Source organism: Cyprinus carpio, chromosome A20, assembly GCF_018340385.1.
Source record: "Cyprinus carpio isolate SPL01 chromosome A20, ASM1834038v1, whole genome shotgun sequence".
NCBI classification, from domain to species: Eukaryota; Metazoa; Chordata; class Actinopteri; order Cypriniformes; family Cyprinidae; genus Cyprinus; species Cyprinus carpio.
This window is the reverse complement of record NC_056591.1, coordinates 9,617,071-9,678,018: the sequence shown is the minus strand read 5'-3', so window position 1 is coordinate 9,678,018 and position 60,948 is coordinate 9,617,071. Positions and strand designations below refer to the sequence as shown.

General features: G+C 35.5%; 4 protein-coding genes and 1 pseudogene across 5 annotated transcripts; 3 read left to right on the top strand and 2 right to left on the bottom strand.

Annotated features, from left to right (window-relative positions):
* Positions 1 to 1,574: 1,574 nt before the first annotated feature.
* On the bottom strand, positions 1,575 to 5,432 carry si:dkeyp-51f12.3 (uncharacterized protein LOC107988041 homolog; the record flags this gene model as incomplete). The annotated part of the gene is made up of 2 exons (XM_042777232.1): positions 1,575 to 2,037; positions 5,077 to 5,432. Coding segments are annotated over 2 exons (531 nt in total), but the record flags the coding sequence as incomplete, so codon positions are not given.
* Positions 5,433 to 16,075: 10,643 nt separating this feature from the next.
* LOC109050207 lies at positions 16,076 to 27,117 on the top strand (annotated as a pseudogene).
* Positions 27,118 to 31,357: 4,240 nt separating this feature from the next.
* si:ch211-121a2.4 (transmembrane protein 205) lies at positions 31,358 to 37,636 on the top strand. The gene is made up of 4 exons (XM_019123230.2): positions 31,358 to 31,495; positions 32,661 to 32,810; positions 33,627 to 33,790; positions 34,959 to 37,636. The coding sequence occupies exons 2-4, from the start codon at positions 32,711 to 32,713 to the stop codon at positions 35,259 to 35,261; spliced, it is 567 nt and encodes a 188-aa protein (XP_018978775.1). The 5' UTR covers positions 31,358 to 31,495; positions 32,661 to 32,710; the 3' UTR covers positions 35,262 to 37,636.
* Positions 37,637 to 37,718: 82 nt separating this feature from the next.
* ftr85 (finTRIM family, member 85) lies at positions 37,719 to 42,300 on the bottom strand. The gene is made up of 6 exons (XM_042777555.1): positions 41,899 to 42,300; positions 40,714 to 40,809; positions 40,339 to 40,572; positions 40,095 to 40,254; positions 39,413 to 39,472; positions 37,719 to 39,305 (listed from the first exon to the last, which is right to left on the bottom strand). Exons 1-6 carry the CDS (start codon positions 42,235 to 42,237, stop codon positions 38,773 to 38,775), a joined length of 1,422 nt encoding a protein of 473 aa, XP_042633489.1. The 5' UTR covers positions 42,238 to 42,300; the 3' UTR covers positions 37,719 to 38,772.
* Positions 42,301 to 43,554: 1,254 nt separating this feature from the next.
* On the top strand, positions 43,555 to 50,636 carry LOC109110616 (NAD-dependent protein deacylase sirtuin-5, mitochondrial-like). 2 transcript variants are annotated; one of them, XM_042777558.1, is made up of 10 exons: positions 43,562 to 43,746; positions 45,091 to 45,216; positions 45,306 to 45,439; positions 46,835 to 46,906; positions 47,513 to 47,666; positions 47,881 to 47,968; positions 48,074 to 48,127; positions 48,792 to 48,915; positions 49,402 to 49,517; positions 49,753 to 50,636. In XM_042777558.1, exons 2-10 carry the CDS (start codon positions 45,117 to 45,119, stop codon positions 49,823 to 49,825), a joined length of 915 nt encoding a protein of 304 aa, XP_042633492.1. In that variant the 5' UTR covers positions 43,562 to 43,746; positions 45,091 to 45,116; the 3' UTR covers positions 49,826 to 50,636. The 2 variants fall into 2 exon arrangements, with proteins under 2 accessions (XP_042633493.1, XP_042633492.1); XM_042777559.1 differs by lacking the exons at positions 49,402 to 49,517; positions 49,753 to 50,636 and adding an exon at positions 49,082 to 49,395 and having other exon boundaries at positions 43,555 to 43,746; positions 48,792 to 49,005.
* Positions 50,637 to 60,948: the final 10,312 nt, after the last annotated feature.

The following is a 60,948-nucleotide window of genomic DNA, read 5'->3' as shown; positions in this document are numbered from 1 at the left end:
GCTAGGTGTGCTCTGATTGGCCAGCTATCCAGTGTGTTGTGATTGGCCAAATTCCGCAAGCATGTGACGGAAATGTTACTCTTAACTTTTATAAAGAATATATCTTTGGATTTGAGACTTTAGTCTTTGCAACTTTACAGATCTTCTTTATTCACCAAGAGCTTGTAACACTCCAAAGAGAAAGGAAAAATCTGAAATCGCATCATATGACCCCTTTAAGCAAAATTATTTCTGACAATAATTAACATAATTTTAGTACTGATCGATCATCAAACTGATTAAAATAATGTTAGAATAAAATAAAATTTACATCAACGAAAAATCATAAGGGTAACACTTTACAATAAGGTTCCATTAGTTAACATTAGTTAACTCAAAAATCTCAAAAATCTCGCCTAGGGCACCAACAGAGCCTGGGCCGGCCCTGTATAGTAGTCAACATTTGAAGTGGCTCAAAAAATTCATCAAAGTTGTCCTAAGACAAGAACGCATTTGGGTTTTAGGACAACTTTGATGAAAGGTTTTGATCCACTTCAAATGTTGACTAGTGTGTGTATATGTATATATATATATATATATATATATTTATTATTTATTTATCACACAAGCAAAAATTTCTAGATCAGTACATAAGATAGGAAACTGGAGTTTGGGTTCAGTTTCCCTTTTAGATTCAGATTCATTTAGTAAGATTAATATACTCAAGATACTCAACTTGCAGGATAGAGATATTAAAAATATAACCCTTTAAGTGCTTCATCTCTTGTAGAGTGCATGCAGAGCTGTGTTCATGCATACATTTTTTTTCATTCAAATCAAAAAAATTAGTAGCAGATCTAAAAATGAAAGTTACTGAAAAATACCTTTCATACGGCACATGAAAAAAAAATCCATCTTTCATCACATCGCTGTGTTTTGATGCCTACATTTAGTTGTAGCATTTAAAGTATTTATTTATTTATTTATTTAAATGAAATAGATTTTGATATGGCTATTTATCAGTTATCAGCCATTAGATTAAAGGGTTAGTTCACCCCAAAATGAAAATGATGTCATTAATTACTCACCCTCATGTCGTTCCAAAGCCGTAAGAACTTTGTTCATCTTCGGAACATAAAGTAAGATATTTTTGATGAAATCTGAACTGAAATGTTCTCAGGTCCAGAAACATAGTTAATACATTGGTAAAACAGTCCATGTGACATTAGTTGCTCAACTTCAGTTTTGTGATGCTACAAGAATACTTTTTTTTTTTTGCGCAAAGAAAACAAAAATAACAATTTACTCAACCATTCTTCTCCCCCAAGTTACGTCTCCTGCTATTTTAGAGATTATTACAGTGCATACGCACGCTTTCCTCTAAACATAAACAACACTTATAACGCATATTACGTTCATGCGCGTGCTTTCCACCCAAACGTAAACAACGCTGATTATGTCCAATACGTTCTTGGGTACTCTCCAAAATGGCGGAAGACAACTCGGGGGAGAAGAAAGGTTGAGTAAATTATGTTATTTTTGTTTTCTTTGCTCAAAAAAAAGTTGAGTCACTGATGTCACGTGGACTGTTTTACCGATGTGTTTACTACGTTTCTGGACCTGGGAACATTTCAGTTGCGATGCTGTCTATGGAGCTCTCAGATTTCATCAAAAATAAATGAATTCGTGCTCCGAACATGAACAAATGTTTTACGGGTTTGGAATGACATGAGGGTGAGTTTTCATTTTGGGGTGAACTAATCCTTTAAAATAATTACTGGCTTAACTGTGAATGACAGATTTTTGATATCTGTGCACCCCCAATTAGACCAACTTTTCATAATCACATCATAATTTGTCGGTGTCTACAGACAAATAAGTGGTTATGCTTGGTTTACAGCTGTAGTGGTCTTCATAACAGTCTCATAGGATGGTGGCGGCTCCATTTGCCAGGGGGGAGGGGTTGCAGGTTGGCTCTGTGGACTGGTGTCTGAGGTGGGAGGCACTTGGACTGAACTGTGCTGCTCTGCCGTAGCCCTCCGGATCCGATCCAGCCTCCTGGAGAACAGCAATTAACAATATAGTTTGAGTATGTAGCTTAACAGCAACTCAATTGGATTTAAGGCCCCAATATACCCACGGCTAAGTTATTTTTTGCTCTTCGCTTAGTGGTAAAAGAGGTTTGAAATACCTTTGCATTTGTATGCTGATAGCAAAAATTTAAACGGCACCCAAGCTGTTTGGAGCATTTAGATGAATATGTACATTTATGCTACACGCGTTCCTCTCAATAACAAAATAAACTTACAACAAAAATAACAGTGCTGAGAAAACAGCAGTTAGGAAAGTATCTAATCATAGCAATGTGTATATGTTCGCACCAGCTCTGTAATTCCACACTCGTCAAGTCACGTTTATTTACTGTATAGCAACTTTATAGTATTAAACATAAAAACAGTGTCACTTTCACTTAGAATTACAACTTCAGTTTCTACTATAAAGCAGCTTTCCAGTGTGTTTTTATTTGTGGACGTCTGACTTTCGTGGAGCCTAGGTGTTTACCAGATTTCCGGAAAGTTCGCTTTGGCAAACTACTGAACTTCCCAAACGAACTCCAAGTGAACAAAGTTTGGGCCTGATTTTGTTCAAAATGATGTCACACCAGTTCGATCTCTGATTTCGCTTAAAGTACATTTAGGTAATAAGGAATTACGGAGACAACATTTATTTCAGAAGAAAACCAAATCGCCTGAAATCACCTAGTGTGTTCTTGCTAGGGTGTTCTTTTTTCTTAAACCAAAGAGTTTGAGCGTTTAACATTATTCCCTTAAAATGACTGTACTTCGGTTGCCAAAAAGACAGGGGTGGGGAGAAGGGGGACCCCTAGGCACTGATTTGATGGCTTCAGCATGTTGCAAGAAACAAAACTCTTGTCTCTATTCCTCTTGTTCCCTCCCTCCTCATTCTTTCTGGGCTAGTGTACAATGCCGACTGCTTTCTGTTAACATTTATACTACTGATCATGAGGTCAGAATGAACTGCTTTGTTCCCTTTGATTCAGCACAATTCTCCAAAAAAAAAAAAAAAAAACATATATAGATTTAAATACAAACTAAGATCATTATGAAGTACCAGCACCTTACTACAGGCCCTTTCTCTCTCTCTTTCCCTCAGACATGAAACACTGAAAGAATTTGGCGGCCAGCAGCTGTTCAGTCTTCACTTCTGTAAACATTAGCTTGCCTTAACATTATCTCTCAGTTTCTCGATTAATCACATGACATGATTGCATCTTGTCAAGCACTGAAACATTTAAAAAAAAGTTTCTGATGGCTTTGACTAAAGTGAGTCAGTTTAAACTCTTAAACAAATTACTGTAATTGACATAAAAACACTGTTGTGTTGAGCTGGGCATCACAGAATGACTTCCTAACAAATCGAATTTCAAGCTAAAGTGTGTAATTTCTGCACCGCTAAAGTCACCAAACAAATTGCAGAGATGGTTAACAAACAATGAGCTATGTTTTGACAGCGACACACAGTTGTCTTTGTATGTTCTATAACTGGAATAAGAAAAATGGCAAATAAAATATAAATTAAAACAGACTAAATAGATAAAGCCGAAGTTCGAAAGTATGATATATTTTTTTCACAAGCCATCATCTCATAGATAGACATGTTGGATAGACTGTGTCTCACCGATCTTGCCATAAGAGAAAAATTATGATCCTTCCTACTAATACATTGGGCTTTTGCGCTATGAAAATAAATGTAAATGGTGGTGGCGTGAATTAGTTCATGGACAGGGTGCAGACTTGCCATGTCTACCATCTAACACTGCAGACTCTCACTGTTTTCACTGCTGACCTACTTCTATAATCAGAACATTTGTTACTTCTGCTTAACTTTGGCTTTCAAACTGAGAGTGGGCCGAAAAGAGACAGAGCACCCTCTTAGTTTGCATTTTTTTACAAAGTGAAAGCCAGAGATATAGAGAGTGCATACAAAACCACCAATCAGTGTATTATTTTTCAGCATTCTTATGTTTCACGACTGATGTTTATCTTTTTCATCAATCATACTAATGTGTGTGAAAGAAAACTATTACTATTGCTCATAATTAAGTAAAAGCAATCATTTAATGTCTCCTAACTAATGCAAAAAAAAACTTGATAATGTCATTTTATGGGATTTTTGCATGTTGGTTGCACCACATGACTGTCATTTTGTGGAAAAGTATATTAAGTATGTATATGTATACATAATGATATACAATTATATATATATATATATATATATATATATATATATATATATATATATAATATATATATACATAATGATATACAATTATATATATATATATATACATATTTAATGATATACAATTATATATATATATATATATATAAAATTGTAAAAGATTATGTCAAACTACTTTTTTCAAGAATTTCATCCTTTTAAGGAGTTTTTTTTCTTCATTGTGAAATCATGACAGCTGTGTCACCCCGACATTTTTGATTTGCATCCAAATTTCAAAATGAATTCGACAATTCAGGAATGAAAAACACACTTATCATAGAAAATGTGTTCCAGAAACTGTATGTATGTACGAACTGCATTTTAAATGTATTTTTGAATTCATTTATAGATATAGCAAAAACATTTGTTCCATGTCATTAATCCTTATGAGTTCTGACCCCTCAAAATTATTTATTATTTATGTTCTGTTTTTGATATTGTCCATGAATAAAACTTGGAATACACTACATGAATTTTGCACAGATTTTTGCCTCAATTTGCAGTCTGGACAAGCCAGTGATAGTTGCCAGTCAGAGCCAGTGTGCAAATATTAAAATCTGTTTCCGATTTTAAAAGTCATGCAGTCTATTCCAGCTTTTAGCCCCTCTGTTTATTTTAAATATATTCACAGTGTTCCGGAAACTTGATTTGACATTTACATACTCCATGACACTTGTCGTGTTTGTATACAGTTGCCACAACTCTGGCTAAACCCTTGGATCTCTTTAACTGCACTCATAAATTAGCCTCATAATGATATTTGTGCATGAAAATAGTTGAGCATTTGCGTCTTACCTTTGCACCGCAATGGCTTGATGGTGGGTATATTGGGTGCCTGTTCGCGGGTGTAGAAGAAAGTGTCCCGTCACAGCTACATGACTGGATTTAATCACCGTGCAGAAGGCACGGATGAGAATAAACAGACCCAGACACACTATAGCCATGCCAATGAGAACAATGTACATATCCATAGTCATAAAGAGCACCAGGCCTGCCATCACAAGCAAGATCCCCAATGAAACTTGCCATCTGTGCTGGAAGGACATGTTGTTTCTTCTGGCTACGCCATCATTAGTAGGCACGTTGTTTTCCGCCCTTGTAACACCACGCGTATCACTGTGCATGTGTGTATGAGAGTTTGAGTATGGTTTTTAAGTTGTGTTTCACAGAGCACAGCACAAAAGTCAGTCCAGCCCCTGTGTCAGTTCATATCCTTGCAGTTCCAAGAAATCGCAGACCATCCTACATATACAGCAGCAAAAAAAAAAAAAAAAAAAAAGAGTAAACATCATATATGCACCAAAGATAGAAATGATCATGGCCGTGCACAGACATTTTGAGAGGCAGTGGCACATGAAAAAGGGGCACAAGAAGGGTGCTTGTTAATACAAATTATCCAGTTGTTACAAATATACAATTAAAAGAGAAGACAGCACATTCTGTAATAATTTCAGACTTTATTGTAGATGTTTTGATAAGAGTGGGCTCTCCCTCACTCTCTGAGCCTGCTTCTGTCTCATCTTCATTGAAAGAAGTATATATATATGTTATAGATTACTAGTATCAAGACAGGTGATTATAATGGGAAATACACTTAATTACAAGAATTAAAGTGTGACAAACTGCTAAATATTCTACATGATGATTTACCTGCTGGCTTTAATGAGCTTTTTATTCATGTTTGTTTTGTTTGACTGGTTTTAGCAGCCTCCCTTCACTCTTTCTCTCTCTGTCTTGTTTTTGTGAAGGCATTTTCTTTTTCTTTTTTTTTTTGTTTACAAAGTGTGCCAACAACAGAAAATTCGGTATCTATATTAGATCTGATTGGGTACAAAAATTTGATTAGACATTCTAATTTAAAGAACATGGATATTTTGTACAAGTTGTTAGCACTTTTAGAAGTCCGAGTCATTTTCGACAAAAACAAAAACAAACAAACTACCAACTAATTACTAATTCAGTGGATCAACCACTGACCAATGTGGATCGTAATGCATCTACCTAGTAATGCAACAACCTTTGGGGACTGTGGTCTCCACTCCAGAGAGCGACACACAGATTGTGAGTGATGCAGTGGAGCGGGCGGGAAACATGGAGTGGATTAGCGGAATCAGTGGATCTTTAGCGGAGCGGTAACAGAACGCTTTGAGCTGGGGTGATGGGGGATTGGTGAGAGGGGCACCTCAGCCGATGAGGGCAAAGGGGCAGTGGCTCTAGCCACAGGGCCACCGGGCCACCCCACTGTGCACGGCCCTGGAAACTATAGTATTACATATTTAAACATATTGCATGCTTCAATATAAACTCAATTGCTCATAAATAAAGCAACATGTGCTTCATGTTGCAACATATAAATGAACTGTTCAGAAGTCAGAAATACATATTAAAGGGGTCATATTACATTGCTAAAAAGAACATTATTTTGTGTATTTGGTGTAATGCATTGTTTTATAAGGTTTAAGGTTAAAAAAAAAAAACACATTTTCCACATAATGTACATTATTGTTCCTCCTCTATGCCCCGCCTTTCTGAGACACGTTGATTTTTACAAAGCTTATCGTTCTGAAAAGCGAGGTCTATGCTGATTGGCCAGCTATCCAGTGCATTGTGATTGGCTGAATGCCTCAAGTGTGTGACGGAAATGTTACACCCCTAACCATAGTGTGTCGTGGTGTGACGAGACAAAAATGATAAAACCTATTACAAACAAGGCATTTGTTGCATCCAGTGAGGACATAATTACTGATTATAATGTCTTGCCTATAGCGCAAACATAAAACCATTCCGGATTTGTAATCGTAGAAATAATAAGCCTACTCTACACTGCTCAAAACTCGTGTTTGAATCATCAGTGAGAAATTCTTTGAATATGAAAACTTACTTACAGACTGTGAGTCAGAAGCGCCAGACTGTCCTTGCAAAGTTGAAATTGCCCCACTTTATAGCAGTGGTTCCCAATCCTGGTCCTGGAGAACCCCCATCACTGCACATAAAACCGTGCAGTGTTGGGGGTTCTCCAGGACCAGGATTGGGAACTACTGCTTTGCAGTTCAGGAAACAGTCCTCGTCCTCCATAAAATGTGCTGCACACATCTGAATATTTGGGTTGAGCTGTTCTGGAACAGTGTTGTAAATACAACTTAACCACTGATTTCTAGTTGTGTCCTCTTTTTGGAAGGCCAAAAAAGTAGCTTCACTTTCACCACAAACACACAGCGTCTCCATGACATTGTGGCAGCAACAATACTACAGTGATAATAAAAGTTATGCCTTCTTTCTTTGCGTGAACATTTGGGCGGCGTTACGCAAATCTTCCCACATCGTGATGTAGACATGTAGGGGCGTGTTAGAGCGTTTTAGGGGGGCGTGGTTGACTCTTAACTTTTATAAAGAATATCTCTTTGGGTCTGAGACTTTAGTCTTTCCAACTTTACAGATCTTCTTTATGAACCAAGAGCTTGTAACACTCCAAAGAGAAAGGAAAACTTGAAATCGATATCATCGATATATCATATGACCCCTTTAATATAAAATAAACAAAATTAGTACATTAATTAATATACTAATAAATAAAATACTTTTATTTTAGTGTAATTAATATTATATAGTTTAAATGGGGCAAAAAAAAAGAAAAAGAAAAAAAAAGATCCTTAAGGTAGAAATTGGGTGTTACAGGTTATAATGTAATGCATGAACACTGTATCAACTAATACCGTCTTATCCGTATTAAACACAACAAATAAATGGAAATGAAATGCCATATCAATTTGGTATAGTCGAATTTTATGATTTAATATTGTGACTGAATCCGTTTTTTCATATGTGACAAAAAATCAGAACTACAGAGTTTTTCGTGTTATTCATATCGTCATTATAAATACAGTAGCCTACCTTGTCGGGTTGACGCAGTCCGACGTGCGTTTGTTTTGATCATGAAGTTGAACATCAGTGGATGAGTATCATAGTTTCTTCTAATGAACGGTCTTCAACACATCTGTCTGCAAGTAATACTGAATACACGTCCAGCGCCGCTTGTTTCATTATAGTCAGCGAGAATAATCATTCCCAGCAAGCTCTTCACTTTACCACGGAAATGCGACTCAGCCAGTCATTTCCTCAAAGAATCCTTAATGGAAAGTCTCCCTCTTCCCACAGCCATCGGTGTCGGTAGATGTGTCATCTGTTTGAGTATGTAGGCAATTAAACGTGAAGAGGAAGTGGCAGAGTTTATGGGCGGAGGTTGATGGCACTATAGAGCGATGTCCGATCCGTTAATGATTCATTCATTGGAAGTGAATCTTTTCAATGATTCAGATGAGCCGGTTCACTAATCCGGTTTATTATTTCTGGTTGAATTTGTGTTGGTTTCAAACGACAAGTAGAAAAATATTAACGAATTAATCACAACTATTTTAGTTTGGCATTAAAATAGTTGTGATTAATTCGTTAATATTTTTCTACTTGTCGTTTGAAACCAACACAAATTCAACCGTAATAATATCAAATTCTGTAACTTTATGTCCTATCATACACACACACACACACACACACACACACACACACACACACACACACATACATATATATATATATATATATATATATATAGTTTCTGGCCTTAGCACTATTTGGCTATAATATGAAATCTAGTTATTTACGTTGTCTTGATCCTTCATATTTTCCTCACACAGTAGATTAAATTATATATCTGCATTAGTTAAGTTTTTCCTCGAAAAGGGGTCGTCATATTTGGTCAGGCAACACTCGATGACGTGTTACGCCGTGACGTAAAAGAATCGCTGAATCTGTTTTGAACTGTTTTTCAACTGTTCGAAAGAACCGAGTGGCGGAAATGAGTCTGACTTCCCATCACTTGTCGGTAAGGAAATCATCTGGTCCTGGCTGGGCGTGGAAGAGCCAAACGGCTCTTTCGCGGAACTCGAGTTCTGAGTTTTCTAATACAATACACAGCCACGCTGTACTGCCACAACATTAGCCAATAGATAGGTTTCATTTGAACAGTTTAATAAGTTAATGTTCCAACTGTTGTCTCTTCTGTTCATTTCAGAATCTTTGCATGCCCACTATTAGCTAATTTTTGATGAGCAATCACTGAAAAAGTTTACTTGCCTCTTAGAAACTCTGTAGTGGTCTCAGACTAACCATGCAGCACTCCTCTCACAATAAGCCACAGCATACATCTGTATAAAATGTTAAGATTTAAAGAATGCTAGCTATAAAAAGATGTTTCTTCACTGATGAGTTAAATATAGAATGAGACATTCTGTCATTCATAAGATGATTTCCACCTCCTACAAGTATTCAGCCAATGATGCATGACTAGTGCAAAGATGTATAATCATATAGTGTTTGCTTTTCGTACCACATCCAGAAAAAAAAGTGAGTCTGGTTTATCCTTTAGTTAGTTGATAAATAATAATAATAATAATAATAATAATAATAATAATAATAATAATAATAAAGAAAGTACATCATCTCAAATATCTAGCATGCAAACAGAACTGATGTAAATAGCCCTTGGTATATTATCCATTGCCGTTCAAAGAAAACACACAGAATATGTACAAAATATAGAGAATACCAAGAAGTGCCCTTGTTAGGAAAAAAAAGAAATATTATTGTCATGGATGAGTCAGAGGAAGCAGTGGCTGTGAATGTCGTGTTTCTAGTGTTCCAAACAATATTAACAGAACATTAGTTCATCATTAAACTCAGTAATGCTGTGTGGTTTTCTCAGTGGAGATGGGCTCCCATTATCAGGCACCACAATGTGTGCTTTATGCATAAATCATATCTCTGGCCAGATCTCGACCTGACCGTGCAGTTTTTGAGACAAAAGTGTGCTCATATGCCATGAAAATATTCTTTACATTGAACACAGTGTTTGACCCTGAGAGTCTAAAAATGGATAAATATACAAATTGAAAATTTTTCTATGTCATTAATCTAAACTGTTCTCATATTTTTTCAAAAGTGTTAGAATATAAGTGTTAGAATATATGCTCTTTTGCTGATTTTGATTGCTTCCATTGTCCTCATTTGTAAATCGCTTTGGATAAAAGTGTCTGCTAAATGACTAAATGTAATGTAAATGTAATATCATGCAAATTAGAGGACAGCAACTTGGCTGCATTAGGACAAATGCATTTAAGTGCAATAGTTAAAAGGAAGTAATGTAAATGCATTTTTATTCTGGAAAATGTTATCAATTGTGTGTGATTTCGATGAATTGTGAATATTTAATTGTAATTAATTATATTTTATATTATACTAACATATTAATTAATAATAAACAATAATATTTATACAAAATTTAATTGTAATTTATTTTGACGTCTTTGTGCTTCACTAGCTTTGACAGAACTAAATACGCTCCCATATGCAGAAGCTAAGTTTCTCACATTCAAGTATACTAGAATATACAGAATTAGAGTGATCAGTTATTGAGATGACTGATGACTGAAAATTAAAGCCTCCTCTTTTTTTTTTTTTAAATGCATTGCATTATGTTTAATGAGATATTAACCACTTATTTCCAATAGCTTATGTATAGATTTTATATTTATAATACATTAAAAGCATAGTATTTCTACATTTCTTTCTGAATATGGCTGTAAACACATGGTAAAGATGAGAACCATCTCAAGAGGCACACAACACCCCCTCGAGGAGCTGTGGATTGTCAATGCCTGTTTTAAAGCTTCATCAACACTTGTTAGGTTGGGTATTCAGAGATGAATGTGGCTCAGATGTCACACTTCGAAACTGATCTCCCGTGAGCGTCCAAACAGAGGTTCAGTTAGCAGCTGTGTGTCTGAGTAGCTGCGTCTCAGGTGCGTGGAGCTCCTAGTGGTTTTGATGGCCACCTCATAAGGCGGGGGAGGTTCCATGTCCCAGTGAGGCGGCCGACCCTGAGTGGTAGGGCTAAAACAGGTTGGCTCCATCGGGGGATAGTCCAGATCTTCACCACATACATCTCGCCTTTGCAAAGTCCTTCAAAAAACAATCACACATTATTATTAATAAGTGTAGGCCTGGGCCTGGGGAAGTGGAACCTGAATGTAAGGTGGTAAATGCTGTTTATCAACACTAGAGGGCCTTTCAGTATCAGATAACAGTGCAGAGGAGCAACAACCATTCTTAGACTTCTCCTCTAAGTGATTTTTAATGACATCTGAGGGTGGGAGAGAGGGGGAAAGGAAAGAAAGATGGCACAAATCCGGAGGGATATGGGATATGGGTGGAAAAGTAAAATTATCTTCATGTTTGCTCCTATCTATTCCAATCAAATAATAATAATAATAAAAGCTGCATGAAAGTGTATGCATCTATTTTATGTGGACTGCTTTTTGGTAAATTATCTAGAGGAGCATTTACAAATTTTCAAGGCTGCTCTTTTTTTATGGCAGATCAGGTCTCCTCTTTCATTTTATGTTGAAAATATGTTGGAAAATGTTTACATTTATTCAAATTATTTTTAATGTAATGAATAACATGGCATTATAATACCTGTGATCAAATGTTTGTGAGATGGCATTTGAGTTCAGAGAGATTACATTGGATTAAGAGCACTATACAACATTAAGATTACATATGTTGAGTCAAAAGTGCATAAAAAATTGCAATTTCATGAGTAATCCCACTACTACTACTACCACACACACACACACACACACACACACACACACACACACACACACACATACATATATATATATATATATATATATATATATATATATATATATATATATATATATATAGGCTAATTTAAAGTACAAAATGCATATAATACACACACATTTAAATATATACTTTGCATAAAACATAAAATACATTTAAAATTTAAAAAGTGCAATGTAAAAAGTAGAAGGTAGCCTACGTATAAAATTGCAGTTTCATAATTCTACTATCTGCCTATCTGTTTATCTATACTGTATATGAAATATATCTTGAAATAATTTTATAACTCAAAACAGCTGTATTAAAATGGCTGTGAGTGTATGTGAGTGCACATTTATGGATACTAAAATAACACAAAACGTTATTTTTATTTTTTTGTTAATACATTTTTTTCATGTGTTAGAGAAAACCTCTGCTAATAACTCTAGATTGATCCTGACTGCATATAGCCTAGGCTTTAATGCACTTTTGAACGGAAAGTCCTCCAGGACTCAACTCCAAATAGCTCAGACTGTGATTTTATCTTCTGCACCTTTATTTCACCTTATCAGAATCATCAGCGGAGACATTTATTAGTTCATTTATGATGCGATTCCCCACTTACCCGTGCAGAAAGACGGACTGGGATTCGGGGAAGTGGTTTCCGGGCGGTGGGGTGAACAGGACTTGACTGTAGTCGTGGCTGTACTCTTCATTATAAGGCACCGGGTTTCTCTTGCCGTTCATCGCCCAGAAGAGCCCTAATATGAGCATCACCGCCCCGAGCACCACACAGCACATGCTGAACGGCTGCAGTCGACTTTGATTAGAGGTTAGGAAAGCGGTGGAGCCACCGGTGACTATTAAAAATACTCCAATAAAAATAGCGCCATGATGTAGTGAAGGCATAATGTAAATTCATAACATTGATCTATCTGGAAAGTTCCGCGCGCATCGTCCAGCTTCAAGATGACACTGAGACTCCAGGGTGAATCAAGTTCATCAAACGGAGACTTGTCTGCATTGGTTCACTTCTACTGGAAACTGCATATCCTGTGCGCATTTTATGACTGATAATACCTTCATATCACCCAATGCCTTGATTTAGGCACTTGTAGTAAAAAAAGACATGAAGTGCAATATGCAAATGTAGCATGCACTCGATCGAAGCGGTGAGCTGCTGTTCACGCGCATCAGGTTTAGTCCATGCTGTGCTGTCAAACTCCTCTGTCGTTAGAAGAGCATCATTAGAGTTCATGCCCCACCCCAGAGCCGTCTGTAGGCCAGATGGTTATTGGCATGAATTTGAAAATATGATTCCCAACAAGGTTTGTTGTACATGGGGATCCCTAACCTTTTTTAAATGAGATTTCCCCCCAAAGATGGACAGGTTTGAATGAAAATCCAGTTGATAAATAGATGTAGTAGCCTTTATCAGTGTAAACCGTTATAAACATTATTTTGCCGGTTAACCCTTCATGAGCTGCTCAGTCATGACGTCAATTTGTAAGTCCTCTTTGTAGAAAGCATATTGCTCACAAATAGCACATAGGCCTAGTTTTTAGAATTTTCTTTATGAGTTTATTTATTTATTTATTTATACTTTTTTAGTAAATTGAAGGCATAGTTCACCAAAAACAAAAATAGCTAATAATAATAATTTTGTCATCATTTACTCACACTCATGTTGTTCCAAACCTGTGGCCTATGAGTTTCTATCTTCTTGAAGACAAAATAAGATATTCTGAAGAATGTTGGGAAACGGTGCCGGTAGCTTTGACTTCCACAGTATGGGAAAATATGCTACTACATGAAAGTCAAGGGCTACTGGCAACTGTTTGGTTAAACACATTCTTCAAAATAAGTGTGTTCAGCCGAAGAAAGTATCTCATACAAGTTTGGAACAACTTGAGGGTGCAGTAATTGATGACAGAATTAAAATTTTTGGATGAATTAACCCCTTTAATGTTTGTGATGAACCTAGGGTGAATTGCCCTAAAGTGGGACACTGCCTAATGTGGGAGGTCCAGTGTTTGTAGCTCCCCCATAAATACATGAATGCCAGTGAAACTATGGGTTAGCCAAAGCTATGGTGTCATGTCATCAAAATTACATGACCTCTCAGATGTCCAGTCATATTTTATGGCGGAGCAATCATCAGACAGGAAGCACATTGTGTGAAGACCACCCAAAAGTCAGTGACATAGAGTTTTGACAAACTTGATATAAAGGAGAATTAATTAATTTTAAACAAAACAGTCCTGCTACATTTTTGTCTAACATGCTTATGAAATGTTTGTCCATCAAAATATAGTATAACTTTGTATATATATATATATATATATATATATATATATATATATATATATATATATATATATATTTTTTTTTTTTTTATCAAAGGAAATGTGGTTTGGAAAAGTGGGACAGTACTTCAGTCAGACAAAAATGTGTGGTGGAGCATGGTTTGTAGGACAAACATGGTTATTTTATATATATTTTATATATTATGCAATATTAGAATGCTGCTGCAGATGTTTAAGGTCATGGGAAGTTTTTATTCTTGGGGGATGGTTTGAATCCTATTTGTGGTTCTTGTGTGTGTGTGTGTGTGTGTGTGTGTGTGTGTGTGTGTACAATGATGCCTTTATTGACTATTTGTCTGTTGATTTTTATTTTTTTATGAATTATGTCCATGTTTCCAATCATCAATTTAAATATGAAATTGGTAACTTGTTGCTAAATAATTTTAGTCAAGCAGGTAAACTTAATTTTCAGCAGTAGTCACATTTCTTTTTAGCCGTTTACTAGCAATTACATAAAACAAAACAGAGTTTAGTGGATTCAAAATTTACATTTGAGGTATAACTGTGTCTAATAGCCTGTGTTACAGAACAAAAACACATCTTCCCCTAAGCAGTCTATTATGGTTCCTAAATGTGGTTATAAAATAACGTTCCCAGAACATTCTATGAACCAAAATGTATAGTCTTCCATTAATTTTAACCATAGACTTTATTTTACTTATTATCAGTAACCACTATGATAAAACCCTCTTCTAAATCCGGGAAAAAACATTCTATAAATATTACATTATATAATTGTATTAATCTTTTAAACTGTAGTATAGAAATAATATTTTTAAACTGAAATGCATGCCTTTAACTGTACTATCACTAGTAGCCTCATTTCTCTACTAGCCTACTGTATGATAATCAACACATCTTACTGAGTCAATGGTGTGACGGTGTTTCTTTTTTGTGATTGGCTGAACAGACACGCAACCATTGGCGTCATCTGATTATTGGATTATTGTGGATTTGACGCGCTACTGGCCAATCATAGCAAGCTGGGGGCGGTGCTTAGACCACCTGGGCAAGTTCCTAAACAGCGTGCAAAATAACAATAAAATAGATGACAAATAGTGCGCCTGCAAGTGGAAACTACTTGCAGTGTTGAGTACTCGAGACTCGGACTCGGTATTGAACTCGGTCTCGAGACCGTATTTCAATGGTCTTGTCATGGACTTGTGTGCATATTGACTCGGACTCGGAATCGGATTTATTCCCGAGTCCCAATCAAAATATTTCACGATTGTTACTGTATGTTAATATTTCTTTAAATTTATGTATGATTGATGTATGATTGACACGTACAATGATTGGTGATTTTCTTGTGACGTTAGAGGCAGCAGGACTCAGGTCAGGATGTCACATGAACTTAACACATGAAACTTTTAAAAATGTCTGTTACATCATCTATTATTCAGTTTGCATATAAGAGCCACGAAGAGTTCGTATGCAGTAAGACTCTAAAAAAGAAACATTCTGCGATATGTAAATTCCGCGGTACATCAATTACCGAAGCAAAGGGGACAACTTCCAATTTTCATCGACATGTGGAGCGAAAGCACAAAAAAGGTAAGACTATGAACTCATAATTTCTTGTATATGCATAAATTTTAAGCATCAGGTAATGGCCGCGGCGTAGTCTTGCAGTGAAACTTTTGTCAGTCCCCGCTTCCTCTGCACCAGTAGAGAGAATTATTATTCAGGGTGGATTGATCAGGTAGCAGGATGGTCTCCTCACTTATTTTTTTTTTCAAAAGTAATTATGCCCATCTGTAATCTTCACAACATCTTAAAGTGCACATAATCCAAGACATTGTAAGGATATTAGCAGTAATTAGTTAAGATTCAAGATTAAAAGTTATGTAAAAGTTGTTACAGTTGAACATATACAGGTATTGTGGTACAGTAATGTTACTTGTACTAGAAGTGTTATGTGGACTTACAGTATAGAGTGATACACTAATGTTATGTGTACTAGAAATGTTATGGGGACACATAGTGGTACAACAATGTTTTGTAGACAAGAGCACAAGCTTAAAGTATAAAAGTTATGTAAAAGTTGTTACAGTTGAACATATACAGGTATAGTGGTACAGTAATGTTCTGTTTACTAGAAATGTTATGTGGATGTGTATAGTGGTACAACGGTGTTATGTGAACACGAGCACTTAATACTGACAAGTAACAATTCATAATTGTAATAAAATTACATTTACACCACCTACTATAGTAGTAACATATATACTAGTAACATATACTAGTAACATATATGTTGTCTTTTTACCCTTAACCGATAATATTTTTTAAACCTATATCAAGTAAATAAAATACAGTGTACATGCCGTTTTATATTTGATATACTATTTGAGTATGGTGCCAATTTTATTGTTTCCACCAAACATTTTACATACTCTTGAAGATTTCTTTAGGTCTTGTCTCAGACCCAATCTGTCTGTTCTCGGTCTTGACTTGGACTCGAATGAGCTGGTTTCGACTGCAACACTGACTACGCGCACAAAGGAATACGAGAAATCGCATTAAATAACAATTTATTAGGCAGTGCTAATGCATGTGGATTTATGTTCGTCCGCTGTGAATACACATAAAAGCATTTGTTAAATCAAAAGCCAGCAACAAGCCCCATGCCTTTTTAAATTGCATTAATTGTAATTAGGCGATTCGTGATTTAAAAAAAAAAGCTGTCGGAATGGATCCGTTGTTATATTTGGGTGCGTTAGAGGTTTTGTTTTTGGTATGGATTAAAGGGAAGGGCTTGGAGTACGTGATAATGCACCAGAGATGGATCTTCGTTTGCATTTTTCTGCTCCCCTCATCAGTCATCTCTGATGTGCGCGCGTGGATCATCTTCAAGATGTGCTCAGCGACCAGCGAGTCAGAGATATTCAGAACTGCGAAACTTCGAGTCGAATGCTTTCATATGTTGCCCATTATAATTTCATTTATAATTTAATATTTCATATACTTAAGTAATGCACTGATGATAATGCGTTATGCATACAAATGAGAATTGCATATAATATTAATGAATATGCATTAAATAACATGAAATGTGCAAACGGCTTGATCTATGAAGGGAGGCATTGCTTCTTCAAAGAAAGTCTGATCAAAAATAATTAATGGTACAATAAAAAGTAGCGGGCAGGCACTCTGCAAGTTGTTAGGGGTGAAAGTACGGGCGCGGCGAAAAGTTACTGACACGCCCCCTAGCTACTATTCGACACAACATGACAGGTGCACCAATGTAGTTTTCGGTAATTTTTTTTTTTTTTTTTTTTTTTTTGCTGAATCAATGTAAACAATAATGAACGTATGAGCTTGATGAGACTTCGATGCAATCTGGTTTGAATAAAAAATTGCAGGTGCATGAATGGAAAAAAGAGGCAGGGAAGAAACGTGTGCACGGGTCGTCCTGGATGGCTGACTGTATCTCTCAGGGTGGGAAATTTAAGGAAGACGAACAAGAACATCATGATCAACATGATGGACATTCTGGAGGTGGACACAACATGGCAGGTGGCTGATGCCAGTTATTATTTTTTTTGACAGTAAAATGGTTTAAATCTCATCTTCTCATTTAAAGTTTAGTGAATAGTTCACCCAAAAATGAACATTTGCTGAAAATTTACTCACTTCTCTTTCACAGTTAAATGAATATTTTGTCGGGTTTTGAACATTTGGTGAAACAATGGATCCTCTGTAGTGAATGGGTGCCGTCAGAATGAGAGTCCAAACAGCTGATAAAAACATCACAATAATCCACAAATAACCCACACAACTCTTGTCCATCAATTAAACAATTAATGTCTCGTGAAGTGAAAAGCTGCATGTTTGTAATAAAGAAATCCATCATTAAGTCCTTTTAACATCAAACTGTTTAAAATCCATAATAACGGTTCCTTTACTGAATTCTTTGTTGTCCTTAAAATGCACTGATTTATTTGTTTAGAACCATTTTGGACTGTTTTAATTTGTAAACTGTGCTTGATCTGTGCACGTTTCTTTCCTGGTTATGATGAAGGTTTGGAAATGGTTTGACGTTAAAAACGTCTAAATGATAAATGTGTTTTGTACAAATACGCAGCTTTATGCTTATGCTTGATGGACTGGAGTTGTCTGGGTTATTTGTGGATTATTGTGATGTTTTTATCAGCTGTTTGGACTCTCATTCTGACGGCACCCATTCACTGCAGATGATCCACTGGTGAACAAGTGATGTAATGCTAAATTTCTCCAAATCTACATCTTGGATGGCCTGAAAGGGTGTGTAAATTAAATTTTTGGGTGAACTATTTGGAAAGAAAAAACATATGTAGATAATAATTTGTCACATGTGATTATTTGCATTAATAAAATTTAAAGTGAGGAAATATACTTTTTTTTTTTTTTAATAAACAACAGATCAAACATTTTCCAGGTGGTGCGTGTGGAACCCTTAGCTAACATGGGTCAGGTGACCGCTCTGCTCAACTCTATTGGCTGGACCCTGCCTGTGTTGCCTGAACTCGATGACCTCACAGTTGGTAGGTTTTATGAGAGACACAAATAAACAAATGTTTAATTATTCCTGTATAATTCACATGATGCTTTTTTTTTTTTTTTAATAATCCAAAACGACTTTGCATTTGAGGATGTGGCTCTGTAGTACATTTTCTGTAAATCTGAATATTTAAATATTATTTCAATTATTGTAAATTTGCTGGAAAAAGTATGTGAAACTTTGGACATACTATGAATTTCTGCATAAATTCAATAACACAGACACACAAAGAGTTCACACATATATATATATATATATATTTTTTCCTGCTGCTGTGTGTTAAGCTCAGTTATGCTTATTTGTTACCAAAAGTCTCAGATTACAGCAAACTCTTATTTATGTGACATCTAGATGCATTTGAACATTTTCTATTCAGCACACAGTAACACTTCTCTCCATTTAGATGAAGATTGTAAGTCATCTCGGACCTGTATAATCTCCCCCTTTCTTTCCACATGTTCCACAAGGGATTTGTTTAATGTCTCTGAGCACTTGCAGATATTTGCTTTCTTTAAATGGAGCATAACGTTCTCTCCTGATCAATATTATATGCCGTGTGTGGTGCATCAGAGGCTGCTTATAATTAGGTTACGGATGAGCATAGTCCCTGTTTCAATGAGGCAGATTAGATTAGGGCGGATACGGGTCCTATTGCTGAAAGTGTTTATAGATCCTAGAAAAGAGCGCTCATTGGCGGAGAAATGTTTTACACAGACTCTCTGTCAAATTCATTTGTAATTCTTTAGAGACACAGTATTGAGTAATAAGACATGGGAAAGGTGTGTTGTGTTTGTAAAGTGTTGAATGATATGAGATGTTTCTGGCCACATGTATTGATTCCTATTTCTTCGATACTGTAAGCACCGTATGAAAGCGATTGTTTTATACAGTACCATTTCTAAAAGCAGTTTAGAGTCCTATATATATAATCAAAGGTTAGTTATTTGGACTTTTGACTCTTCCTTTTTATTTCTCAGTTGGCACTTTTCTCGAATAGTGTTGACTTTTAATAGAGTGTTCTATTACGCTTTTTTTTTTTTTAAGCTTGAGAAGCACAGTGTTTGTAGGGAGAACTATTAAATATATTTTTAAACATAGATATTTAACATTTGGTGTTAAAAATGCTACTTACAGCTTTACTAATGATACATAATAAAGTGTATAGATTTATAGTAATGTTCATATATTTATGGTAATTTTTAAATTTTGTTACAAATAGGTGTCTGGGCCACATGTACATGACGTGATATTTTATAATGAAGAAAATGAAATGTCATTTTAAGTGCACTATAAGATATTTAACTTTTATTATGAAGTAAATGTTTTGTAATTTTTATTGAGTTATATTTTATTTTTGTTCCAGTCTTTGTTTTTGTAAAAATTGTGTTGACTGCATTTATCACTTGTTACTGTACGTGCATTTTTGTCACTTTTGAGGTTTATTTAATATTTATTGATAGAAACATAAATCATGAGCCAAGATGAAAGGAAAGAATATATAGTTCAGGTTCAATATACTGTACAGTTTCATTCAAAAGGTCAATAAGATTGCTATTTTATTATTTTAATTTTTTTAATTAATACTGCGACAGTAAAGACTTTACTTTGTTGCAAAAAATTCTGTTTCAAACGAATGCTGTTCTGTAAAACTTTCTATGGCACAGCTGTTTTCAGCATTGATAATAATAAATGTTTCTAGAGCAGCGAATCGGCATATTAGAATGATTTCTGAAGGTTCATGTGACACTGAAGACTGGAGAATGATGCTGACAAATTCAGCTTCGCCATCACAGAAATGAATCACATTTCAAATGTATTAAAATAGAAAACAGTTCATTTAAATTGAAATAATATTTCAAAATATCAGTTTTTACTGTATTTTTTTTTTCTTTAAATAAATGCAGCCTTGTTGAATCTTTCAAAAACATAAAAAAAAAACCTTTGTACAGATCTTTGAACATAGTGTAATATTACATTTTAATGTATATTGATGTATATTATTAATGCATTTTTGGCCATTCATTGTGATAGAGGTCTTCCCCATCAAGAAACTCTCTCATGGTTGTCTCATGTTCTGTTCAGGTGGGCTGGTAATGGGAACAGGCATTGAGTCTTCATCTCACATCTATGGCCTGTTTCAGCACATTTGTGCGGCATTTGAGCTGGTGTTGGCTGATGGCAGTCTGGACCGCTGCACTGAGGTGAGTTCATTGTTACAGATGATATAAAATACACACACACACATTCTGTCTCATGTTGACTGACAGACATATGCACATAGACAAGTTGGTGAGTTTTTTGTAACAAAATTCTTGCTCACAGAAAGAAAACTCTGACTTGTTCTATGCCGTTCTCTGGTCCTGCGGTACTCTGGGGTTCCTGGTTGCGGCAGATATCCGGATAATCCCAGCTCAAAAATGGGTGAAGCTTTGCTACGAGCCTGTGTGTGGCCTGGATGCTATCTGCGAGAAGTTTGCTGAGGAATCAGCCAATAAGGAGAACCAGTTTGTGGAAGGACTGCAGTACTCTCAGGACGAGGCTGTGATTATGACAGGCACCATGACAGATCATGCAGAGACTGACAAGGTGATAATTAATGTTCTGTAATGCCAATCTGATTGCTTTTACTTAGTACTTTTTCTATGGCCCACTTGCTAGTTCTCTAAATATCGGCATCGGCCATTGAAGAGTCCAGATTTGGTGATGGTTATTGTTCTTGTTTTTTTTTCTGTTTTTTGTTTTTTAATTGAAGAGTACTGATTTTATAGTGTATTTTTTGAATGTTTGTTTTTTTTTAATGTGGAGGGTTTCCTGAAGCAGAACCGAGTTGCATTGGAGTACATTCCTCTCCGGCACTATTACCACAGACACACCCGCAGCATCTTCTGGGAATTACAAGTATTGCTCTGGAACATTATCTTCTACTTCCTTTTACCAACAAAATAATAAATAACAGAAATGGGTTATTAAATCATTTAAACTCTGACAAACACACAAAAAAAGATATAAATAGCTAAATATATTAGTAGTGCCCACATAAATTGCCGTTACTTTTCTGAGCCACTATGCAGCAAATTTTTACCATCATTTAAAATCTAGCAAACTTCTTTAAATGTTTTGCTTGAAAATATATACTTTATTTCTTTCAGATAAATGCCACTTGGTTTGATATTGTTTTATGTAACGCAATGACATTTTTTCATTTTTAAGTAAAGCTCAAATGACTAAATACTTTTTGGGACCGCTCTTTATGTACATGTGTACATACATACAGTATATTATAATTGTTGCATTCATTATTCTAAATGTATAGAATTTTAAACATTTCTTTTTATTATTGCTTTATTCATTTTATTTTTCAGGTCTCAACGAGTATCCTATAATACAGTCGTGGCCAAAAGTTTTGAGAATTACATAAATATTAGTTTTCAAAAAGTTTGCTGCTGAACTGCTTTTAGATCTTTGTTTCAGTTGTTTCTGTGATGTACTGAAATATAATTACAAGCACTTCATACGTTTCAAAGGCTTTTATCGACAATTACATGACATTTATGCAAAGAGTCAGTATTTGCAGTGTTGGCCCTTTTTCAGGACCTCTGCAATTCGACTGGGCATGCTCTCAATCAACTTCTGGGCCAAATCCTGACTGATAGCAACCCATTCTTTCATAATAACTTCTTGGAGTTTTGTCAGAATTAGTGGGTTTTTGTTTGTCCACCCGCCTCTTGAGGATTGAACACACGTTCTCAATGGGATTAAGATCTGGGGAGTTTCCAGGCCATGGACCCAAAATTTCAACATTCTGGTCCCCGAGCCACTTAGTTATCACTTTTGACTTATGGCACGGTGCTCCATCGTGCTGGAAAATGCATTCTTCTTCACCAAACTGTTGTTGGGTTGTTGGAAGAAGTTGCTGTTGGAGGGTGTTTTGGTACCATTCTTTATTCATGGCTGTGTTTTTGGGCAGAATTGTGAGTGAGCCCACTCCCTTGGATGAGAAGCATCCCCACACATGAATGGTGTCAGGATGCTTTACTGTTGGCATGACACAGGACTGATGGTAGCGCTCACCTTTTCTTCTCCAGATACACAAGAATTGAACCTCTTTCCTTGAAGTTCTTGATGACCCTATAAATTGTTGATTTAGGTGCAATCTTAGTAGCCACAATATCCTTGCCTGTGAAGCCATTTTTATGCAACGCAATGATGGCTGCACGTGTTTCTTTGCAGGTCACCATGGTTAACAATGGAAGAACAATGATTTCAAGCATCACCCTCCTTTTAACATGTCAAGTTGGCCATGACTGTACATCCATTTTATTTATTTTAGTCCAATGTAATGTGAGGAGTTTAGTATATGCAAGTATGATTTAGCAGACTTTCTCCATAGTTATGCTAAGATAATATGTGACCCTGGACCACAAAATCATAAGGGTCAATTTTTTCGAAACTGAGATTTATACATCATCTGTAAGCTAAATAAATAAAAGCTAATAAATAAAGCTGTCCAATGATACATGGTTTGTTAGGATCGGACAATATATGGCCGAGATACAATTATTTGGAAATCTAGAATCTGACGGTGCAAAAACATCTAAATATTGAGAAAAATCACCTTTAAAGTTGTCCAAATAGAGTTCTTAGCAATGCATATTACTAATCAAAAAGTTTTAATATATTTACAGTAGGAAATTTACAAAATATCTTCATGGAACATGATCTTTATTTAATAGCCTAATGATTTTTGGTATAAAAGAAAAATAAATCATTTTGAGCCATACAATGTATTTTTGGCTATTGCTACAAATATACCCCAGCGACTTCAGACTGGTTTTGTGCTCCAGGGTCACATATTTGCTGTTGATTTGGTTATGTTTTATGGTTTTATGTCTGGTTTTTTTATCTTTTGTATAATTTTAATTTTTATTGTTGATGTTTTTTGCAAGTTTTAAAAAGTCTCAAAGTTTATCAAGAGTTTGAGACACTTAGTCAGACATGCACTTCCTCCTCTATGATTCCATTAGCTATAGCATTTTTCAGATGTCCCATAATGCGTATTCTTCACCATTTTAATCAAGCCATCGCTCTCTCTCTCTCTCTCCCTCCTTCTTTTTCACTCTCAAACATACTCACACAGTTTCAATGCATTATTATATCCACCAAAGCTGTCCATTAGCTACAGGACGTGAGTGTTGTCTGTTGATTGGCAGCACTAGTCTAACATTACTCAATAAATTATGCAGCCAAAGCTGAAATGGGCAAGGTCAGGAGTGTCTTGACTTTCAGACATGACTTTTCTGATTATGATGAATAGTGTACGTATAATTACATATACATTTACTAACAGTGCTTTCTGTAATAACTGAACATATTGATTGGTCATTTCTTGTCTGTCGTCTTATTCTATATCTTGTTCTCGTTTACTATTTCATCTGTTATGGATATACAGTAAACCCTTTTCCATCTTATTCCCATCCACCATTCCTTGTTGTCTGTTTCTCAGGACATCATTCCGTTTGGGAATAACCCGTTGTTCAGGTATGTGTTTGGCTGGATGGTTCCTCCTCAGATCTCCCTGCTGAAGCTCACTCAGGGAGAGACCATCCGCAAGCTGTACGAGCAGCACCATGTGGTGCAGGACATGCTGGTCCCCATGAAACGCATCAAGACCTCCCTCCTACGCTTCAATGAGGACATATATGTGAGACATTCAAACACGCACACAAATATACACACATTAGGTGAGAACTGATCACTGATATTATACATTTATACTGTTTTAAATACATTTTTTATTTCAAAAATAAATCATACATTTATTAATTATTAATACTTTTGAAATTATTATTTTCAAAACATACTAAAGCTTCAGTAAGGAAATGTATATTAATTTCAAGTGAAAGCAGGCATTAAAATATATTTTACTGTAGAACAAAATGTGGCAGTCTGTTCCAGTAATGTTCACAGACCTTACACAGATTAAACTCAAAAATCGAAAGCTGCTATTCTAAAAACCCATTAGAAATTCTTGAGGGAACGCATGACTTAAAAAGCTAATTCTTTTCCAGGCTTTAAGACTACAGGCTGAATAGCTCTATAGCCAAATCAGAAGAATGTGCACAATGTAAAAAGTGCCAATATTTTACATATATATACATATATATATATAATATATATATATATATGTATGTGTATGTTTTTGTGTGTGTATATATTTTTACATATTTTTTTTTGTTGTGTTTGTGTTTGTGTTTTATATTTTAGTTGGTATTAATTTTTTATATTATTGATTTCTATTTTAAATAAATGCTGTTTTTTTTTTTTTTTACTTTCTATTCATCAAAGAATCCCCTAAAAATGTATCATGGTTTCCGCAAAAAATGTTAAGTAGCACAACTTTCCTCAAGTTTGATAACATTAAGAAATGTTTCTTGAGCAGCAAATCAGCCGAACACTTTAAAAACGTACCAGCCCTAAATTTTGAACGATAGTATATGATAAAAGCTTGAAATTGATTGGATGTGCTACAGTTAGTGCATTGATTTGTTGATGGTTATATGTTTGTTGTAGGTGTATCCTCTGTGGCTTTGTCCCTTCATGCTCCCCAACCAGCCAGGAATGGTGCATCCTAAAGGAGATGAAGATGAACTGTATGTTGATATCGGAGCGTATGGGGAGCTCAAAGTCAAACATTTTGATGCCAGATCATCCACACGGCAGCTAGAGAATTTTGTCAGAGATGTTAATGGGTCTGTTATCACTTTTCACCTTTTTTCCATTGTTTGACAGAACTGTGTTAATTAAAATTACGCCAAAGTTCAACAACCAGTTTATAGAATTCAGAAAAATTGTCTGGTCTTTAAAATGTAATTGTTGAAATAATTATGTAGGGTATTGTATAACACAAGTCCTTCCTTCCATTTCTAGATTCCAGATGCTGTATGCTGATTTATACATGGAACGACAGGAATTCTGGGAGATGTTTGATGGCACATTGTATCATAAACTGAGAAAGCAACTCAACTGTGAAGATGCATTTCCTGAAGTCTATGACAAAATCTGCAAGTCAGCAACACACTGAACCTGAAAGGTGTGACCAGTAGAACAGCTGAAAAAACTGTACAACCCTTTTAAGTAAATTAGCATATTGGGGCAGATGCACTTAAAGGACAAATACTTTTATTTTACGAAGGAGCACCAGCTAAATTTTCAACCCTCTTGTCATATGTTTATGTTCAAGCCAAAAAAGGAAAGGCCCTTATTATTCCTAAAGTTTAACATGTGATTAGATTCATTAAACCATATACTGTATACTGCTTAACAGACAGTTTATGTGCATTAAGATGTGAATAAATATAAACTATAAATGAAACTATTTCAGAGTATGTTGACCAATGATCTGTTAATCATTATTTATATATAAATATAAAGGAAGATATTCTCTGTTTTCCTACATTGTGAATGTTGTCTAGCTCAACACTAAATGTCTTAATATCAAGTGATTTATTTTGGATGTGTATGCAAAGGGATCTTTTATACTAAAATCATTAGATCACTTCTTTATATAAGCCTGGCAAAAATTGTAAATGTATTTAGTATTTTTTTATGACCCATAACATACCCCTTTTAATAATAAAGCACTTATATTTGTTGTAATTATGGATTTACTTTTGTCATTAGTACAGTTATTGTTTTTTACATGTAGATTAGGCTATTTTAAGTCTATAAACAAAACAATAACAATATTCATATTTGTGGCCTTCTGAACTTGTTTTTGCTTTTTTTATACTGTGTTCATTCACAATATATTTCTGTATTTGTATTTTCAGTGTACTGGAACTATTGATATCATATAGTTAGCAGTTTCTAGATACCCATTAAAATGAATAATTGAACTCGTCTACAGACTGCTGTGCTGTCAATAACAGTGAATTTGGCTTTGATCATAATAACAATCTTCAATGAATCTCTAATAATGGAGCTTTTGGAGAGTCTTCCTGCTTTTTATGGTGGTGCTTAATGTGTTTTGGTTGGGTTGGAGTGGATTTATGGCTGAGGAACATATGCAATAGAAAACAATCATCCATCTGCTCCAGTTGAACATTAACGCATCGCAGTCTCTCCCTGTAACGTGATGCCGGCACATTATGATAATACCTTGTTCAGCAGTCATTTCCACGTCATATTAATTGACATCCTTGCTTCAAGAGAACATTTTTCTCTCTTTTTGGCAACATTATCAATATCCCCTAAAAAGTTAACCATACAAATCTTAACTAATACCTACTATCAATCATCAAAATGTACACAAATAATTGAAAACTCTTAAGGATTCATATATATATATTCTGTAAGTTGGGTTAAATAGGTTTTGTAAACATTACTTTACAGACTATTGAGACTCAATAGACCTTTGGCCATGTCTCACTTTAGTGACTGAATTATACCTTCAATTATACCTGTGAAATTGTCAGGTTTCTTCTACATAAAATCTAATTATTTTATAGGAACATGAACCAACTTTAGTTTTCTGATTGAGAAAACAACAACAACAAAAGCTATTATATAGATAGATACAGTCCCAAAAAGTACTTTGACTCTTAAGCTGCAAATTAAATATGTAAATGTGATGCAAATTAAAGTTTTAAAGGCATGTTTGTTGCCCTTCCAGAGGCATTTCTTTTATAAAAATTTATCACGAGCAAATTATTTCACAAAATGGAATTTGTTACTCTTGGTTACTGTGCTGAAGGTTCCTTCAGTTTGAAGGGCTAGAGATATGTGTTTTGGGCTGAGTGTGTTCAGTCACTGTTGATATCAGGGAAATACTGAGTGTCTGAATGCAGAGATGGACATTTTCCCTTTGACTTCATACAAATCTGTGATATCTAAACTTGTTGGAATTCAGTTATTGCAGCATCTGCATCATACTAGCTTTGCCGAAGGTATCTTTTCTAGACGCATTTACAAACCCACTCACAGATGTTTGAATGAATTTCCTAGTGTTTTTAGGAATCAAGGATATTGTTCTCCTTTGGTTGCACATAGTAATTGCTGTAATCTTATGCCCTGAACAATTGTTCATCAAAGCAGTGAGACAACAGTGAAGTGCTCAAGAGAATTACCCTGTCCTTTGCTTATTCACACTCATTAAATACAAACCAATGAAATGTTGAGCACTAATTAATCCACCAGTTTGAACATGTCACATAAAGCCACAGTGAGAGGGAATGTTGTGATTATTTACAGTCAGAACAGCTATAATTAAGGACTTTATCAGTTACCTGGTCCTTGTTGTGGCAAGCAACTGCTGACACATCAAATTTGTAAAAAAAATTATTTAAATATTTGTCAAAAAATAATCAAGTGGTTTACTTATTGTATAACTACTCCTACTACTATTATAATTATTAATGATAATAATAAAATAATATACTTCGAAAGAAATCCCAAACCTTACATTGAAAGGTTTATTTTTTTTAAATAAGTGTCTTATGCTCATCAAGGCTGCATTTATTTGATCAAAAATACAGTAAAAACAGTAATGTTGTAATGTGTGTGTGTGTTTGTATACATATATATATATATATTTCATTTATATATAAGTCGTTACGATTAGCCGGTACGATTCGGACTTACACATTTTTAGATTTTTTAACAAAATGTATTACTTTTCTGAACACACCACAACATTAATGACATATTTAATTTCCAGAAAAACATATTTTTCCACCTCAGGCATCAAATCCCTATTATTATTGGTAATTATTTTAAGATATGGGCACTATTAGTCTTCAACCCCGTTATGGACACTGAATATTTGAGAATATGTTTATAAAATGTATTTGTAATGAAATCAACATTTTCCTATTAATCAGATGTCCCTCACACTAATTCAGTATTTGCAAATATAAAGTTACATACAGTCTCACACTTTTGCTGTACTAAAGCCTGAAGTGGGGACTTTTTGTGACAATCAGTATTCTTATGATTGCTCTGAACATTTCAGACTGAGTTCAACAAGCATTAAATTGCTTTTTCATAAACTTAAACTTAAAAACTTAAAAATAATAATAAAAATGTAGGTGTGACAGGGTTGAGACAAGGGTAACAGGGTTAAAGATGGTAACGGGGTTGAAGAGACAAATACATCTTAACATATAAATAGTTATTTTTTACTCAAATTCACTGTAAGATTTTCTATAAACACTGTATTTAATTATGTAACCAAGAAAAACAACAGATATACATTGCAATTGAACAGAGATTTATTAACCTGACCGCAGGAAAAACAACAATAACATAGTATACATTAAAGAATTATAAACTCACAGCACTTTACTTTTTACACATTTTGTTATGTTACAGCCTTATTCCAAAATCAATTAAATTCATTATTTTCCTAAAAATTCTACAAACAATACTCCATAATGACAATGTAAAAGAAGTTTTTTTTAAATCTTTGGAAATGTATTTAAAAAAAAAAAAAAGTATTCAGACTTTGCTCAATACTTTGTTTGAGCACCTTTGGCACCAATTACAGCCTCAAGTCTTTTTGAGTATGATGCCACAAGCTTGGCACACCTATTTTTTGGCCAGTTTTTCCCATTCTTCTTTGTAGGACGGGGATGGATGGGGAGCGTCGGTGGACAGCCATTTTCAGATCTCTCCAGAGAGGTTAGGGTTCAATTCTGGGCTCTTGGATGGGCCACTCAAGGACATTCACAGAGTTGTCCCATAGCCACTCCTTTGTTATCTTGGCTGTGTGCTTCGGGTCATTGTCCTGTTGGAAGGTGAACCTTCTGCCCAGTTTGAGGTTCTGAATGCTCTGGACTGGGTTTTCATTAAGACTATCTCCATATTTTGCTGTGTTAAGCATTCCTTCTACTCTGAGGAGTCCCTCAGTCCCTGCCGCTGAAAAACAGCCCCTCAGCATGAGGCTGCTACCAGCACACTTTACTGCTGGGATGCTACTCTGCAGGTGATGAGCAGCGCCTGGTTTCCTCCAATCATGATGCTTGGAATTGAGGTTCATCAGACCAGATAATCTTGTTTCTCCCAATCTGAGGGTTCTTTAAGTGCTTTTTTGCAAATTCCAAGTGTGTTTTCATGTCTTCACTGAGGAGAGGATTGAGTTTGGCCACACCACCATAAAGCCCAGATCAGTGGAGTGTTGCAGTGATGTTTGTCCTAGGTTTCTTCTATCTCCTCATATGATCATGGAACTAGAGTGACGGGGTTGTGATTTTTTGCTCAAAATGGCCACTGCTCTAAATGTAGTGAATAACAGGAGAGCACATGGCATGCATGATATTAAAATACCATGTATATAGTTGAAATAACAAAGATCATTTTCACAAGTAATAGATTTCTGTCTTTATTTGATGTAACAGAGATGAGTCGTTAAGATTGACAACCACAATATCACAATATTAATAAGTTATAGTTATAAAAGAAGGTGGCAACTTGCCTGTGTCTGCTCACAGTGTTGTTCAGAAGACTTAAATGATGTCACTTCCTGTTAATGAAGTCACATAAGGATCAGTTAATTATTTTTATGGGCGGAGAATGATTTGTTTAATGGGTTACTGACGTACGGAACTAAATAATATGATTTTAATAAAAAATCATGAATTTACTTAGGAAAAAAAAAAACATTACCAGCAAAAAAGCTAGTACACTTTCATAGAAGGCCATGAGGGACATGACAAAATAGGTGGTGTCAAATGAAAAAAACAAGATCATTTCTAATATAAAGATAAAATGTATGTCATGTTTTTAAACCTTATTAAAGGAGACATTTCAATTAATACAAAAAGCTTTTAAAAATAGATTTTGGTCACCCAATAGATAAAAGGTCAGAGGGACTCAAATCATACCGGTTTCTTGGAATGACTCGTGTATCTATGATTTTTTTTATCTAATAGTTAATCTATCTGTGTGTCTATCATTTTGTCTGTCTCTTGGTACTTTCTGTCTTTTTTTTTTCTTTATATTTATATTTATTTTTAATTTTTTTTGGCTAGTACTGTGTCTGTATATATATATATATATATGCATATATAAATCTATATATATATATATATATATATATATATAAAACAGATATATATATATATACATATAATTATTTTTATTATTTTTCACTGATTTTGCCCATTCACACCCATTATATACAGACATGGGAACGTTCTGTATTTAATGGGTGTGAATAAATATTGGGACAGGTGCAGTTAAGGTGTGGATTAGGGTTAGATTATATGCCTTGTTTTTATAACTAGCTGTATATAAAACAGTAAATGTCTTTTGTTCCCTATTTAGAAAATTAAACGTGTGTGTGTGTGCGTGCGTTTATAAATGTACAAGAAACACGTTTTCTTTCATCAATAATTGCCGTAATCAAGAAAACACGTCTACATAAAGCACACCCATCAGAATACAAAACCACGCCCAACAACAGCGACAACATCCGCAAACCACGCCCACGCTTCTTTGATCGCCGAGTACGCATAAACCCCGCCCACCGGTCTGACTGCCACCGGTTCCTACATTTATGGTGCTGCTACTGGCCGTGACGCGCAGCCGGCCACCGACGATTTACACAGCCACGGGTGATCGTCCGGTAAGTAGATCGACATCCTGGTGACAGCATGTAGCAGTAATGATATCCAGTCCTTCATAATCCAGGTGTAGCTTTCACTTGACGCAACAGAAATGACGTGCTACGTGTGTTTGTTTGTCTTGTACTTTGGTGCCATTTCAAACAGCAAAGGACTTTCCTCTTTTGGAGAGAGTCGCTGTGCTTAATCATAAGGTTTGGACGTTTGGACACCATGGCTGTGTCTCAACATCTAATGAGCCGCCTGTATAGACAGCACTATTGGCGGCATTATAGGCGCGTGCTTACGTAAAAGGAGCCAAAGATGCAGTATAGGTAGGCAGCGTAGTAGGTTTTGAGACACAGTCCACATTCTGGACTTAGCCTGTTTTCTCCCTCTACAGTCAGTGCACGACTACTGCATTCACGCTTACCATTCTTAAAGCGACAGTTTACCCAAAAATGAACAATTGTTATATATTTGCCCTTGTGTCCTGTATGGATTTCTTTCTTCTGTGGAACACAAAACATACTAGTTTAGATTGACAGCCTCCGTCATCTTTCACTTTATAGGCATGTTTTCCTTACAATGGAAGTGAATGGTGACTGGAGTCAGGGTTGCCAAGCCCCCTTTTTCCCGCGAGTTAAAGGTTTTACACATTGCATAAATTATAATTAATTTAAATGCTCGTATTGAAATATTTAACCCATGTTATTCTCTACCAATGATAAAACTGTGCCTGACGATGAGGCAGACTAGTTTTGATTGGTAACTGGGCTATGTTTTTTTTGCTCAAATCTGGCAACCATGACTGGGGTTGGGGGTAAACAATACTTTTTTTAAAACATTTGTTTTACCTTTTCATTTTCCATTTGTCTTGTTTGTTTGCTACCACCACACAATAGTTTGCAGTCCAAGCACCTGAGATGATTTATATTAGGTGGCAGATCTTATTTAAGAAGGTTTGTTCCATTATGGTATGCTCTGTTAGTCATGTGGGTGAAAGGTGATTGCCTCCACCTCTTTTGTTTATAACGCAGGGTGTGTTTTGTAGTGTGCATAACATCAAGTACATGTCTTAAGACTTGTGTAACATATTAAAACTGTTATGATCTCTGAGTCTCACATAAACCTTGTGTGATGTAAGAACAATAAGGCAGATGATTTTTGTGTCACACCTTTAAACAGCATAGTGACAGTGAGTGAGGGAGGTGAAAGACGATAGCGTGCCTGTCACAATGTCTACAGACAGAGAGCCTCCCGTCACTGCCAAACTCCTTCACCTCATGTTTCTCTCCACCTTCTGGGGAATGCAGATATGGGTCACCTTCATATCAGGTAGGTGTGATCACTGTTTTTCATTGCATTTCATTGATGTTAGATCATTAATAGAATTATTTTAGTGTAGGCTACTTAAAATCTAAGTATATTTAAGAAAGTTATAAAATAAAAACTGTATTGTAATATTAATAAAAGGCCACTTAAAGAGAGTACAATTTTACTTTAAAGTATAATATAAATCATTTTGCTTTATCTTTTGTCATGCTTTAAAGAAATACACTTTTTCTAGATGTGTTGACACTAAAGCACATGTAAAGTACTTCATTATAATTTTAACTGTATATTACATTTATCGTTCATATATGTTTATGTATGTGTGTATAATAAATGTACTAAATTGCTACTTGTTCAATTCAGTGGAGTTATTACAAATATATTTAAATGTGTTATACACATTTAAAGAGAAATTATATTTTAGTTTACCATAAATGCTTGTGCATGTATATTCGGCAGAACACTTTAAACATATATCAAAGACTATAAGTAATTACACATAAGTTGGTCAACAATGCACTCTAACACTTAGCCAATTGCATTTAAAATAAATTTTAACTATAATATATTTTTATGGGATTGTAAATTGCAAATAAGTGTCTGAAAACCTTAAATTGCAGATAAGTGTCTGAAAACCTTAAATTCAGTTTGCACTTAGGTATATTCTTTCAAGGTATATTATTTCCATAAGTACTATTTTTAAAAGTATGCTAAAGTGTACTTATTTTTTTACAAGGATAGTTTTATACTTGAAACTAGTATTCTGTTATAAACAAGGTTTATGATATTAGGTTAACTTAATTTAATATTTTTGTTCAGGCTTTGTAATGGACAGCCATCTAAACCGACACACGTTTGGCTTCATCCAGAGCCGGCTCTTCCCGTTTTACCTGCATATCGGCTCAGCCTGCGCTTTCCTCAACCTCACCATCTTTGCCATGTACCATCCTAGCAACATGCTGGATGACAAAGAGGCCTTCCAGGTATTCAGAACATAATGTTCCCACATATTGTGAAAAGATGTTATTTGAATAGTTCACCCAAAAAATCATGACCATCATGTCATTCCAAACCTTTAGAATTTCTATTCTTCTGTGGAACAAAAAAGGAGATATTTTGAAAAATTAGCTTGTCGTTCTTTAACATCCAATTTCAATAAATAGAGTCTGGAACATTTAAGTTTTAAAAAGAACACAAAGGCTCCAAATTTTTATTATTAACAGACAATTCCTTTAGCTTTACGTGAGCTAAAAACCAGTGTGACTGAATCTTTGAATCTTTGGATTGAACTTGAGAACTGGATCAGTCTGAATTATTAAAGGGGGCATAATACACACAGTTTCACCCAATCTCATGTTAATCTTGAGTACCTTTAGAGTAGTACTGCATACTTCATATCTCCAAAAAGTCTTTAGTTTTATCATATTTATAAAATAAAGATACAACTTATGATTCTCTCCGAGCTCTTGGAGGCGCGCCATGGGCGGAGCTAAAGAGTGACGAGCACTTGAGCGCCGAATGCCAACAAAACAGACATTTGATGCCGTTTCACTTACCGTCTGCAGATCTGAATCATGACCGGGATCTTTTATAGCTGGGACCGCTCCATCTTTCAGTATCAAACGATGTGCAAATCAAGCGTCGAACTGGGCCTTGTTTATAAAATGTTCATCAACAAACACACTTGTGAAACTCTGTTGCTGCCCCCGCTGGAACTTCATGGTGTGTCGGAATGTTTAAATGTATCTGGTTTTTTTATGAAGATGGGTTCTTTAGGAAGAAGTGCCCATATAAGGAGTTCCACCCTCGTCTACGTCATGAATAGCCACGATCGAAAAAAAAAAACTCTCAGAAACTTGTACGAACCCGAAAGTAAGATTTTTAGCACCAAAATACTCCGTCATATATTCAAATTTTTGATTATAGACATTATAGACATTTTTGAAATGTTATCCATGAATCCAACTCTTTAACAGTGTAAACAACTCTGAATGCATGAAACAGCATTGTACCACCCCCACCCCCTAACTATTAGGTGAACTGTTTCTCAAACAATGCTATTATGTTCTATAGTATATTGTGAACCAACCTTTTAACCTTTAAGGTAACAGGCTCCAACTTGATTCCACCAGCTTTCTGTTTTTTCCCCAGATCTTCATTTTTTTCGTCTGTGTGACTGTGGCGGCAGTAAATGCCCAGTGGTTTGGTCAGATGACCTCGGAAATCATGGCAGACATGCATCTGATTGAGCAGGCCTGTGGATTGGGTCAGGACATCGGACTCTCATCCAATCGGGAAGCATATGCCAAGCTCTGCGAGACAGATCCCAAGTATAAAAAGCTGAGTGGTCGGCTGTGGCTGTATCACCTGCTGTCCTCCCTCTGTAACCTCTGCTGTATCGTATGTAATGGATACAGCCTATATTACCTGGCAGAAAACCTCACCACACTCTGATGACCTTCCTGCAATGCAATGCAAAACCTTGGTTAACGTCTGTGTGACCCCGGCAGCAATGACCTGCTCTCAGATACTGGATTACCTCCTGACAAATCTGGTCATTATTGTTACAGATTGTCTCTTTTTAAATCTTTGTTGTGCTAGTTTTAGTTTAGATATGATATATAGAGTTATTATTTTATTTTTTTTGTAAATGTTACAGATAATGGCTGTGCATATTTAAATTATAAGATTTGCATGGTTGAGGAATGAGTATAAATGAACAAAAATGGGAAGTGGAAGGGACATTTTCAAAACTTTTCTTGACGTTCTAGAAATTATGTCACACATTTTCTATTTTCTACACGAAGGCAACCTCATTCGTCACAAATTAGTCAAATTATTTGATTTCTCTGTTTCAGTGGCCAGCCTGACTCTGTTCTCCTGGAATGGGTCTGAATGTATCAATATGTTCGCGCACAATCTCTCATTATAAGTACACCTTCACATTTTAACAGGGATGAATATGCAAATTATGCTCTCATCTGGCTGTAGATTTAGAGTTCGGTTGCTGTTTGTTGAAATAGAGGTTAAATTAAATGCACCAGTTGCACCACAGAATGTGATTGTGCATGTTATACATTTTTAATGACTCACAAACACATTCTTTTTTTAGTATTTAATCAGTGCACTGGATACAGCTGTGACTGTCCTCTCAGAGCTAATATAGTCTAATGTGTGCCAAATGTATTATAAATAAGAATATAAAATTATATATATTTTCATTAAGTATAAAATTAATATTAAATGTGTTTATATATAAATTATTTACACTACTGTTATTCATACTTTATATATTTCATTTTCAAAAATTTGTGGTCAGTAAGTTTTTTTTTTTTTTCTTTTTTTCTTCTTTAAGAAATTAGTTCTTTCATTCAGCAAGGACACAATTGATCAAAGTGACGTTTATAATGTTACAAAAGATTTCTGTTTGAAATAACTTTCTGTTCATCAAAGAATTCTGGAAGAATTCTGTCAGTTTCCACAAAAAATACTTTTTCAATAATACAGTTCCTTTCAACATGGATAAGATTTTTTTTTTTTAAAGCACCAAATCAGCATATTAGAATGATTTCTGTAGGATCATGTAAAAGAGAACACATTTATTTTAAATATATATTTTTTTAATTGCATTTTTAAATCAAATAAATGCAGCATTATTAAGCAAAAGATGTTTTAAAAAAACATTAAAAACCTTACCAACCCCAAACTTTTGCACATATAGTTATGTCAGCCTGGATTATGAATTATCTTCAACATTTTAAATTGTGGCATTATTTCATTCAAATATTCTGGTAAGACACATTTACAGATGTACTCTATCTGAATCCATCAAACTGACCTTTGTTGTGACAGATTCAACACAAACAAGTTTATGTCCTGTTTGACCGCTTTTGCAGATGTTAAGCAACAGCAAACCGGACTTCCTGGGTGTACATGACACACTGTGTGTTGCAGAGTCATGTCATTTATCTAATGTGTTAGTCATATAAAATTGTGTTTATTCAGATATAAAGCACCATTGATAATTTTGGAATGTAGCTTCTGTTTTCAGTCATCTTACACAATCTGCTGTCTGTCCATCATATTTTTGTATCTTCTTATCAGTTACAGTACAGTGCCTTGCATAGAGATATCTTTTAATTTTAATACTGTTATGACTGTGTCCAGTAAGATGCTGGTGAGGCTATGAGTTTGTCCCGGTAATTGAGGATTGACTATATTTTATCAATGCAAATGAAAAGGCAGCTACGGACCCTCTGTTAATGGTTATATTTACTTAACTTTAAATATCATCTAGTCAAACATATGGTCAGTAGAATGAAATGCATAGATTTTGCTTATTATTATTGTGCTGTGTTATTGAAGTTCCATGAATTTTTAGCTGAAATTTCATTCCTGTCTGCGTATGCAAATGAAGTAGTAGATTAAGAAAATTTAGCATTATCAGGTTTTCTGCCTGAATAAAAGGTCATTGCAATTTATACTGCATCTCTTTAAGTAAAGCTGATGTATGTCATTTTTTTTATATTAAACAGCACAGTGAAAGTTAATGTGAAAAGCAACCAGCCTGACACAGCAACATTGGTTCAACTATTGTGTGACTGACTCTTTTTGTCTGTTTGACCAGTAACAGATTAAGGGTGTTTGGGAAATCTGTTTGAAAACAGTTATTTTTGCAATTCCATTTGTGCAGAAATTACACATTCTTCATCAAGAATGAAGACTAATGTCTGAATTTGTGATGACTGTAGAGCTGTGCAGTTCTGTTATGCAATGTATGGAAATGGGTTGAATGATTTTTTTTTTATCAAATAAATTTGTAAAATTGATTAAGATTCTTCAGTTTTTTTGTTCATTAACAGGTTTGTACTGTAAATGTTAAATGTCAAGGAGACTCTGAAATTAGAGTTTTAATATTTTATTGGCATATAATTCAAATATATATTTACAAACAACTACAAAAGCACTCAAATAAGAACATTTTGTAAATATAGGTGCAATTATTTTTATAAAACAGATAGTTCTGGTTCCAGAAATTGGTAAATTCATCAGTTTGTGACTGAAACTGATATATAACCGCACCATTTATGACCACCAGTGAAGGTTACGCTCTTGAAATAAAGGTTCTTTATTAGAATTGATGGTTCCATGAAGAACCTTTAACATTCCACAGAACAAAAGGTTCTTTAGATGTTGTTTAAAAAAATTGTTCTCTAATGGCATTGCTGCAAAACCCCCCCTTTTGGAATCTTTATTTTTGAGTGATAAGGCGGTGAATACAAAAACATTTAAAGAGATTCCAAAAAAAAATAATAAAAAAATCATTGTATTTTATCTAAACCATGTTCCAGAAAACGTTTTTACAGTTAGTACAACTAGCAAAATCTAACATTCACAGAGAAAATGTGACTGCTGTACATGGTGGCGATATAGTATGAATTTGTATGATGTGATTTATACAGAAACGTGTTAAAAAAAATAAAATACACTAGATTATATGAAAACATACATAGGAGAGCATATGAATTAGCCACCAATTAGCCAAAACTAAAAATAGTTATGAATTGCAATGAGAGTGTGTTGGTCCTTTATGTGAAACTTTACAATAAGGTCCCATTAGTTAACAACATTAACTAAAAATGAGCATTTGTTACAGTATTTATTATGTTAAAATACAGATATAAACAAATACAAATATAAAAAATGCAGCTGTTAATTGTTAGTTCATGTTAGCTCAGGCCATTAAATAATTTTAACAGATACAACTTTTGATTTTAATATTATATTAGTAACTGATGAAATCAGCATTAAGACTGATGTAAGCTTTAGAAGCATTTTTATTGTTAGTTGATGTGAACTAATGTAGTTAACCAATGGAACCTTACTGTAAGGTATTACCCGGCCTCTCATACTTCATACGCTTCTAATAACTGCTCAGGAACTGAATAAACTCCATTTCATGCCCCTAAAGTGGATAACAGAGTCTCATACTAGACCCGGTGTTAATCCTGAAGCCAGGATAGAGCGGTTGAGTAAATGTAGTCCGAATTATGTGGATGAGATTCATTGAGTCTGTGATGCTGTAAAACGCCAAAATTCCTGCAGAGAAATCGACATAAACGCCAGTCCTGCGAGCCCACTGCGTTTTGGAAATCTTAGTTTCCCGTCCATTGTGCCAGAATGCATACATATCCTCAGAGCACACCAGACTCCAGGACTGGGCGTTTTGTCCAAATGCACACAGGGTGCTCTTTCCTTTCCTGCTGATGTCCTCAGAGGACACTGCAATGTGCACGGGACCCTTCCCGCTCCACTCTGCCTCGAAGTAACATCGGCCGGACACGCTCTCCCTGCACAGGACCTGGTAATAGCTGTCAAACCTCTCTGGGTGGTCAGGAACAGACAGAGAGGTTCTGCTGCACGTCACCTCTCCAGTCTCTGAGGAAACGCTGAGGTTTCTGTGAGCCGTGTTCTGGTCTAGAGTCAGGGGACCCGAATCTGAAATCCAGAGACACAAGACGTGGTTTAACGAAGACAGTAATTCTGTTGTCGACTGTATTGTTTTCTGTTACACATTTGAATGCATGTGTGTGTGTGTTACTCACATTCCAAAAACTGCTCTCTGATTTTAGGTTCAGGGGTAGGAATAAACTTCAGGTTTGTCACTAATAATAAGGCAAAATATAAACAGTGCAGGCATTTTAAATATTCATATTTACTTTTTTTTCAAATTCATGTTTAAGTGTTTGGAATACTTGCATGTATTTCTTGAATACTGTATGAATTCTGACAGTTCTTTAAAAATAGTAAGTTAAACACTTCATAAACATTTCAAACAACAGTATGCAAGATTAGAAAACCAAAAATATTTTCATTTTAAATTATTGAATGTTAATTGTTTTAACCGTATATTAAACACTGTCACATGACCTCCTCACATGTGAGTGGTTTCTATTTGACATCTTGGAAATAAGGATTAAGTTTCTCGTTTTATTTATTCATTCTGACATTTTTACAGTAAAAAGCACTGTAGTCACAATAAATGTAGTACTGTGAAATAAATACATATTTTCTGCCAAATTACTGCAAATCAACAGCTGAATGCTGCTAACAACCCAGTCATTTACAGCTCTTGTTTACTGTGAATTGACATTATGAAGCTGTCATTAACCAGTTGGAAACTCCTACTGTGAAATTACTATTAAAGTAATGTAATTATGAACTATAAATTTACAATTACATTTTTAGTTAGCTTGCTATTCCAAACATATTAAGTGAATGACTTACCCTTTTTTGATAATTTCTCCATTTTTTTCTGGCACAGATCTTTAATGTCCTCACTCAGATATGTGAGTTTTTTTGACACCATCTCAAAAGAGAAGTCTGGATTGACTAGAACTGCAGGAGAGATCACCAACTCCGGCTGACTACACAGCGTTTCATAACTCTGAGGAATTGAATGAAATAAACTCTCTCAGACCAAAATTACAAATGACATGCACTTTAGTGCCCTGAAGCACTGACATTATACCTTCAGGAACTGAGTTTTATCATCAAGGCGTGCAAGCGTGTCGTATTCAGCATCTCTCCTCTTGAACTCTGCGATCTCCTGCTCTAGTTTCTCCATAAATCCATGTGCCTCGTCTAATTCCATCTGCTCCTTTGCTTTGATCATCTCTGTCACCTCAAAACACAGTGCCTCAATGGACTGAACCAGCTCACTGAAGATCTTCTCTGTCTCTTCCACTGCTGCCTGAGCAGAGCTCTGTTAGACAACATAGAGAACCAGAGAAGTGATGAGTCCAAGAACCTCTCTGAGTCTCTTACTAATGAAGGATCATACGCTGACCCACACTATCCCACATGTCCATTAAGATTTTCCTCCTCCTGTCAGTAATAGACTCACCCTGAGAGAGATTATGGCATGACTCAGATCCTGTAGCTCTGTCTTGCGCTCCTTTATGACCTGCTGGCATCTCCTCTGTGACTGTTTAAGCTGTTGCTGCAGATCAAAGGATACATACATAAGCTCCGTCTTGCGCTCCTTTATGATATATATATATATATATATATATATATATATATATATATATATATAATACAAATAAAAAAAACTAAAAAAAAAAAAAAAAAAAAACTCTGTGACTGTTTAAGCTGTTGCTGCAGACCAAAGGATACATACATACATATAAAACCCCAACATGTTTGGGCTTTTGATGATTTAAAAAAAAAAGTTTTTTTTTTCTTTTTTTATTATTAATTTGTCTTTCTATACTGGATTTCTTTTTGTTGTTTCCTAGTTGATTTTTTTTTATGCTTTTTTTAGCATTATATTATGGATTTATTTTTTTTTTTTGTTTTGAAGTGTTTTTTGTTTGGTGAGTTTTTTTTTTTGTTTTATTTTCATTTTGATATTTTTTGAGACATAAAGTAAAAAATCAGAAGCTGTCCTATCATAATGAAGCAAAAAAGCAAGATATATCATTTGTAATATAATTACTATTATTTATTAGGGGAAAAAAACAGTGATGTGACTCCCCCCAAAAGTAATGATGTTTATAAATTAAAAATTCATCATATTTATAATTTTTTTTTAGTAATGATGTCTTGAAAAATGTTCATGACTTTTTGTTTAGTGTGTGTGTGTGTGTGTGTGTGTGTGTGTGTGTGTGTATATATATATATATATATATATTTATTTCACAATATATATATAGTTGTAAATAAAACAAAGATAATTGGAGAAAACACGTTTAAAAAGTAGGTTCTAGGTTTTTGTTTGTGTGTGTGTATGTATGTATATGTATATTAAAACCCACACATTTTATCTATTTCATAATTTTATCTACATTTAATCATGTAAAACTTAATTTATGAAATGTATAATGTACTTGTGCTATTTTTTAGTTTGATACTTTGTTATATAACGCAATTATATTTTTACATTTAAGGATTAAGTGTTAAAATACTTTTGAGGGTCAACTGATCTTTTAATGACTCATTTATTAAGGTTAATACAAAGCTCTTGCTATGCTTAGCTACTGTAAAGTTTTAGCATCACATTTAAAGTCAGAAGAGAAGTCAGACACACCTTACAGAACATGACGAGCTCCTGCTTTTCTTTTGCAATGACTTCATCATTCTTAACTCCAGGTATGGTGGGGGAACGCATTCCAGTCTGTCTCAGTTTCTCCACAACTTCAGCAAACAGTGTGTTTTTGTTGAGCGCAGGTCTCGGGGAGAAGGTCTGTCTGCACTCTGGACAGCTGCACAACTTCTTCTGGTTCTTCTGCTCCCAGTAGCTCTTAATGCACTCCATACAGTAGTTGTGTCCGCAAGGAATGGTGACGGGGTCCCGCAGGAGGTCCATACAGATGGGACAGCTGAACTGCTCCTGGTTGACAAAAATACCAGCTTCTTCTTCTGCCATCTTTTACAGAAAGGTAAAAGACAGACTGTACAGCTGCTTTGTGGAGACAGTATGGCGTTTGCTTGTGCCTCCCACTATTGTCTGTATATGAGGTTGTAATGGGAGGAGTCAGTGTGTGCCACTGTGCTCAGGTTTCAGTGGAGATACAAGCTTAATGAAGTCATTAAATCTTTGTTGTTGTTATTTTGTAATGCATATTTTCATCTTTACCACAGAAAAGTGATTCACAGTTTTGAATACACAAGTAAAGCTTCTGGAAAGATCAACACTGGGGATGATGTTGGTTCTTGGTTGTTCCAGTGCAAGTCTGTTCATGTCCACTGGATGAATGCGTGCATAATGACGTTTCATAAGATGTCTCCGGATTATTTTTTGGCACTGTGGGAGATAAAGAGGGTGTGGATATTTGTAATGTAATGTGCACAGATATAAAGGGTGTGAGTAAATAAATCATGAAACTTTAAAACAAAATAACGAATAGGAATCATCATTGTTAAACACAACTCACAAGCACGAATCATCATTGTTAAACACAACTCACATTTTTTTACAGGCATGGAACAAACACATACAGTACATTAGGCATACAAATTATAATTTGCTAATTGGAAGCAATATATTGGAAATGGATAACGGATGGGCAAAGTGGGGACTGTACATCCAAAATTTTAATATCAAATTCACGTTTAATGACTTATAAGGCTATCGATGAAATCAAAAGTTCTGCAGTATTTTTCATTGTGATCCAGCCAATGACAATGATTATGTTCTCCACGCTAGAGGTCGCTCTTACCATCACCGGCTGTCTCTCACTTACAGCGAGTTGAATACAGTAGAATGGAATGTAAAAAGGGGCGGGGTTTACTGTCTCTGACGTCTTCTCTTATTGGTCAAGTATAAGTATATAATGTATATATATAATAATTGTCATATTTAAAATATTCACCCCTTTAATATCAATTCTTCGGCTATTAAAGTTTATTAGTGTCATTATTCACTTGCAAATTATTGCCCAGGCTGACGCTGAAGAACCGTTTTTACATGTTTTAGGGGTTGATTTTCTTTGCTTTTGTTAGGGATGGTTATTAAGGGTCGTTAATGGTTGATGGTGATTACTTTTTCAAATTTGATTTTATAGAAATAACTGTGGCGAGTCAGCCTGCTTGTTTCTCAGATAACAAAGCTTGAAATGACTTTATTTAATCCTTTACACTTTATAGTGAACAGATGTCATCAATAACTCAAAATGCGTTCGGAGATTTTAATGTGACTCAATGGAGGGTTGAGCTTTCTGAGCCGCGCTCCGCCCCTCAGAGGCGTCTAATAGGAAAGTTAAGAGCAACATTTGTCGTCTTAATATGGTTCTTGTTAAAGCCGATGGCAGTGCACCCGTCTTCCATTGGCTCATGACATGAACTAAGTGGATGTAATAAATACATATTTCATCTTCTGCTCTGCTGGACTACATCTACACAGTCTGTGTGACAGGAGTCTGCACAACACACGCAGGTAACTGTTACTTTCATTCTGTTAGAGAGATAGCTGTGCGTGTACAGTCATGTGGTTGTTGCACATTTACTGCTGCTTTGTTGTCCACGTTTGACCTATCAAGTGTTTTCCAGATCATAAATGAGTTAATACGCTTATTTGATAGCAGGAAACTATTGTACACTTGAACTTGCGAAGTTAGCATCTCTGCAGAGCTGTGGTCATTTTACAAGGTCCTTCAAGGTCCACATATGTTTATTAAAGTTTTACTTTTATTTTCACCATCCCAGTTCTGTCCTCTTTTCATGTTCCTGCGACCCTGCAATAGTGCCACGAGTCTCGTGTGTGTGTGTGTGTGTGTGTGTGTGCGCGTGTGTATATATATATATATATATATATATATATATATATATATATATATATATATATATATATCTATCTATCTATCTATTAGGGAACTATGTCAAATAAAGGGGTACACCATACCAGATATTCAGAAATATGCTCAGGTCAAGCAGGCACTTAATTAGTCATTTTAACTTGATTTTATTAATTATCTTGTTTATTTACACATTGGCACTAAAAAGAACAGGATAAAATGTAATAGGTTGCAAATAAACAATTGAACTTGGTTCTTAACAGAATGGAAATACAAGCTAACACTGTGGTGTCAAATGTAAGTTAATTTTGATAATATTATCAAAATGTTATCAATGTTGCATAACAGCAGTGACCCATGAGTCAGTTTTTATGCTCAGTTATTTCCTTTAGTGTCTCTTATGTAAAAAGCATTTTATTTTAATTTATTTTTTTCAAAATTTGGTGTTTTCTGTTTTCATATTTCTAGATTGCATTTAAATGGGTTTATTGGATTTTTAATTTAAAATGTTAACTTTAACAATGTAGTAAACCTTTTAAAATGTATATTTAAATAAATATGTAGTACATATTCTGTATATACAAAATAGCATTTATATTTTCTTTTTTTCATAATTGTAGTTAAATGAAAATATAAGAACAGAATATTTTTATTTTGTTTTATTGAATTTGTTTCATCAAAAAAACACTGCACAGCAGGTTCAAGCCATAATAGTGATATGTAAGTTTTAATTAAAGTTAAAGTGAAACTTTTTATAATAAATAATAAAGTTTTTGTCGCTATGTGAGAATATGAATAGAAGGATATTATTCCAGAACTTCCCAACCTGTCAGACTGCTTCCTGGACTCGCCTCCTTTTCTAGCAAAGGAACAGCTCCTTACGGAAAGAGGAAGTGCTTTAATCTCATTCTCTGATTCTGTGTATATCTGCTGGTGAGTATGTTGCATTTTGGGTTGTTAATGTGTTTATTTTTTGGATTTTCTAGCTGTGCAGCGTGACATTTAACCCTCAATGATTGTGCGGCAGTTGACGTGTAGGGGACTGACCTCTCAGCTGTGTGCGGCAGTCAGACTGAACTGGAGCGCTCCAAAGATGGCCAGACCAAGCTCAAGTAAATCACTTTTAAGACTCTCTTCACTGTGTATGTAGGGCAGTGGATGGCCTGTGAATGAAATGGTTTGCAATTTGTTTCATTTGCAGATTTAACAGAGTTTCGTGAGCATTTTGCTAAAGCCAAGCACATCGCTATTATTACGGGGGCCGGAGTGAGTGCAGAGAGCGGAGTACCAACGTTTAGAGGACAGGGGGGCTACTGGAGGAAATGGCAGGCACAGGTACACATCACACAACTTTTGCAGTTTTAGTTTCGATATAGGACTATTTTCAAACTTTTTGATGCTAGGACTGAAATATAACAATCACTTTGTGATGATCCCTCCTGTTGATAAATATAAAGGCAGCTATATATAAAGGAGAATATTTAATGTAATATTATTTTCCAAAATTAAATAATTGGCTTTTACATTGTCAATATACTAAAACACATTGTTAAAATATTATCTTATTAAAATAAGATAATGTATGTGTTGACCATGTATGTGAGTTTAACAATTATTATTTTTTATTTTAGAAACAAAATATATAGTAAAATAAAGAATATAAATTTATTGAAATCAATGTCTTGAATTCTGAAATCTTTTGAAAGCATAATAAAATAGTGTAAAATTTAGTGAATGTGAATGTGCATTACACATATTTCATTAATATATTAATTTGAACTTTGACAGCTCTAAAAAAACATTTGTCAAATTTACTATCCCCCTGTGGCCCTCTGGGGTCCCCATACCCCAGTTTAAAAACTCCTGACTTATAAAGTACTTGGCAGAGCATAAGCATAAGCACAGTGATTATAAGGTGATATCACACTTTAATTGACAACATAAATAAGCCTAAATACACTTGTAAATGAAGAGGTAAATTTTAGTTTTTCTTTGCTATGTAAAAGGCCTCATTGAATCTGTGTGAGGCTTTGAAAAGTAGTGGAAAAGTTACAGTAGGTACTTGTTGTAGATTACACTGCATGACTTTTCTTTAATTTATGATTCAGAATTATATACAAATGTGCCTGTTAAACATAGTTTACATTTTGCATTGTAAATAATGACTGTAAACTTTCAACATCCGTTTGACAGCTCTGACCAAATTTGTCAGGCTACGTGTAACAGAGCATATAAACACTGTAGTCACAGTGTAAGCAAGCAAACATTATTATTAAATGGTATTATTATTATTATTAATAGGAACAATAATAATAATAAGAAGAATTATATATATATTGAATGTGTAACTATTTTTGGGGGTGAATTATAATATATTTGTAATTGCATTTTAATGTAAAAAATTATGTTATTTAAATATTAAAATTGACATTTTAATCAACCTTTTAAAGTTTAATCAAATTAAAATTTAACAATTATTTTACAACAGAACATTGCAGTTTTATTTTTTAAGTGCATAATTTCTTAAATGTTTTTAATTTCACACCACATATACATAGAAAACATTAACAATAAAAGTATAATTTTTTTGTGGAGTTGGGATGTGTGACTCTTTGTTTTAAATGTTTTTTTTTTTTTTTTTTTTTTTCTTTAAAGGATTGGGAGTGGATTCATTTTAATTCATCTTTGTAAGATCATGCATTTCTCTCTTTTCATCTCTTTGTCTTTTAGGATTTGGCAACACCTGAAGCTTTCTCTCGAGATCCTTCTTTAGTGTGGGAATTTTACCATTACAGGCGCGAGGTGGGTTACACATTATTGACTAAATGGTTACAAATGTCATAACGCTATTTGTTTCTTTTAGTGATAAATTCACTGTAATATTCATAAATTTGATAAAATATAAATACCTGGAATGATATGTTAATTTTCAAATGAGACTATTACTAATTTTATTTTTATTTTCTGTATGCATGTTTTGCATCCTTAGAATTGCAGTCATGAATCTAAAAGTTCCCCTGAATGTCAGTATTTATTTCTGGGACTGAAATTCACACCGCATCCACAAGGGGGTGGAGTTACTTTACAATAGTACAGTAGATCCGTTATGAGATGCATAATTGCTTTTTTTTTAATTTTTTTAAATTGTCATTATTAATGTTGTCACAATACCAACATTTCAGTTGTAGGTACCAATACCAGTAAAAAAAAAACCAACAAAAAAAAAAAAAGTCATTATTAATGTTGTCACGAAAAAATGATTATTGTTACATTTTTAACATTTTTCTACTGACTTTCAGCATCACATGTCATTATATATTTAAACACTGGGGTTGCAATTAAACAATTAATAATAATCATTACACAAAAATTCATTCATATTTCAATTAATTTTATTTAATATTGCAGGTTATGCGCAGTAAGATGCCAAACCCAGCACACCTGGCTATAGCCGAGTGTGAGTCCCGTCTCAGCAAGCAGGGGCGCTCCGTTGTGATCATCACTCAGAACATCGATGAGCTGCACCATACTGCTGGTTCCAAACATGTCTATGAAATCCACGGTGAGACAACAGCTACTCATACCAGGACTGCAGCATGACGCCATTATTGTACATTTATTATTGGTTAACATCTGATTAACGAAAATGAAAATGATAGGGCATCTATTTGGTTGGTGGGGATTTTGTCCCATCTTTACATAAAATCATTCCTTCAAATTGAGGTTATTCCCTTCAGCTGATCTCTCTCTCGCTCTCTCTCAATCTCTCTCTCTAGGTAGTCTATTTAAAACCCGCTGCATGAGCTGTGGAGAAGTCAAAGCCAACCACAAGAGTCCAATCTGTCCTGCTCTTGAGGGGAAAGGGTAAAAGCTCATGCAAACACATCACCATTATTTCATCAAATTTTTAAACCACAAGAGACTGCACTCTCTTTATTTGCCTTTTTTTTTTCTTTTTTCAATTCTCAGAGAGCCTGACCCCAGTGCCAAGGATGCCAGAATACCAGTAGAGCACCTGCCCAGGTTTGTGTTTTGGGCTTAATTAAATGCAGATCAGTGGACTGTGCTGATTAATCAGAAAATGTGGTACTTTGTTAAATACAGCTATTTTACCAGGTGCCGTTCCATTACTAAATTTGCCAAAATATTTAATAAATGCAGTTGTGTGCAAATCTGCAAAATGTTCTGCACAGTTATGTGCAGAATTTTGTGCAGAATCAGATTTTTAAACTTTTGAATTTTAACAGTTTGCGAAGGAACTGAGAACTATAGACTAAAATGTTTGGGGTTTTAAAATAAATTAATCTTTCTATTCAGCAAGGACACTTTAAATTGATCAGAAGTGACAGTAAAAACATTTACATTGTTATGAAAAAAGAAATCAGTTTCAAATAAACACCTACAAGATGTATCACGGTTTCCACAAAAATGTTAAGCAGCACAACTGTTTTTGGAGTAAAAACACACAAGAATAAATTACAATTTTAAATACATTAAAATACAAAACGGTCATTTTAAATTTAAATAACTCCCAACAGCCATTATAGCTGGACTTCATGGGGCAATTTATAAAAAAAAGTAAATAACTTAAGAATAGTAACACTTTTTCTCCAACAGTGGGCAGCATATATCCACGTGTCTAATATTTCATGTTCAAAGCTGTTAGTTTTGTACTTTGTGTTTATAGGTGTGACAGGAGTGGCTGTAATGGATTGCTGAGGCCTCATGTGGTTTGGTTCGGAGAGACTCTGGATTCAGATATTCTCACCGCTGTGGAGCAGGAGCTGGAAATATGTGATCTCTGCTTAATTGTGAGTGATAGCAAATTAATGCATGAAACTCAATTAAAGAACCTAGTGAGCTGCCTACCTGGAAGGCATCAAGAATATGCCAGAAATTAGGCTGCAGTTTTGTTCTGCCATCTATAATATCTTATTTCGATGAAATCCAAAACTGGCATCATGATTTTATTTTTAGCTTACTTCGTGAGTTTTTAACTTAGCAACAGGCTAACACCAAACTCCATTTGAATCAATTACCAGAAATCAGTTCTACACAAACAGCCAGTAATTGGTTATTAATCAGTTATTTCTGCTGTTTTGAACATAGGTTTGCGAGGTCTGTGACTAAGAAGGTAGCTGCCTGTTTCGGAACGGAGCATAAATGTCTGCCTAAAATATTTACAACACAATATTGTTAATCCCTTATACAGATGCGTGTGTGTTGACAGCTTTACGTAAAGAATCTGTCAGCTCTGATTGTATTCTGTGTTTGTCACACTGTTTTCATGTCTCTAGGTGGGCACCTCCTCCGTAGTTTACCCAGCAGCCATGTTCGCTCCTCAGGTGGCAGGCAGAGGAGTGCCTGTAGCTGAATTCAACATGGAGTACACACCTGCTACTAAGCGCTTTAAGTAAGACATACAAATACACAAACTATCACTTTACATGAGTCACAGAGATGCCTCTCAGTCAGCCCATTCAACAGGATAACGCATAGCTGCTCTATTGCACACAAGCCTCCACACGCGCTCTGACTCTAAGTGACGTCTCTCGCTGTCGCATTTGAGCAAACACTGAACAATAGATTTCACAAAACAAATTGAACACCTGCGCGTGGTTTATTTGAGATGTATTTCTCACCAACAGATATCACTTTGAGGGTCCTTGTGGTGTCACACTGCCTCCCGCCCTGGAATGCCACGAGAGCGAGGTCATTTAAGGAGAAAGAAGGCATGACCCATTCGTACATGCCCACTGCATAGAGCACTTTAACTGAGAGCACATGGGATTGGTTCATGCCTTCATGTGATTGGTTTTCTTATGGTTTGTGTTCTGTGAAGATTTACTGCAAAACTCAGCTGAAATTCAATTTTAAATAGTGTCTTTGAGTGTTTGCTTGGCATACGTGGTAGAATTTTGTGCAAGTTGTGTTTTTGGCAGTGGTTGTTAGGCTGATGATACATGGGGCAACTTTTTGAGCAATTTTGCCGGGCAACTTTTTTTTGAGCAATGTTGCTTGGGCACTTACCCATTGAGAATGGGTAACAAATTTTTATTTGGATATTTTAGATAGGCTGTGGGCCCTGTGTCTCACCTAGATGCCCGATGATGGCAACATTTCCCAAAGTTGCCTGGCAACATTGCTCAAACAGTTGCCCAGTGTATCATCAGCCTTAGTAGATTTTTTCCAGCTGATTCATGGGTAACTTCCACAGTCATGGAAACCCATTTACAGGAATTTACAAATCCTTATTTCCAGACTCAAGGAAAATAATAGTATTAGAGTTATGGAAATTTCAATCATGAGTAAGTTTTCAATACGATCAGCAATGAAATATTCAATCAGCTTAAAATAACTGGCTGAAAAAAATCATGGATATTGATTGGTCAAATGTTATGGGAATCCTGAATGTAGGTCTAGACACAAATGCAATATAATGATTTTGAATGAGCTGTGTCAAAATGATCACAGACAGACAGAGGATATGAAGTCAGGAGTTTAATTTTAAATAAAATGACCATAAAATAAATTGTCATGTCAAGGGGTATACTTGAGAACAGAGTACATGAACAGGATTTATGTTCTCTCTTTATGGTTTTCCTTTAAATTCTATAGTTGGTGTTAGGTCAAATTTTGATTTAATGCTTTAAAAAAAAAAAAAAAAAAAAACTCCAGGTTTGCTGTTTGTGTTTTTTAGGGCTGCACAATTTGGCCAACAATAATTTAAAAAACTGAGTATATATCAATATTACTTTTAATATGATAATAATATTAGTATTTTATTAAGAGTATAATAGAAATATATATATATATATATATATATATATATATATATATATATATATATATATATATATATATATAATATTATTACTAAATAAAACGATTAAACTAAAGAAATGTTTCACTTATACAATACTAACCTTTATTAAGGCAAAAAAAAACAAAACAAAAAAAAACACAAGGAGCCCTTAAAATGTCTAGTTTCTTGATAAGTGCTTCTCATTACGGTTATGGAAAGATGGTTGGCGCATGTTGTTTACAAATGCATATAATAAATGACCCAAATTCAGCACGAGTCGAGATGAGTTTGTTAAGAGCAGCATTTACTACAAACTGAGCCGCTCTGAGAAACTGAAAACACTGGATCATGAGCAGCTTGTGTGTAAATGTGCCTTATTTCAGTCTACACATACACATATTTGTTTACATTGCGGATTTTGCAATTTGAAAACCGTGCTAAACCTTATTGCGATTTTATTTTGTGTTTGCACATCCCTAGTTTGTGTTTTGATTGATATGAAGGTTGACTGCAAAATTTGTCAGAGATTACTGGTTAAATAGTACCTTTTTAGCCAGTGGTTGGCATATGTATGTTTTTTTTTTTTTTTGTCAAAGTCAGTAGACAAGTTTGAGTGACTCTGTGTGTGTTTGTGTTTCTGTTTGAGTGCATGCACCCTGTGGCATCGGGTCACCTTGATTCTGTCTAGTACGATGCCAGATTTCACGGTCCAGCTGTAAATCTTTCTCTCCCTTTCTCTTTCACTGTCATGACCAAGCAGCAGAAAAGCTAAATTTTCTTTGACTCTTGGTCCAACTTTGGTGTCCTGCATACAAATTCATCTTAGCATGTTAACACAGGACTGTGGAATAATGCTGAGTGAATCGCTTGACTTATTTGACTTACAAATGTGCAAAAGAATGCACATTTGCGTATAAGAAATTGAATGTGTCTTCACAGACTGACACTGGTACTAAAATACTGTTTAGGTGTTTATATGTGCAAGACTGGGGCTGTACTTCTGTGTTCGTAAATGATAAATGAGTGTGTCGTTTTGAGGTGTGTGTAACTGAACGCTGTTGGTGTGTGTGCATTTGGTCTCCTGGAGAGACTGTGGCTCATTAGTTTCTTAGGCGATGAGAGAGGTCTGCTCCAAAAATAACACACACCATTTCCTGTCCATTAAACCACAATTTCACACCAATCTGAGCTTAACGACGTGCGCATGCACAATAAATATCTCCCCTGACATACGCTTAGCCTCGAAAATCCTCTGAGCCACACAACATCAATCCTACACAAACATACATGCATGGTCCCATTAAATATCGATTTCACACCAATATGAGCGTCTCCCCAGTCTGGGCTTGTCAGAGGACAGGGATAGAGCGATGCAGGGGAGGGAACAGGAGAATAGGGATGGAGTGATGAAGAGAGGAGGAGGACACTAGTGGGAGAGACGTATGGCGTGATATGGGCCCCCACCCCCTTGTTTTGATCATTTGTTAATAGTTACAGTATAGAAAGTATTTAGTATATTTTTTTTGTAGATTTTGTTTGGATTAATTCCTGGATAATGTACACAGTTCCAGTAACTGAAAACTTGGAAATATCAGGAAATTTAAACATGGTTATATTTAGGCCTGGAAAGTCACGTCACTAATTATTTGAAAGCCATTAAAATTAATGAGACTGAAATTTCTACTGTGAATAATAATTTTATTACTGTTATCTGCTCTAAAATATTTAATTGACTAGAAATTGTTGTGTGTGAGTGCAGTCAGAACATGGTTTTAAAGTTGGGATTAAATCAAAATGAACCTGTTTATTTTATTAATATATGTAAATGATCTGGTTGAGACTGATTCATCCATGCATTTATATTTATATATCTTTGCATATCTATATAAATATCATGACTTAATATTCTTGTGATATGACCGACTTCTCTGCTGACGTATACTATAGTTAAAACCAGCTGCATTCAGATCTGCCTCAATTCCGATATGCAACACTCTTAATACTCCAAACAATACCCGATGGATAAAATAAAGTCCCGTTCTACTTTTCTTGTTCTTTTCTGATAATCTGTTTCACTCGGACATACGTCACAATATGGATATGCAGCAGGGCCGTAGCTGAGGTATTGTACCCGTGGGCCCTATTTAAGATTGTGTAATTAGGCTAGCACAAATATATAAATGGAGCAAAGATTCAAATTAAACTGCTTTAATTAATTTTTTTTTCTTCAGGTTTGTAAGTGTTCTGGTACAGAAATTGAATAAAGATGTAAAATAGCATTGAATAGTATAATTGTATGTAACTATAAATTAAATACAGACTAATCCTTGTTAAAGCTATAAAATTGAATAAAATCGAGAACAGTGAGTGATTTTCTCTCTTTTTTTTCTTGGATTAACATTAAGGAAACCAACAACAGCTAATTAATTTCAGGTCACTTTAAGACACAACACATGGATCGTATATAATGATAATGATAATGATCCAATATAAGGCACACATCTTTCTTAACTGCTTACGTTAACTTAAGGGGACATCAGATCCATAATTGAGTTTTAAATGGTGTTTAAACTTAAATGTGTCTTGGCAGTGTGTGTACACAACCACCCTATAATGATAAAAATCTACCCAGTGCTTTTTTTTTAATTCCCACAAATCATAAGCACTTTCTCAGATCAAGCTGTCCAAAGAATCTGGGGGGAAAAGTGACGTCACTTTACACAGGCCCCTCCCACTACTGTTGACAGACACTGCTGTTTTAGCATAGACCCACCCTGAGTGAGCTGTAAACAGTCTTTCGCCGCCACACTAGCAGCTGTTGACAAGAATGGCTCCCAAGCGATTGAGGTGTTTTATTGTTGGATGTAAGAATGAACATAGCAGTCATCATTTACTCCCGACATCTGAGCCACTGAAGACGCAGTGGATTACTTTTGTTTTTTAAGGGAATGCACCCCCCAATCTACATAAATGCATTAAACTCAAGCATGGATCAGTAACCACCTTCCATGATCCAGCTGCACCTTCAGAAGAAGTAAGTCCCACACTTTATATTTCTTATGATTATTTCCTCTTCCAGGTGAGCAGAGCTTATTAGATTTAAAGAGACATGCACCGAAACGGGTCGCTGTGATCAGAGCTGTTTTTGACAAGGTAAAAAGGGTGTTGTTTTACACAATAATTGAGGAATTTTAACCAAAGTATGATACAGACATTTCATGAAGACCCTAAAGAATCATACCATCTTGTAGAAAATTTGCATCTGATGCTCCCTTTAAGACATAACCAACATTTTTTGAGGATCCTCACCAAGACTGGTATTTTGACATAATTTTGTATGTATTTATTCAAGTGCAAAAAGACACAAAAAAGAACTCAATTCAGTGTTTGCAGACACGATGCACAAGAACTGAATTCGTTCATCATTCACTGAAGTTCTTTTATCTTGTTGCTTGCGCTTGCACCGCTTTAATATTCAAATTGGCATGGTCTATTTGTCTATTCAAGAGTAAGAAGATGTGAAATAGATCTTAATTCTGGACTTGCACGTTGTCAGAAACGTATCTTTCTGTGCGCGCTATGCACACTGAACACAGCGTGCGAGTACTGATTTGAGTTCTTTCATGTCTTCTTGTGCTTGAATGCTTTAAAATCACTTGAATGTTTAAACTGGCAATAATTGAAAACACGTGCAAATGATAAACTTTAATGACGACTCGCAGCAGTGTCCGATCGGGCAGTCTGTCAACTGTCCCAAGCGCCTTTCACGCCGCCCAACAGGCGTGGGCCCCTAAAATCATGTGTTAATATGGTGTGGGAACTCTGAATCTAGGTCTGAAGTGCTGTGAAATTTAATGATTTTTAGAGAGCTGTGGCTGGCTGAGAAACAAATACAGATGCAGTGTCTGGCCTTAGAGAGGCTTCTTATTTAAAATAAAATAACCATAAAATCTAGAATAAAAGTAAAGTATTCATGGGGAATATAGTATAAGATTTAAGGTTGGGGAGTGCAGAGAAGAGTGTAGTCTATGTAAGGACGAGGTCAACACATGCTCCTTAAGTCCATGGTATGTGTGCTTGAAGGTCCTTAAAGGGAACGTTAGAGGATTCTCTCTGGACATTTTTTTTTAATTTTATTTAATGTTTTATGTTCTTTTTATTTAAATTAAACACCTCTCTGAGGCTGTGTGTCACATACATTGTGGTTATTCAGCCACAAGGGCATCATTTAGAAAGAATGAATCAAATAGAATCTTTTTGTTTATCACTGCACAACCAGGAGCAGTGGAATTTATGTCCATTACTGTCATGTTCTGTGATCGTAAAATAGCACAACATATTACAGAAGCAGTCCCTCTGGAGCAACTTGGGGTTAAGTGTCTTGTTCAAGGGCACAAGTGACCTATCAGTAAGCCCCGCCCCCCTTAGTTACTGTCACGAACTCGGACAAACAAATGGAGTTGCTAACTGTCTTACAATGACAGCTGTCTGTGTGAAAACCTTGTCCCTATAACATTTTGATACATTTTGGACACAGAAGGACCACCATTCAAGTGGGACTTAAATATGCCATGGAGGTTTATATATAAAAGATTTTAAAATAAACATTGTAGGTATTAATTTGGAAGCAAGGGTTTACATTCACAATGCAAGCGGGAGAAGCCTCATGTTACGGTGAGATACCAGATAACAACATCCCAGATCAACACTGTTCATGTATAGGGTACGATTAAATTAATTTATATTTAACCAGTTTAATATGAAGAGACAATGAAATGTAGACCTTCGTTTATGTGTTTTTGCCCTACATAAGACGTGAGAACAGTCCGCTATTTAGGTTTGTATGGACTCACTAACGTTAGCTAGTTTTAGCCAGAAATACCTTGCTAAAGCACAAGATGACATTAACGTTCTGCCTGAGCAGATGAAAATTGTAACTCAATGGGAGTATGGCACTTAATTGGGATTGGGGGTGAATGCTTTGGGACATTTTGCTCCATTTTGTTTGGGTCTAAAAAATAGAATAAAATTAATTCCATTACCTATCCTCTCAGGATACCTGGAATCACTGTTACAAGTACCCCAGGCACATAGTTTTTCCATTTTTGAAGCATAAACCCCATAAAAACGATGCAAGCTTAGGATCTTCTATTGTTTCTCTATGGCGCTGAAAGCTACAGATGTCCGAGTTCTGCTCCCCGTGCAACTGATACTCGACTGGCATTGTCTCATCTGCATTCAAGGGGAGGGGCTTACCAATAGGTCAACTCTGATGACTCATGGTGCACTTCTAATAAGACTCAAACCAGTAACCTTCCTGTTACCTACTCAGTAGTAGCTTAGCTTTCAGGTTTAGCTAAAGAAATGTGAGGCCAAAATGGCCATGGGTATCTTTAACATCTTTCTTGGACAACTGTTCCCTCAGGCATCAAGGCTGTCACCATCACCCCTGGTCTCTTGAGGTTACCCTTATCTAAGGAGGTCTAGGAAACTTGGAGGGAGATATCCGATAGCATTCATCTCAGTTCCAGAAACAATTTATTTAGCCAATCATGTGATTAGTCACATTTCATTCATGGCTCAAGTAGCTGGTTCAAAACATGGTCAAGAACTTATTGTAAAGTTGAGAGTGGGAAGCATTGGAATTGTCGTTGGAAATGCAAAAGTATAGCATTCTCCATGCTGCAAACACAGTAAAACCAGCAAACCAGCCAAATACTGACCCCTTTCCATAACCTGCCCTCAAGGGTTTTTTCATGGTGCCACAAATTTAAACTGTTGGTTGGTAGAAGGTCGAGGAATACCCTCCTTGTGGTATATATTTATTTATTTTCAGTTTCTGTTTAATGACCATTCATTCTACTTGATCTGAAAGGAATGACCAGTTAGTGTCCATTAGCTTAAGATGCCTTCCAAAAACATTGGCAGTAAAGTGTGTACCCTAATCTGAGTGAATGTGATAGGGACCCCAATTTTTTTCCCCAGTTTCCACACATTCAGAAAACTGGTGTCCCCTTGGCACATTAGGAGGTAAAGTATGATCCACTTTGACATGCAGATATTTAAAGAAATGGCAGCTGTTGGACCGTCTTAATATTTCCCTTTTGTAAGGGAATGTTGGGTAGCTGAACCCGTTTTTTTTACTTATTATATCACCAAGTTGTTTGAATAAGTAGCTGATGGTCCTAGAGAGGGATTTTGTAATTGTAGCAACAAAAGAGAAGCTGGCAATCTGGGCCATATCATTTCAATGTCAAGTAGGACATAAAGGATCATGAGATTCCACTTACGAATGCCATCACCTTTGACAGTATCCCCTTCAGGCTGTAGTCCTTTGCAGTATTTTTAGAAGTTGCTTCCAGAGAGGAATTAGTTCTGGGTTGAGGGTGGCATAATAAAGGAGAACCATGGTATATTCATAACCTTGGGTATACTTTAATTGCAGACCTACATGGATCCATCCTAGTACACTGGAAGGGCACATGAATGACGAGTAGTGCAACCAAGGGTGCAGAAATTGTTTTACTGAAGCTTCTAGTCCTCACCACTGCAATCCTTGGCTACAGCGTTGCAAGCTTTAAGTTGTCCTGTGAGGGGGTGGGAGTGTGTCAACTCCATAAATCTTCGTGGGGGAAACCAACTACTTCTCTCACCATACCTAAACACAACTAAATACAAAAGAGACCATTTTTAATTTGAAGTATAAAATCTTGCCCTCATTTCAGGCTGACAGAATGCAGTGTTGTTCAAACCTGGATACAAATTATTAATACATCCTCAAATTTCCAAGTAGAGATGTCAGTTGGCCGATGTGTTCATTAAATCAATAAGTCTATTAAGGTATAATGTACTAATGTACTTTTGAGAAAGACAACTTAAGCTTTAAGAATATTTGCTGTGTAGGGAGTAACAGAATGGGCATAAATGGAATAGATTTGGAAAATTTGGAATTATTAGCACTGACTGTTGAACTGAAATGGAGCGTTTTTTGGTTTGGCTTTTCACCAAGGGCAGTCTGGTGCATGTGGCTTCTGTATTATAGCAGGAGGGAGTCTCAACACTTCACTGTGGTTCTCAGCTTGGGGTTAGTGAAACATGCAGTTTTTTCTCAATTTCTCAGTTACCGCTTTTCAGTGATGCCATCCTTATGGATTGTTTTACTAATGTTTTTTTTTTTTCAGTGTCAAAGATAAAAGCACTAAATGAATTAAGAAGTGGCGGGATATTACAGATAATAATAATTCAACAAAATACAAAATATCAAACCAGAAAAACTTATACAAGTTATACAAGTATAGATACGGTAAAATCAAAGTAGCACAAGATATTGCCAATATTCTATATTTCATACTGATGTTGAATATTAATGGTAGTACCATAGAGATCAAACATTTAGAACTATTAATGGGAGAAATCGAAACCTAATCAGACACAATGTGACGAGAAGTTTGTCTATTCACATTGAAAGTCAAAATGGAGGATGACAATCAATCAGTCAATTACAAACATAGCCAATCTGAGCGTTTCTCTCTGTTTGCACACTCTCTCAAACTCACTGAAGGGCACAAACCTAAGAACACATACCTTGTGTTTTCACATATTCTCTAATGCTTCACAAGATTGGATGCTTTTAATAGACTTTTTTTGTGGAACAGTCTCTCTCTGTACTTTTCTTGATGTTTAATATAAAAGAGGAGTACTAATTCGATTGAATGAGCATTCAGTGTGAATGGGATTGGCCCACAGCAGAAATAGAAACCAAATGATTCTACATTTGTGTGTGTTTGTGTGTGTGGTTTGAAAAAAAAAGAAAAAAAAAAATTAATTACATGTAATTTTATTTTTCAAACAAAAATAATACTTTGAAATAAATGGAAGTATATAACCTATTTTTCAAACTAGGTTTCTACAGTACAGGTTATCAGAAATTCTGCACTTTATTGTCTGTCCTTTTAAGTTCATACTGTGATGCTTTTGGGGAGTTAGCACATGCATTTTTACGAGTCTCTTATAACCACTTTGTTCTTAACATAGAAACAAAAAATTCTTACAATTGAGTGAGCAAGTAAGTCTTTGGAAGAACTAAGGCAGTAACAATCCACAAACCATAATCCTACACAGTCATAAGAGAGAAGTGAGGTTATGGTCACAGAAATGAATAGAGCATGTGAAATTCTCTCACAGCTCTGGAAGAAACGGGCAGGTGGTGAGTGGGAGAGAGTGTGGGACTGAGATAAAACATTGCAGAGACGAAGAAGGGTCACAGTGAGTGACTGGAGGGGAGGGGCAGCTTCTAGTAAACACAAGGTCAAGATGTTTGCCAGCTTTCTGTGTGGCGGAGAATTGAAAGACAGAGAAAAGCAAGATGATGTTCATGAAAACTGGATGATTAAGCAGTTGGTTCGGATTTTAGAACTGACAAGTTAGTTGAGGCAAAAGAAGCTACAAGCGGATAGGGCATGACATACTAAAAGGACATACTACCATAACAAAATTAACAATTCGTCTAAATCTCACATGCTCTTTTATAACATTTTCCTTGCTCCTTTGTCCTCCTCCTCCTCCTTCTGCATCTACTCTAATAGCTGACTTTGCCACGTTTTTAATTAATAAAATTAAAAACATCAGTGCACAATTTTCAACACCACAATCTGTCAAGCACATCTTACCAGCAAACATATACTCATTCACACCCTTCTCTTTACTCTCTGAGGCAGAAGTCTCCAAACTCATCCTTTCTAATCATCCTACTACTTGTCTGCTTGATCCTATTCCATCTCATCTCCTTCAAGCCATTGCTCCTGCAGTTGTACCTGCACTCACTCACATCATTAACATATCCCTTCACACTGGTGTTTTTCCCTTAAAATTTAGACAGTATAACACCACTACTTAAGAAACCCACCCTTAATCCATCTCTTTTAGAGAACTACAGACTGGTTTCCATTCTTCCTTTCATTGCAAAAACACTTGAACGAGCTGTGTTCAACCAAGTCTCTGCCTTTCTCACACAGAACAACCTCCTTGACAGCAACCATTCTGGTTTCACAAGTGGACATTCAACAGAGACTGCCTTTCTCTGAGTTGTTGAAGCCCTAAGACTGGCAAGAGCGGATTCCGAATCTTCAATACTTATCTTGCTGGATCTGTTTGCTGCTTTTGACACGGTTAACCACCAGATCCTCTTGTCAACCCTATTGGCAAAGGGCATCTCAGGAACTGCACTCCAGTGGTTTGAGTCTTACCTGTCAGATAGGTCCTTCAAAGTATCTTGGAGAGGTGAGGTGTCCAAGTCAAAACATCTAACTACTGGGGTGCCTCAGGGCTCAGTTCTCGGACCACTTCTCTTCTCTGTCTACATGGCATCATTAGGTTCTGTCATTCAGAAACATGGCTTTTCATACCACTGCTATTCTGATGACACTCAACTCTACCTCTCATTCCATCCTGATGATCCGACGATAGCTGCTCGCTTCTCAGCTTATCTAACAGACATTTCTTGCTGGACAAAGGACCATCACCTACAACTCAACCTTGCCAAGACAGAACTGCTTGTGGTTCCAGCAAACCCATCACGTCATCACAATTTCACCATCCAGTTATAGGCATATCAACCATAACTCCTTCAAAACAGCCAGAAACCATGGAGTTATGATTAATGATCAGCTTACTTTTTCAGACCACATTGCTAAAACTGTCCGGTCCTGCAGATTTGCTTTATTCAGCATCAAGAAGATCAGGCACTTTCTTTTGTAACATGCTTCACAACTCTTTGTTCAAGCTCTTTTTATGTCCACACTGGACTATTGCAATGCTCTCTTGGCTAGTCTTCCAGCCAGTTCTATCAAACCTTTACAATTAATCCAGAGCGGGGCAGTAAGATTAATTTTTAATGAGCCAAAAAGACGTCACACCTCTGTTTATCAGTTTGCACTGGCTACAAATAGCTGCCCGCTTAAAAATCAAGGCATGGATTTTTGCCTACAAAACCACCACTGGCTCTGCACCCCTTTACCTAAATTCATTACTTGTGACTTAT

Coding starts and splice junctions, on each gene's coding strand:
- si:ch211-121a2.4 (XM_019123230.2), top strand. CDS start 32,711: ATGTCTACAGACAGAGAGCCTCCCGTCACTGCCAAACTCCTTCACCTC. Junction 32,811..33,626: donor ATGGGTCACCTTCATATCAG/GTAGGTGTGATC, acceptor ATTTTTGTTCAG/GCTTTGTAATGGACAGCCAT. Junction 33,791..34,958: donor ATGACAAAGAGGCCTTCCAG/GTATTCAGAACA, acceptor TTTTTTCCCCAG/ATCTTCATTTTTTTCGTCTG.
- ftr85 (XM_042777555.1), bottom strand. CDS start 42,237: ATGGCAGAAGAAGAAGCTGGTATTTTTGTCAACCAGGAGCAGTTCAGC. Junction 40,573..40,713: donor ATGCCATAATCTCTCTCAGG/GTGAGTCTATTA, acceptor GTTGTCTAACAG/AGCTCTGCTCAGGCAGCAGT. Junction 40,255..40,338: donor ATAAAACTCAGTTCCTGAAG/GTATAATGTCAG, acceptor TCAATTCCTCAG/AGTTATGAAACGCTGTGTAG.
- LOC109110616 (XM_042777558.1), top strand. CDS start 45,117: ATGATTGTGCGGCAGTTGACGTGTAGGGGACTGACCTCTCAGCTGTGT. Junction 45,440..46,834: donor GGAGGAAATGGCAGGCACAG/GTACACATCACA, acceptor TTTGTCTTTTAG/GATTTGGCAACACCTGAAGC. Junction 46,907..47,512: donor TTTACCATTACAGGCGCGAG/GTGGGTTACACA, acceptor TTAATATTGCAG/GTTATGCGCAGTAAGATGCC.